Consider the following 68,855-nt stretch of genomic DNA (forward strand, 5'->3'; position numbering starts at 1 on the left):
AATACCTTCCATGTCTTCATCCAAATCTAGCCACCAGTTCTCCTCGGGGGCGGGTCTGTGATGCCCAGGGCGCTATGGACCCGCCCCTAAAGATCATCATGCAGAAAGATCTCTCAGGACTCCTGGCATAAGTGGTGCTCTCAATAAATAAGCTACAAAAGAAAAAGGCCTTTGGTGTCACTGAAGCAGCCAGAAGACCACACAATTGAAGATGTATATATATATATATGTTTTTAATACAGAGATTAGAGTGTGAGCTCCATTGTTGGACTTTTAGTGACAAGACTTTATAAATACAATAAAATAATAAAAACGGTAAAAGCCAATTGTATATAAATATATTGTATTTAGAATAATCTATTATGCCACCATCCTTTTTTTTCATTGACCATGGAAGCACTTTGGCTGCACACAAGCAATTTTCTTGAAATATTAAATTCAAACTCCAGTCAATGCTCTTTTTTAGTTATGAATAGAGTAGGTGTAAAGACCTGAATGTGACCCAGTATCAGCCTCTTGCAGTCCTTGTATAGTGGAGCTCCGAGTGGGAGAAAAGAAGAAGAAGAAGCAACCTGAGGAGCCAATCAGATCAAGTGCTGATAGGAACAGAAAAGAGTGGTGGATAGCTGAGCCACTGTCCAATCACAGACTGGGGGTGGATCCCTAATGACCTAAGTTCATAGAAAAATGCTGGCTGTCATTTAACCCAGTAGACATCTGGTGGCAGAAAATAAGTATTGCAGGGGGGATCTCTAAATTAAAGGTTAGTATTGCAATTATATATTATATCATGCATGAACTATTCTCCTTTTTTTTTCTTTTTGTTCCACTTTTTTAAGACCAGTATGTAAATATAACAACAAGAAATGCTGTTAATTTCTTGATGAGCCAAAAGTAAAAGGAATTGGTCACTGCTTGATCCAAACTAAAACTATAGGATTTGGGATTTCTCCAATACTAAACAAATAAAGAGAATCACAGATTTGCTCATTTTTCCATTAGCCCAACCATTGCAGTTCCGTCTGATCCGTGGAAATTAATGCAATTTACCAATCTATTCGTGCATGAACCGTAATGCTTGTTCGGGATTTGCCCATCGCTGCTTATTCTCGCTGTGTTTACCTAAGCGTCGCTGTGATTATGAACAATAACTTGGGCCATAAATATTCTCATATTTCGCACCGTGTTTTCCAGAGTTCATGACACGATATAAAAGATTTATCTGCTCGTGAGTATCCTTGCTCAAATGTCCTGAAATAACAGTGGCTCTTGCAGTTGCTGTAACTCAGTGCTAATGACCAAATGTAAGAGTATACAGCACCTCCGAGGAAATACAGCCTGCTGCCTTCCCGCAATAACACAATAACTCTTTTTCAAATATTTTATTCCAATATATATATTTTTAATGTGGTTGGCATTCATAACACAGGAAGAGCCATGCATGTAGTTTAAAGGAATTAAAGTGATATATTTTAAGGATTATTTATTTCTTAGAATGGGATCATCTTGACATAGTTTGTAGGTTACAGTATATAGAACCAATTATCTCAGTCTCTGCCCCAGAGGAGCTTACAATTAAACGTACCATGGCCATAGCATCCTGCACACATATACACAACCTAAGGCCAGTTAACCTACTGCAGGAAACTGGAGCAGCCAGATTAAAAGCACACACACAATGAAGAATATAAAAATGCCATGTGTACAGTGGTGGTAAGTGAACCCATGACTAATGCTGTAATGACATGGTGCTCACTGTTAAAGCAGAACTAAGCCTTATAACCAGGCAATTGCAGAAGGAATAGGTGATGTCCCTTCTGCAATAATTTAACCTTACCTATATGATCAAATTTTTTAAAAATATACTCACCTGTCCCCATTCCGTCGTTTTTTGCTTGACAATTTTAGCTATGTTGATAGACTGGGTGACATAAGTCCCGCACATGCGCATTGGGCTGCTGGGATACCCAGCAAAATAAAGACAGGGAACCAGGGATGGACATTGGGCAGTGCAAAGTGTGCCACTGCTCAAGGGCCACGGACCTACTAAAGCCAACAGGAACGCCTATGGGTGCATCAACCTCATTGTGCAGGTGGCCCTCAAGTCACTTCTGCACAGTTGGTTGGTTATGTCAGCCACTTTAGAAAACAGGCAGGTAAGTATATTTTATTGCAAAGAGGACATGGCCTAGCCCCTTGCAATACACAACCTGCTTTACTACAGAACTATAGTTCTACTTTAAAGCAGAGTTCCAGACAAATGGCTGAATACACAAATAAGGAGCAAATATATAAAAAAAATTCTGACAATGGATTTTTATTACAGTTTTACACATCCCTAGAAGATAGCGCACTCAGCTTATGGTTCTAATTTTTCACATTACAACTAAGTCTTGTTCTGTCCTCCTTCCCCTGCTTGGACAGTAAAAGAGAAGCAGCAGACTATTGAACTTGTATCTCTGTTCCCTGCTCCTATCAGTATTTTCCTTGTTTGGATACTGCAGCACAAACAATTGGTTCCTTGTGCTACTCATATCTGAAGTTTGCAGATTGCAGAGGACTGGCGGATATCAGATCAGCTACTTGTACTAGTTTCCATCTCCTTGTAGAGATCTCCAGCTCATCCTGTGTCCTAAAACACAATAAAAATAAGATAAAAAACATATACACCCACTGAGTCACCAATACACAAACAGGAAAAAAGAAAGGATATTGGGAGAAGATTTGTTCTACTAAACACCCAAAAAGCATGACATGGGAAGGTGAAATGCTGTTAATTGTCCTCCAGTGGAAGAAGTTATGTTGGAGCTATGGAGTGCTGTATAAACAAACTAGATTTCTATCCTTGCAGGTATCTCCAGCTCCTGATACCCCCAAAGGGTCAGCAAGAGCGCAAACAGAAAAAAAGGAAATGGCACTGGGAGAAGTTTTGCTCTACTAAACACCCAATAACATGCGGGGGTGCAGTGCAGGTAATCATCCTGGATGGGTGGAAGAAGTTATGTTGGGACCATGGAGTATTCCAAATGTGTGAATTCCAACGCTACATATACAAACTGGATTTGGGTCACCTGAAACTCTTCCAATGTCACTCACTGATCCATCCAGCTTTACAACTGAACAACCAAAGTATAAGGACCACTTCTGCTTCCTATGGAGGAGGACACAGCGGGGTGCCTCCTGCTCCACCATCTCCTCTCCATGGAATAAACAGCGCTCCATTTATTTCTAATGTCTCCAGAAACAATTTTTGCAAAAGTGATTCACGTCTGTTTGTTGAATAATTGACTTAACAATGTATGTTGCAAAACTATTGCTATTTTGATGCCACTAATGCAACCTTTCTTTTGCATCTACTTCCTATCTACATGCACTACAGCAATGGCTGCATGGGTGGGATTCCTGATGGTGACACCATCCTGTAATAAGTGTAATGAAACAACCACTTATTATCCTCATCATATGCCGAGTTGTCCAATTGACAATGCAGCAGAACAGACCGGGACAGAGCTTTGGCACCCAATACCTGGAGGTGCCCTAACCCGGCTTTAGGGCAAGATCATGCAGTATTATTTTAATGAAAATATTAAACATGACTTGTAAAGTCAAATTACATTTTAAAACATATGCAAGATGTTGTTCTAGAGCTCTCACCTACTTTAAGCTAAGATTCACATTCAAAAGAAATAAAGAACAATTGAAATACCCCTATTTAATGTACAGCACTGCATAATATGTTAGCGCTATATAAATCCTGTTAATTAATAATAATAATAATAATAATATTAATCTTACAGCTTCCTCTGTAAATAGTTACAATTGGTAACAAGGTCATACAGTGAGGGTAATTTATAATTTATGCAATACCTACAAAAGAATAAGATGAAATAATAAAGAAGTTATATGCAAGAAAATAAACAAGGATGTAATTTTCTATGTTTATAACTCAATGGTGAAAAGTCCCTAAGTTCCCAAAAAGCTATTTTGTCAGCAGTAAATAAAAGAAACAATGAATGTAAGAGTAGTAAGAGGTCAATGGATACATCTTATGGATATGGGGGGGGTTTAAGTGCTGAGGGTAGGAAGGCAGAATGCAGAAGTGGTTTGTATTAAAGAAGTTGTAATGATCAAAGGATTTAATTGTACAAATAATTGCAACAATCTTAATTTACCACTAGATGGCAAACTCAAACCTGCTGTCTAAGCAGGACACTGGGCAATGATAACTATGGCTTTTATTGTTCTTTAAACATATTTATGATTCTGATCTGCTCAAAGTAAATCTAAACTTTAAGTAAATAGCAATTATGTATTATTATTATTTTTAATAAAATTAGTTGCATTTTAGTGGTGCTCATTTCCTGCAGCCTCTTTGCAGTTCTCTTTTGTCTACTCTGCAATGGCTGCACAACATTTCTCAGGGCCAGTTTTTGGTTGGTGTCCCACTATATCCACAATATCCACTTTTAGGCTGTGTATATACGTCAGATAATTATCGGCCGAGACGAGGCTAGAATCTGATACCTGTACAGCGGTCACCTAACGCAGTTCATGGATCCATCGAAAAGGCTCCATGAACAACTGATCGGGAATGACCGTTATATACATCAAGGGAGGAGGGCACAATGGGGTGCTGCGCGCTCAACATCCATCCCGTTTCCTCTTTCCCTAGAATAAACACTATGGCTCTGATCTTTTAAACCTCCTCAAAGCTGGAGAAAATACACTTTCAACAGTGAACCTGGGCAATCCAGCAAACCTGGAATGCACCTGTAAAGTATTTACTCACAAATAGCAAATGACTTTTAAGAAGCCCATTCCAGGTTTGCTGGGTCACCCAAGTGTATCTTTTCTGGTCTTGGAGAGCTTTAATAAATCAGACCCTGTGTGTACAACACTTGTTTATTCATCGATCACTCTCTGTTGCTGAAAAAGCTTGTAAAAATTTGTTTTCAGCTGTGAAAATTGTACGCAGCCTCAATTTTTATAGCCAAGTGACAACGCAGGAGCACAATTGTAAAATGGGAAGAGCGTTGTCACCTTATACCAGGAAGTGCCTGAACAATATCTTTCCAGGTGTTTTAATAAACCCGTAAGATTTCAAGATATTGCAAAATGAAAATACCATGGTAAAACTTATAGAATGTTATTATTGAGTTTGCATAGACTATATACATTTATAGATATCCCCTTTAGGCTCTGAGCATCTATATTTTGAGTTGGCCAGCACAACATAGTAAAAGATGGAAAAACAGTACAAGAATGATACCTAGGCAAATAAATTGCATCCATAATTCCTTAATATTGCAAAGGAGGAAGGTGACTGGAGATGGGAGACAAGAGCCAGGGAGGGGGCGAGGAGCTGATACAAACACCAAATCATAATGTTTAAACGGCATGAAGTCATAAAGAGTAGATGAAGCATGTTCCTCCCCAGCTTCTCGTGTCAGTAACAATCTCCCGGTGCGGAGGAGATCCTGCACTGCCCACACTTCTATGTATGTCATTGGAGGAAGAATTGCAATCAGAAACATCAAATAGGTCCAATCAATGTTCAATGTCTCAAGAACAATTGGAGAATATCTTCTGTTGTGTGAATTTACAGAAAATACCCAAATCCATCAATGGGCCTGATTTATTAAAGCTCTGGAGAAGATAGACTATCATGGGTGAACCTAGGTAATTCAGCAAACCTGTAATGGACCTAGTCCAGGATTGAAAACATGGGCCAACTAATAGCAAATAATCCATTCTAGGTTTGCTGGATCACAGAGGTTCTCACTCATGATAGTCCATCTTCTCCAGTCTCGGAGAGATTTAATAAATCAGGCCCAAAGTTTGCATGGACTCAATTTCTGTCCTTAGTATTTTGCTTGCCTGAACATTGCTGACCTTGGCCTGTTACCCAAATTGCTTCGTCTGGCACTAGCGCCCCTCTGGTGGGTGTGTCTTGGGTATCAGATCCGAAGCAGCAGGAGAGGCTATCCTCGGCACTTTGAAAATCCACCAGGTACATGATATGGCTCCATTCTGCTTTAATCCATCTTTGTCAGCAAGGTGTCACCTTATGGGGTTGACCAATTTGGTAGGAGCAGGACTTTGCTTCCTCATGTCAGAGCCTCCAGCAAGGAGGACGGTGAGCATCACGCTAATGACATCGCCAAATCTCAACCTGAATCTCTAAGACTAGCAGTCAGAGGTGGCCGTGCTTTAGATTTCACAATGCAGATATACAGCCATGACGTGCCTAAGTACACCACAAAAAAGTAGATTTTTTAGGATCCTGATTCTTGATTCTAGGTTCCCTATAACATTATTATTATTATTATTATTATTATTAATATTAATAATAATAAACAGGATTTATATAGCACCAACATATTACGCAGCACTGTACAACAAATAGGGGTTGTAAATGACAGACAGGTACAGACGGTGACACAGGAGGAGGAGAGGGTTCTGCCCCAAAGAGCTTACAATCAAGGAGGTGGGGGAAGTAACACATAAACAAACATGAAAATGAGAAAAGAGAAAACGGTTCTTTTTGTGACAAAATAGTTATTTTTAATAATACTATACATCATACATAAAAATAAATACGAGCTTGGTCCGAAATCTATTCAATAAGTCATGGGATATGAACCATCAAACTAGACAAAAAGCTTTTCTAAGTTGTGTTATGCATTAGATAGATAATGTCTTGTGACCCGACGCGTTTCGTTATTTGGCATCCTCAGGGGTATGGGAAAGATATTGTAACACTAAATAATAACAAAAGACATTTTACAATACATATATAATTATTCATTTTTATACATTTATAAGTAGTATGTATATGCCTTTATAGTGTTTGTTTGTATGTAAATAGTATGTTGTTCATATTGTAGTTATATATATAGTAAATATATATATGGTTATACATATGATATATCGTATAGTAACTTTATGTGGTTATACATATAATAAATTAGTGTAGTTTGTGTAAACATGTGTGTAGTATACTATACACAGCCTTTACAACTAATATATGTATATGAACACGTAGAAATACTTATATATGTATTGTAAAATGTCTTATGTTATTATTTAGTGTTACAATACCTTTCACATACTCCTAAGTGGCGAAACGTGTCGGGATAGTCATTATCTAATGCATAAGACAACTTAGGAAAGTTTTTTTGTCTAGTTTGATGGTCCATATCCCATGACTTATTAAATAGATTTCGGACAAAGCCTGTATTTATTTGTATGTATGATGTAAAGCAATAATACAAATAATTTTTTTGCAACAAAAAGCCTGTTTCCTCTTCTCTCATGTTCATGTTTATTCATATCCTAAATAGCATAAAGGGTTTGGTAATTCTAGGGACATTGGGCCTGATTTATTAAAGCTCTCCAAGGCTGGGGAAGATACACTTTCATCAGTGAAGTTGGGTGATCCAGCAAACCTGTAATGGATCTGGGCCGGGTTTGAAAACATTAGCTAACAGATAGCAAATGACTTTGAAGAAATCCATTCCAGGTTTGCTGGATCACATATGAAAGTGTATCCTCTCCATCCTTGGACAGCTTTAATAAATCAGGCCCATTAAATACTAAGGGAGAATCTCATCAATTTAAACTGATTTTTCATACAACATAAATCTTTCCATTTTTTCAGGGTTCTGATTCTTAAGTTCTAGGTTTCCTATAACATAAATCTTTATGCTTTTAGTTCCATTTTAGGAGCCCCTTATCTCTTGGCTTGCTGCACTATTTTTCTGCATTTGCTGGGTTTGAACCTTTACCAGCAGATGGAGCCACTGAGCTCGTCATCTTCGCATTGTTTAATGCACGCTGGCAGAGATACCTCTGTTTCTCACTTCTTTTTTTTTTCTGTTGCTCTGCAGAAATGATATATGTCCCTGCATGATCTCAAAGCCAGGGCAATTTAAAATAGGAATTTATGGGCTCCCTTAATGTATAAGAGGGCATAATTTTGTCAAAGTTTAGCACAGATGTAGGCATTTTATGACAATAATTTACTTCCTCACTCTATAAGTAATATGATTTGCAGATAAAAAACTTAGGTCAAGCGTCTCAAAAATTAGATGAATCCCTTCAAATGGGACATAAAATGTAAATAAATAAAAAAAATGGAAGTTGTGGTTTACTTTGTGTGATGGAATTATTCCTCCGGATAAATCATAAAAAGAAATGTTTCTGTAGAAGAGAAGAACATCATACAATTTTGACCTCTCCCAGCTGACATGATTATTATGGCAGAGTCGTAGCGAAGAGTCTTCGAATAGAATTGTCTTTTTATTTAACGATGCGGTGTCAATGTAAGTACATGTTTCATTAAGGATGGGGGGGGGGGTCTGTAAAACAAACTAAGCATTACAAATGTGTTTATGGATTTTGTTAGGAACAGAATACAATAAATAAGAGGCATTTTATAAATTTTGCGTGACATGCTCTCTTTTAAGGATGAACTGCAAGCAGATATAAAAGACGCAAATTAATGCAGCTTTGTATTCAACATTAATAAATGTGTTTTTGTAAAATACAAGCTTATGGTGCAGTGGAAAAAGCGATTCAAGAAGTAAATTGATAGGAAGAGAAAGATGAGTAGCGGAGGAGCTCATCATTGTGCTGCTTCTACATTCATTATCATCATGGAGGTAAGGCTATAGCAGCCTGGGCTCAAAGAGAATGGGTTGAATGATGGTGGCTTTTATCAACTTAAAAAATGAGGACATCTTGTGGCAGAAAAGAAGTACTGCAGGAGAAAGTCCTGAAATAAAGGTGAGACATGCAACAGAAGCTTTTAAATGGGTTTATCATTTAGGAATTCATACCTACAATATGCCATTGGATCAAGAGGGACTAGCTGCAACTTTAATTTGTTTTGCCACAAAGTTATTATACGTAGTTCTATATTTATATGAAATTAATACGTTGTTTTGGCCTTCAGCCTCAAGCCAAAGCCTTTTTTTAACAGTTTTGGAGATAATGGGGAAGAGTTAGTACCTTTCCCGGATTTTAATTCAATGTTCAGTGTACTTATTAGTGAGATTAGTGAGATGCCTCTTAACGTTGACTCCATGCAGCATGGTTAGCAATATAATATATGATATAATGCCATTTCTCTCTAAAGCCCGTATCTCAATCCTGCTTCCAGCATCATGTACCATTACAAAAATCACCCAAAAAAGTCCTTTACGGGCGGCACAGTTAGCACTCTGGTCTTTGCAGCACTAGATCCCAGGTTCTAATCTCGGCCGTGACCCACATGGAGTTTGCAGGTTCCCCGTGTTTGCATGGGTTTTCTCCAGGTACTTCCAAAAACATGCGGTAAGGTTCATCGGCTTCCCCCCAAAATTGCCCTTAGACTGTATTAAAGACATATGACAATGGTAGGGACATTAGATTGTGACATGACTATGGACTTTGTAAAGCACTGTGTAATATGAGCTATATAAATACTGTATATGTGTAATAATAATAAATTATGTGATGTTCCTCAATAGTGCTCCTCTTTTAATCTAATGTCCCTCACAAGTGTCCCTTTTAGGGAACGTACACACATAAGACTGTTGTTGTTTGCCAAGGATCCTTTCCATTGTGGTCGTTCATCGTTCGTCGATCTGCCAGGATGGATTCATGAACAACGTCAGACGGCTCCTGTACACACGGCAGATTCTCATCCGATACCAGCCCTGAAACAATATTCAGATGAGAATCATCGGAAGTGTGGACATAGCCTTTATCTGATGTCCCTCACCAATGTCTCTTTTAACCTGTTGTCTCTCACTAGTGTCCATTCTGAGAGTAGAGAACAATCTTCCAGCAATGCAGTCTGGCCTCGGCTGTTGACCGGCTTGTCACCCTTGCATTGCTATACAACTGCTGAAGTCTTCTGGATCCTAGGAGGATCAGGCCATTTGGGCAACTACTTGAAACAGTCCACTTCAACCATGATGTAGACACCAGGGAACAATCCATCACACCATGCAAGAAGATCAAAGACTCTGAACTGGCATGTCATGTGACCACAAACTTCAGCAAGTATGTGTTTGTTTAGGAATCAACTATTTGGGAAGGGTAATGTTTTGGGAGGAAATTTGTTACAAGATAAGTATAGCTTTCTTATTTTTTCAGGAAAGCAAAGGCGCACATGACGCGGATGAACAGTTTTCAGAAGTCATGATCCATAATGCTACAGCCAGACGCATCCATCCTTCCCACTGCTGCCTCTTTTGTAGTTCTCTTCATTGGCTTCCATTTCACCTGAGAATCAAATTCAAGCTCCTGTGATTTGCCTTCAAAACCCTTCACAGTTTTTGTCCCACTTACCTTTCTGACCTGATAGACAAATACCCCCCTAGCCCCTTTCTCCACTCCTCCAATGACCTACTAATGACTTCCTCACTCATAACCTCATCACACGCACGGATACAAGAATTTTCTAGAGCTTCCTCCTCCTATTCGGCTTGCTCCTACTTTCTCCCATTTAAAAGAGCCCTCAAAACCCATTTTTTGCCTACCCATCTACTTCTGTCTCCTAAACCGTCACTACTTCCCACCACTACATCCCATTGTGTGTTAATTCCCCCACCTCCTCGATTGTAAGCTCTTCGGGGTAGGGTCCTCTCCTCCTCCGGTGTCACTGTCTGTATTTTTCTGTTTTTTGTAACCCCTATTTAATGTACAGCGCTGAGTAATGTGTTGGCGCTATATAAATCCTGTTTAATAATAATAATAATGAGGCCGATTTGGGAGAAATGTAAAACTTGGGGCTGAATCCAACAAAAGTGCATGGGATGGGGAAGGTAGAACAATTGTTCTTCCAAAAGTTGGGGGTCCTAAATGCAAAACAAGCAGGTAAGGATGGTTAGAATAATGAAGTTATAGCTAATTTTAGCCACGCTTAGTGGTCACCACAGTAAAATTCAGGTCCAGGGGAAACCATTTAGCAAATTTGCTCACCTCACTGCACCATTTTTTTTTTTTTTTTATTACGTGTCAATTTCAAAGCTGAACTGGAATTAAACAGCTACTGTAGATACACAACTGAAATGCATATATGGTGGCTATATTATCTGACAAGTGGTGAGATTTATTTATAAATGTATTTTGCGGTTTTGTAGTTCATTATCTTTTTATATTATTATATAGAAGATATGTATAAGACATGCCAAAAACAGCGGGACATGCACACGGTGCAATAAGGCTCCTCCTGATCCCCACTGACAATATTCAGGGTGAGAATCTAATCAGGGCTTCTCATTGCACTGTCTCTACTTCCTCCGTGTTTGAATGCAATTTGTTTCTTGTAAGGTTTAAATCTTACCCTGCATGATGTGCCCTTGTCTAACCTTCCAGTGTCATTTTCATTTATTTTCTTGCTGCTTTCTTAAATGGCTTTCTTCTCGCCATAAATACTCTGTGAAAGTTGCACTTCCAATAATAAAATATGGAGCCATCAAGTGGAATTCCCTTACATCGGAGATACATTTTAAAATGTGAAGAACGGGCAAGGAACTGCTGTTATATTTTAGGCAAAACTAAAAAAAAAAAAACCTAAAAAAATAGTAATTAAATATTTCATTGATAATATTGGGATTTGTGGTTAGAAATATAATGTTATATATTGCAAAAGAGAGATTGCCTGGGGTCCACACTGTTTTAATAAAGTGAACCTATCACCAAATTTACAATATATAAAATGGTGGCTAACCTAAATTGTACATTAACAGGAAGACACGTCACCCAATCAGGCAACTGCGCAGTGCAGGATCGGATAGCGTCAGCAGAAGAAGGAAGTAGATGGCGCCACTAGGTGTCCAGTGCATGCCAGTAAAAAGTATCATAGAGATGTCATCATAAGCACTGGGGTATCTAGTTATCAGCTTGTTTAAAATAAACGAGTGGTCTATGTGCATACCAGTTGTCATTTCAGTTGGGTTATGTTGGCTGTTTTGAAGTAACTGACTGATGGTCAAAACAATTAGATGAGGTTCAGTGCCCATGATCACGAGATTGGGGGGATTGAGCCTAGTGGAGCAGCAAATGGCTGTGAGTTTGAGATGTCCCCATGAGTACAGAAGTACCTTGGTATGAGTTGTCTAAAGTAAAAACCCAGTCTGTGTACACAAGGGTTGTCATTTCAATCCTTGAGTTGTGTTGGTTGTTTGGAAGTAGTGGTCATAACAATGGGATGAAGTTTAGTGCCCTTGGTTATTATGTTGGTGGTATTGAGACCGGATGAGTAGCAATTGGCTGAGTTTGAGACTTCACTATGCATGCAGGAGTATCAAGTTATCAGTTGGTCCAAAGTAAAGGAGAGAACTGTGTACATAAGGGTTGCAATTTTGGTTGGGTTGTAACTGGGAGGGTAGTTATAACAATTGGGTGACGTTTATTGCCCTTGGACGTTATATTGGAAGGATTTAAACCAGAGGAATCGCCACCATGTAGATCTGGGCACACCCAAAAGCGATAAGCCTTTAGATCCCACAGAAACCTAAAAACTCTAATTTACAGTGTTGGGGTGCTGTCCGAATGTGTATATCAAACTTATCAACAACCCAATTTCCCTCAAAACTTTTGACTGGGGGGATGTACTAATATTATTATTAGCAGTTCATATACTGCATGCATCTAGCCCAGGGGTGGGCAAACTTTTTCACTAAGGGGCCACAATCTGAGCTAAAATTTGGCAGAGGGACCGGGCCAACCCCGCTCGGGGGGACACTGGCCAGAGCCGCACACTAAGGCTTGTTTTATCAGGCCCATTGAACTCTCTCTCTACTTCAGCGGTTCAGCAGTTCAATGGGCCGGATTAAAAAGCCTAACAGGACGTATATGGCCCGGGGGCCGTAGTTTGCCCATGCCTGATCTAGCCTTATCTTTAGTGACCCTGCTCTGCTTTAAAGGTGCCTGGGCGGGTCAAAAATTGACAGGTGACCAGGAGCCAACATGACAGGAAAAGGCTGAGCAGATAGCCAGTAAAGGTCAGGTGTTAAAGCCGGGGTTGATGCATTATCCAACAGTCAGGCCGAAGATTACACTGGCCAAAGGCAGGAATGAGTTCACAGAAGGAAGCTAGAGGTCATATACCAGGGCGTGTAAGCCAGGCAGATGATCCAGTTGGTAAGGAATGTTCATAGGCAATCAGGAAGAAAATCAGCAACAAAACTCCCACTCTCAGCAGTGTGTAATGTGGTCGGGGTTCAGGTCAATAAGGAGTCAAAAGAATCTGACCCAGGCTAGGCAATGGGTAGTTGTAGGCATTTGCCTGATTGAAAGCTGACTGATGCATGTCACTGCCAGCAAAGAGCCACCTAGAACCATAAGTAACCATAAGTGGAGGCTATCACAGACATGCTCTCCTGAAACACCTGTGGAGGGCCGCTAGATACATCTGCCCCCGATGTGAGTGCCTGAAGTAGCCATGAAAGGGAGCACAGACATTGCAAGAAAGTTAAGAATTTGCATTATTCTGATAATTTTCTTGTTTCAGGGTGAAGTCTGCTTGGAAGTACTGGAGAAAAGCTGAGAGGAGATACATCTGTCCTAAACAGAGTAAAGCACAGCTGATCACTTAATTGCCAACTGCCAGTCAATATCCAAAAATGAATTCTTCTTACCTTCCACAGAGCTATCAGTAAGGACGTATTCATAACAGCAAGCTGCAAGCTTCCCATCCTCCCACCAGTCATGGTTTATCCTTATTGGGGGTAACATTGCCCACATTGTGGGTGGACAGAGCTTTACATGATTTATGATGGTCAATTCTGTTTAATTTGCAGTCTTACAAAAAGCCTGGTGGTTGAGTAATGTCACCCATTCTGTGGGTGGACAGTGTTTTACATGATTTAGGATGGTCACTTCCATTTGATTAATGGTGCTTGAGTCTTGAATGACCAAGATTGTTGGTTACACTATGTTTTGGCTATTGGTATAACAGTAAACAATACATTTTAACCCAAGATAGAACTACAGCCCATTCCTTTCTTTTTGTTTGTTGTTTATATTGAACATTTTGTGGTGGGGTAATACTGGGGCTGCATAATCTCATGCACTGCAGGCTAAATGTCCCATTTAGATTCTTACCGGCCGACCAATAGATAGGCCACAGCCATTGAAATTGGATGTATAGACCTTGAGTCAATTTGTTTTTCGTCCAAGAACAAAATAAACTATTTTTACCAAAAACATTAATTGTAAGTAAATGTTATTAGTCAGTTCTAGTCCTTCAGACACTAAAAGGTTTTACAAGTAGAATTTGACAACTACACAATTAAAATTGTTGCTGATATTCTCCATAAGATACCAATAAACACCTACGATTCTATATAAATGTTTTCATCCTAGATTCATCCAACCTTTACCCAAAAAAAACTTTCACAATGAATTTACTTAAAAATTCTGCAAATTACTTTTACTAAGTGTTCATATATTTCTCTAATTGAAGTCAGTGTAAATAATATGCAAATTTGAATGGTTTTTAAAATAATTTATGACCTTCTAGGCATCTGTCTAGAAATCTGTTTTGTTCAGTTGTGCTCAGATTGTGCTATGATTATCATCATGCCTCTCCCACACAATGGGGCCTATTTATAAAACCGTGAATGTAGCCAAAAATATTTGCTAAATATTTAAATAATAACAAAGTGCAAATGCAAGTGAATCAATTACTATAGTTTAAAACATTTGTAAATAAATTTGAAGGTGAACAAACTGCTTTATAAATATACCCCAACATGTGTATTTCATTCAAAGCAATTGCAAGAATTTTACCTTTACCTATTTTACCTTTATCAATTACTGTCATTTAAACACATGGCCCTTGAAGATTCTCCACCAGCAAATGTTTGAAACGTATGGACCAAATGTTTTATCTGTATTGAGCTTTCTGTTTTAATATTATTACACAGTATTTATTTAGTGCCAACATATTACGCAGTGCTGTACAAAGTCCATAGTCATGTGACTAGCTGTCCCTCAAAGGGCTCACAATCTATTGTCCCTACCATAGTCATATGTTTAATACAATACAAGGTCAATTTTAGGGGGAAGCTAATTAACCTAACTGCATGTTTTTGGAATGTGGGAGGAAATCGGAGTACCCTGGGGAAACCCACACAAACACGGAGGGCCTCCATGCTTTCTTCCTTATTTCGCCCTTTTTTATAGAATATTGGAAGATTTATTATTCTTCATATAATAATCAGGGATTACCATTATCATTTCCAGCCTCCTAGATTGTAAGCTCTTTAGGGCAGGGTCCTATCCTCCTCCTGTGTCACTGTTTTTATCTGTCTGTCACTTGCTATCCTTATTTTTTGTACAGCACTGCATGATATGTTGGCGTTGGAGCTGCTCTGATTCTCTAGAATTTTCTTCCTTGTCTTTTTCAGCTTGCTCCTGGTTTTTGCTGATTTAAAAGAGCACTCAAAACACATTTTTTTAACCTCACCTACCCAAGGTCTCTTAAACCCTCACTACTTCCCCACCATTCCATATCCCTCCTCTTATTATGTGATACTTCTCCCACCTCCTAGATTGTAAGCTCTTCGGGGCAGGGTCCTCTCCTCCTCCTGTGTCAATATCTGTATCTGTCATTTGCAGCCCCTATTTAATGTACAGCACTGCGCAATATGTTAGCGCTATATAAATACTGTTAAATATTAATAATAATAATAATAATTACCTTGAGAAATGATCATAATTTTGAAACGAAGTACCAAAAATATTTTAAGGGTTGAGGGGTTGGCTTCACGCTAAGTTTACCATTAGCAAAGTTTTAAGGAAGCATCCTGAGAAATTGTTTGAGAGTACGTCAGAACACTATTCATTCAGAGCCAATGTCAAATTTATGTAAAATGCAGAAATTTGTTATATGAAGAAACAAAAAATCTACAGAGGCATTACCATTGCTTTTACTTTGTACTTTATGACACTAATCATTAAAAACAACGCATACAGTCCAAATAAAAAATACACACATATATATATATATATATATATATATATATAATCATTATTATTATTATTATCATCAATATAATAATAATAGTTAATAATAAAGACTTTTATAGTGCCAACATACAAATATACATGTATATTAAATAGGGTTTGCATATGACACAGGAGGAGGGGAGGACCCTGCCCCAAAGAGCTTACAATCTAGGAGATGGGGGAATTATCGCACAATAGGAGAGAATATATATATATATTTCCACAAATTGTATAGTAGTACAAAAGTTCTCCTTAAACTGCATACATTGCACTGGAACTACAAAAAATAAACACTGATTAAAGGAAAATTGTTTTGTTTTTTTTTGATTCCCACAAGGCGGAAATAAAAAACGAAAAGAAATGTTTAATTGTTTTGCAGAACAATACAATAAAAAATAACTACTCTGGAAGAAATTTTTAAATTAAATAAATTATTTTTACAGGATTTTTTTTATCTAATATGGAAAATGCTATAAGACACAAATAATTGTTGTAGAATAGTTTATTCTATGGATAGAGCTACAATATATATATTATTTTTTTTACTGTTTTTTTTTTTTTTGTATTACTTTCTGATTTATTTTTACTCTACAAATAGTAGGCACTGGGAGGGTACTTTATGTTATTTACTAACATACAGTATATTTGCACTTTATTAATGTCTATACGTCTAGATATAAATGCATGGGACTTCCGAGAGGCCAGAATGGGTTACAGGGTGTTATTCAGCTAACGTGTTGTTTTTGTGCATTAAATTTTGCGTCCGAGTATGAATTCTAAATGTACGTAATATCTAATAAACTAACGTTTGGTGCAGATGTCATTCTGGGTGCACTTTATTGACTGAATAGCCCAGCCATAAAATTATAACACCCATTATTTCTTTTGTTTTATCTATAGCACAAATTATTCAGCTGTGTATGTGGACAGAACAGAAAAAATTCCTGTTATTGTGCTGCCATCTCAAGGTCAGAACTAGTCTTTCTGTCTGGGTATTTTTGTTTTGTGCACCAAGAACAATGCTAAGTGTTCAAAAGAAAAAAAATAATGATTGAATCTCAATTTATTTTGGCCTTATTGAGATTTTTAAAAATATTTTATTAATGCAGTCATGTATATATATATATATATATTCCTTTTTCTAAATAAAATTTAGTTTTTTTCTGCATGTATGATTGTTTGGGTGAACATGCTATACTAGAGTTAATACTATATAATATTATACAAAATTAATAAATATTAAAATAATATATATTGATTTTATGAGCATTGTTTTGTAAATAAATTATTTAAAAAAGTGAATATAATCTTGCATACTAATATATATATAAATATATTAGGATGCAATAATATTATTATTATTATTATTATTATTAATAATAATAATAATACCCATCTTTTTTAAATTGACCTACCCATCTTCTTCTGTCTCTTAAACCCTCACTACTTCCCACCATTCCATATCTCCCCTACTATTGTGTGATACTTCCCCCACCTCCTAGATTGTAAGCTCTTCAGGCCAGGGTCCTCTCCTCCTCCTGTGTCATTTACAACCCCTATTTAATGTACAGCACTGCGTAATATGTTGCCGCTATATAAATCCCATTTCTTTAAAATATTATTAATTGCCTTGAGAAATATTCAGAGTTTTGAAACAAAGCACCAAAAAATATTTTAAGGGGTGAGCGGATGGCTTTATGCTAAGTTTACCATTAGCAAAGTTTTAATGAAGCATCCTGACAATCTGTTTGAGAGTATGTCAGAACACTATTCATTCAGAGCCAATGTCAAATTTATGTAAAATGCAGAAATTTGTTATATGAAGAAAAAAAAGGCATTATTTTATGACACCAATCATTAAAAAAGACACATACAGTCCACATATGAATTATATATATATATCATCGATAATATTAATAAAGGATTTCTATAGCGCCAACATATTACGCAGCGCTGTACAATAAAAAGGAGTTGCAAATGATAGACAGATACAGACAGTGACACAGGAGGAGAAGGAGAAAAAGAGCTTACAATCTAGGAGGTGGGGGAAGTATCACACAATAGGAGGTGGGATAAAATATATAATAATTATAAATAAATGAATTATAAATAAAGGATTCCTTTTTTCTTTTTTGCGATGGAATATCTTTTCTTCTAGGTATATAATAGATTTAATAATACCCAGTATAAAGGCAGTTACTATTTTTGTAGTGTGGGCTATTTAATTGGTAAAGCAAAACGTTTGCATGTCTTTCCAAAAATTGGGTTTTGTTCATGACACAACTCAAAATAAATCAGATTTTTGAAATGCCTTCGAGCTATATTTGTTCTAAATTCAGATTGTGGCAGGGACATAAGCTGTGAAGACCTTCTAATTTCTTAAGGTTCTTGGTACAATGCTGCAGAATATGGTGGTGCTATGAAAAAGAAAAATAGGGGGGGATAAATAACAGAAACATTCGTATTATTCCTTTGTTTGAATTTTGATAAATCAGCTTCAGTATACCTATTACACTACCGGTAAAAAGTAAGATTCACTAATTTAGGAAGGGCATTCATAATAAAAAAGACAATAACACTGAAAGAAGAAAGTTTAGCACAGTTCAGGAGTTTCCTCTTGGGAGAATGCAGGTTCTCATTGTTCTGAATCTTGCTGGAGGATCATGAAGTCATTCTTACCTAGAAGATGCAGGCAGAAGCCAGAAGTTATTGAAGTATTTTTTAATAACCATTATTTCAATTTTTTTTGTTAAATGTACATTATAATGTGGATTTTTGGTATAGATCAGCCTTTCTCTACTTTTTTACCTCTGAAGAACCCTTGAAATAATTTTTAGGTCCTAAGGAACTCTTAAAATACATTTTAGGTCTGGAGGAATTCCTGCTAAAACCAACTTATTGAGGGTCAGTGGAGAAAAAGCATCCTAAATTGGGGGCCAGTGGAAAGAATGTTCTATTGCAGTGGTAGATAAAATACTGCCCTTACAGACACTTACAAACATCATTAGAGTTATGCTGAGGGCTCTGCCAAATGGTTTTGGCCCCAGAACTATGCAGACATCATCAATGGGAGGTCAACCAGCCACAGTTCAAGGAACCTCAAGCAACCACTGGAGAAAACCAAAGGTTGCAAGGAACCCTAGTTCCTCCAGAAAGACTGGTATAGGGAGTAGGGCCATGGTTAAATGGCCAACACTTTTAGTCTAATATGATATGGTTCTTTTTTTGCAGTTGAAAAACAATTAATTATGGTATATAATTAACTATATGATTATATATATTTTGTCCATATAACCCTTGGTCAACTCCTACAACCCCTTAGGTCATAATATTTGCAGCATTTGTCATTTTTAATTGTTTGTAAGCGCCATGTTCTCTGTGTGGTAGATCTTAGAGCAGGATGGTGTAATTTCAATACTATTAATTTCGGCATTAGCTTAAAGCACAGTAAGGCCAAAGTAGGAAGGGTCTAATGATGCTTGACGTCCTCCAGCGGCGAGCTCTGACATTGTGCAGTTTCTAATAGACATTGTGAGAAGGTTACAGTGTGCAGTGAAATCAAAGGAAGCAACTTTGGCCCAGGAGAGGAGCCTATACAACTGTGCAAGAGAGAAGAGAAGGCCGGAGGAACTGGAACTGAGGCCTTTGGTGTGGGTGAGCTGATGCTCAAGATATTTGCCATTGCTGCTTTCAAGGAAGTCGCTATCTTCACTGCTGACTTCATGGTGGACTTCTGGGTCCCCAGTAATAAACTTTAGCCATTGGATGGCCACTGATGATTTTGGGTGGCTGCCTCTATAAGCAGTGGTGCCACATACCATTGAGATGGAATTTTTTTTCATAGCCAGAGTAGATTTTAATAAGTATTCACAACTTTCTTAATGCAGAACTAAACCCGTGAGACTCATCCATCGATGTTCCATTACAGGACACTGCCATTTTCACCTCCTCCTCTCAGAGAAGATCTTTGTCCATTTTGATTGGTTGTGCCGGGATGATTTAACACCCACGTTCACTCATCCCCTGCACATGCAATGGAAGCCAGGAATTCCGGATTTCCCTGGCAAGCAAAGCTAACGATGTGCAAGCACAGCTCAGAATTTTCACCAGAGACCCGGAGCAATTAGATAGCTCAGCGAATTCTGACAGGTGAGGTGATGATCAAGTAGGTAAGATACCTTGTTGTGAAAGAGACAGCAGGATGGCTCAGAGGTTAGCAACCTGGCCTTTGCAGCGCTGGGTCCCTGGTTCAAATCTCAGCCAGGACACTATCTGCATGGAGTTTGCAGGTTTTTTGTGGGTTTCCTCCACTTCCCACATTCCAAAAACATGCAGTTAGGTAATTCCCCCAAATTGACCTTAAACTGCGTGAATGACATGTGACTATGGTAGAACATTAGATTGTGAGCCCCTTTTGAGGGACAGCTAGGGACTTTGTAAAGCACTGCGTATTATGTTGCCACTATATAAATACTGTGTAATATTAGCACATACATTTTAATGTCACACGTTGGTTTAACCTGCAGCACAATCTTAAAGCTAAACTTTATGACTGTAAAGTAAATAGAGAAAAATTATGCTTTTGTAGCTTGTAGTAAAATATGAAGGCCACATTCCACTCCAATCATACATTTCTCCTGTTACAGTTTTAAAAAATGTCTGTGAGCAGACCTAGTAAATAGATCTCAATGAAAAATGAAATATAATAGTTTACATGATTGTGTATTTTAAATCTACTGCTTTCAATAAAATAATAGCTGGTGATCCACCCAATAAGGTCCTTGTTAGGACACTTCCTGTTACAAGGTGACAACACATGGGTTTCTGTCTTCCAGTAGCTTTTATCTGTTGTCTCTGTCACATGTGCGTTCAATGAAAATTTTAGCACTAATATATACTTCCCCTGCCACTCTCTCCGCTCCTTGGATGACCTACTAATGACTTCCTCACTCATAACCTCATCACACGCACAGCTCCAGGACTTTTCTAAAGCAGCCCCGACTCTCTGGAATAGTCTTCCGCGTCCTATTCGGCTGGCTGCTACTTTCTGGTAATTTAAAAAAAGCACTCTCAACCCATTTTTTCAAACTTGCCTACCCGTCGTCTTCTGTTTTTTAAAACCGTCACTACTTCCCACCACTACATATCCCCTCCCCTCCTATTGTGTGATACTTCCCCCACCTACGGTTTGTATCCGACTGTCGTTTGCAACCCCTATTTAATGTACAGCACTGCGTAGTATGTTGGCGCTTTATAAATCCTGTTTATTAATAATAATAGTAATAATAATATTATGCATTGCACGGGCATGTTTAGAGACTAATTAGAAAGCCTTATCCTAAATAACCTCCAAATGTGCAGCTGCCACTGGAATACTTGCGTGTACACAGAAAGTGGTTGTGGTAATGGAGGACATCAGCAACAATGGAGAGTTAAAAAAAAAGGGTAATAAATAAAGAGAAATAAAAATTCAAAAATAAAAAAACTGCCTCTGTATAATATTTTGTTTGATAGATCAACTAAAATGTTATTTTGTAGACATGGTATTGATAGCACATGTTGTTTAATCCTTTTATTATTATTATTATTATTATTATTATTATTAATAATATTATGATCATTAATAATAATAATATAAATAATAATAAACAGTATTTATATAGCACCAACATATTATGCAGCACTGTATATTATATAGGGGTTGCAAATGACAGTGACACAGGAGGAGGAGAGGACCCTGCCCAGAAGAGCTTACAATCTTGGAGGTGGGGGAAGTATCACACAATAGGAGGAGGGATATGGAATGGTGGGTAAGGGTTTAGTAGACAGAAGAAGATGGGTAGGCAAGTTTGAAAAGATCGATTTTAAATGTTCTTTTAAAGAAGCAGAAAGTAGAAGCAATCCGAAAAGGGCGAGGAAAACCATTCCAGGGAGCCGGGGCAGCTCTAGAAAAGTCTTGGAGCCATGCGTGTGATGAGGTTATGAGTGAGGAAGTCATTAGTAGGTCATTGGAGGAGAGTAGAGAATGGTTGGGGGAGTATTTTTCTATCAGGTCAGAAAGGTAAATGCAATGGAATTTAAACCTGTTCTCCATCTTTCTCTTCAATAAATCTGCCCTCAACCCCACCCTTTATTAAATCTGCCTTCCATTCTTACCTTTAGCTTTGCACAGTTGTTCCGGCTGTTCTTCCTGAATGAAATTGCTAGTGATTTTGCACACTGTGAGCTTCTCATAATATGCATCAGAAGCTGCAATAATCAGATAGAGCCCCTTGATTTCCTGGTTGGAGGACATCCAGCATCATCCAATCCTTTCCTCAAGGCTTGACTGTCCTTGGCTCCCCTCTTTGGATTTCAATTCTTTCAATCATGGAGGCTCAGCATCATATGTTTACTGCAGCTGCCTCTTTTTAGGAAGTTATATTCAGCACCCCGCCAGTCCTGTCCACAATTTTCTTACATTGCAGAAACTTATTGATGACCTAAAATCAGGTATGTAATGAAAACAGAATTTTTTTTACAGCAATTACATTAGCACTTTACTAAAAGGGAAATAAGGAACAAAGCTGGAGAAGATAGACTTTTATCAGTGAAGCTGGGGGATCCAGCAAACCTGGAATGGATCTGGTCCGGGATTGAAAACATTTGCTAGCAAATAGCAAATAACTTTTAAAAAATCTGTTACAGGTTTGCTGGATCACCCAGCTTCACTGATGAAAGTGTATCCTCTCCAGCCTTGGTGAGCTTTAATAAATCAGGCCCATGTACCAGTATAATTCTAACTAAAATTTACAGATATTTTTCAAAATACCAAGGTGCTTCTTGCAATATGACATTTATGGCATATGTATGGCTATTTAATGATATAGCAGTCTTCTGCTCCATCATATCCCCTGTATTGTATTTGCAAAGAATAAGAGACAAAAAGGACAGAGGGGTGTGGAGGGCTGTAGACCTTCCCAGCATAAAAACTGATCTGTATGCACAGGGATGATATGAAAAGGTTGCCAAGGAGCTCCAGGAGAAGGGGCTTCATAAAAAAATGGTCTCTATACTGTTCTCACTTCTGTCTTTGTCTGGCTGTTAGCTATTTTGAAGGTTTTACAGTATTTTATAGGAGTTTCAAATTTTCTATACAATGTTGTCTTATTGTACAATCCCACCATAAAAGCATTGCAAGCAGACTTTTATAACCCAATAATTGTATAATTAAAAAAAAAAAAAAAAGTGATATATTTTAAAATCAAAATTATCTCACGTTTTATACATAGAGAGAATCTTATCTTATGTGTGTTAGATAATAAAAACAAAGAAACAGCAAATATTTTAGGTTTTAGTGTAAATCATTAAAGTAGTTTGTTTTTTTGCTGCAAAGTAAAATAAAATGCAACTTGAGACCTGCAAGGGTTTTAACATTTTGCATTTGCCCAACACTTTCTGCAGAGGATTTATTATTATTATTATCATTAATATTATTAATATTATTGTTAATAAACAGGATGTTTATAGCGCCAACACATTACGCAGCACTCTACATTAAATTGGGGTTGCAAATAACAGACAGTGACACAGGGAGGAGAGGACCCTGCCCCAAAGAGCTTACAATCTAAAAGCTTTAACACTTTGCATGTTTTTAGCAGGTTAAGAACCCTTTTTTTGGGAACCAGAAAATGATATGAGCTGCAAGCAAATGAAAAAAAGAAATCTCTAAGACGTGGATCTCACTTCTTACCTCGACCACTATAGCGAGCAATTCCTCATGTATGTCCTTCACACCAAAAGTTGATAAGACTGTTCTGATTCAGGGAAGATCTTCCTACATGATGATGTCTTCTTGTCCAGCCATCCAAATGAACAACATTGCAGGTAGACACTGATAAGCTTCCTTTAGCCTACAATAACTTAAAAAAATAAAACTTTTACCTATAACTTAAACCTATATAATAAACTTATATATTCTTATTTATTGTTGAATATATTTAATGTTTTATAGAGAACTTTCCATAACAGTAAAGACTTCTTTGACATAGCATTAACTGGTATTTTAGGTTTTAAGGTGTTTAAGGTAAGGTAGTTTAAATATAATTATTATTATTATTACTATTATTATTATTATTATTATTATTATTATTATTAATAATAATAATAATAATAATAATCTGTATTTATAAAGCACCAACATTATTCAGCGCTGTACAATAAATAGGGGTTGCAGATGACAGATACTAACAATTACATAGGAGGAGGAGAGGACCCCGCCCACAAGAGCTTACAATCTATGGGGTGGGAAAAGCAGTATTCTATGTATAAATGGAATTAATATAAAACATTAGTAAAAGCAAATCTTTTTTTGTCTTGACTAAAAACTGCAGAAGTTTTAACATTTTGAATTTGCTGACACTTTTTTGCAGAGGTAATAATCTACAAAACTCAAACTGTTATCAGTTAGGCCAGGGGTGTCAAACTCTGGCCCGGCACGTCCTTTTTTTGTTTTTGGCCCCCAAAAGTATTCTCAATATGAATAGGAATTCTTAAAACAGACGTGAGTACAATGCCGCTACTACAATTCCCTGCATCACTATGCGTGGCCCCGCATTTTATAGACACAAACAATGCCGGGAATTGTAGTAGCGACATCACTCGTGTCTATTGAACAGTAGCCTATGCGTGGACCCTGTGGAGTTAATACTAATAGGTAAACTCAATATTTAGGAATTATCATGATTAATATTAATAAAGGATTAGTAGGGCAGCATGGTGGCTCAGGGGTTAGCACTCAAGCCTTTGCAGCGCTAGGTCTTAGGTTTGAATCCCAGCCAGGACACTATCTGCATGGAGTTTGCAGGTCTCTGCGTGGGTTAGTCAGGTTTCCTCCCACATCCCAAAAAGTTAATTAGCTTCCCCCTAAACGGACCTATATTAATAAAATATGACTATAGTAGGGACATTAGATTATGAGCTCCTTTGAGGGGAAGTTAGTGACATGACCTATGTACAGCACTGCATAATATGATGGTGCTATGTAAATACTGTGTAACATTTTTATCAGGAATTATCATAGTGCTATTCCTATAATAATTGTTTTACTGTGCCAGAGAATGCAGTGTGAAACAAAATGAATTCAGCAATTCATTTGGTTTCACATTGCATTCTCTGGCAAAGGAGGAAACAAGAACAACATAAAAAGAGCATGCAGTAATATGCAGTGGAATGATCTAAATTTGTTCCACAGCACAGTAACCCTATTGCCACACAATATCCTGATCCAACATTTACTACTATGGTTATAGCTCCTTGCCTAACACGTCCTCTGCTGCTTTCCGTTTATCTCCGTTTATAAGCAGTATCTTATATGGTTATATGGTCAATATTGCTTATATGGTTATTTCCAAGAAACACTTTGTATTTGAGTTTTAAACCCCTGAGTTAGGCCTTTTTCTTTACAATCGATAAAATGTGGGCCAAAAGTGAATGGAAACCAGAAATTCAAGTAGATGGGTCTCCATCACAAGAACTTTTCAATTGTCATCAGAATTAGGAGTTATTATTACACAGTATTTATATAGCACCAACATATTAAGTAGCGCTATACAAAGTCCATAGTCATGTCACTAGCTGTCCCTTATAGGGGCTCACAATTTAATGCCCCTACCATAGTCATATGTTCTTAATACAGTAAAAAGGTCTATTTTAAGGGGAAGCCAATTAACCTAACTGCATGTTTATGGAATGTGGGAGGAAACCAGCATACCAGGAGGAAACCTACACAAACACAGGGAGAAACTCTGAGATACCGTGCTGGCCAGGAGGAGTTTATACATTCTATTTTTGGAGAGAATTTCCTAAACATTTTATTGTCCAATGATCCTAATAGTGACGGTTAAAGTGACTGTGATAAGCAACCTGTACTCTAAAACTACCTGAAACATTGAACATTTTACTCCATATGTGTGTATGTGTGTGTAATTGAATATTACAACTTCTTAGCTAAGAGCAAGCGGAATTTCAGGCTTTCAGGTATGCAAGTAATTCATATAAGGCATTCCTCTCATTTTTACAACTCATTTTGCAGAAGTTTTAACTTGCATTTGCTCCACATTTTCTGCAAAGGTTTTTGCTTTTTAACTTTATACATTTACTCCATATTTCCAAAGAGTTTTTAGCTGTTGCCTGACAGGCTGAGAAACTTTTTGGTTGCAAACCTGAATATGATGTGAGCAGTAAATGAATATAAGATCTAAACTTTCTTCCTTCACCACCCTACCAAGCAATGGGCCTTTATAGGAGTTTCTCCTTTTGCCACCAGTGTCAGGAGCTGATAAGTCGGTTCTAATTTTGAAATGAATTTCCAACACCATGTCCAGCGATGTCCAGGTAAAAAGTTTGCTTTAGCCTAAAACATAAACATAAAACATTTAAAAATTAAGAAAATGTAAACATTTAAGAAAACTGGAGCATTTAAAAATTTGAAATATCGAATATATATTTCCACCCAGACATTTTTTCAAGTGCCGGGTGTTGCACTCTAAAAATGGCTGGGGAGAATACTGGATTTTATTGAAAAACAACTCATACAAATGTATGTGTATTTAGTTTCAGAACTGGTCTAAGATAATAGCAACCAATATTTTAGGTTTTAAAATATCAGTCTAGTTCATTAAAAATATTTTTATATGTTACAAAAAAAAAATATAAAAAATACAACTAGTTTTGCTTTAAATTCTGCAAAAGTTTTCATTTTTGAATTTGCTCAACACTATTCCGAAATTTCCTTGGAGCCTTTAGCTGTTATTTGGCAGGCAAAGAAATTTTTGTTGCAAACCTGGAAATGATGTGGGCCCTGAGGGAAAGCAGAAATTCCAGAAACCTAAAACTTGCATCCACCCCACTCCACAGGGAGCAAAGGGTCATCCTCACAGGAGCTCCCAATTTGTCATTAGCCCTAGGGGTTTTTAGGACTATTCTAATTTTTAGTGAATTTCCTAAACAATGTCCTACTGTCCAACAATCCCTATTAAAAATAAACCCTGGATGAAGAATTGGAAAAGCTTTAGCCTATAATGGTAGAAAACATTTTAGGTTATTAAAAAAAAATTAGAATTATGAATTAAATTAATTTTGTTACTCTAAATTAATTAATATTATTTAGATTGTAAGCTCTTCCGGGCAGGTTTCTCTTTTCCACCAGTGTCATTGTTTGTATCTGACTGTCATTTGAACGCCCTATTTAATGTACCGTGCTGCATAATATGTTGGCACTAAATAAAGAATGTTTATTAATAAAAAAAAAATAAAATAAAAATAATAGAAATTTTTGTATTGTAAATTTTTTTGTAAATGTCTATTTTTTTTTTTTTGTCTGTTTTATTTTTATTGGAAGGAGAATTTTCTCTACATATGGATGTGTATTGGACATTAGATCTGAGATAACAGCAACTGGTACTTTTAGGTTCTAGTATTAGTCTCCAGCAGACTAAGAAACCTGTTTGTTACGGACCTATAAATTTTGTGGGTCATAAGTGAATGAAAAGCAGAAATCCGAGCAAACTAAAGCTCACTTTCCCCATCACCATAGGGAGCAAAGAACCTTTTTCACAGGAGATCCCTAATTGCCAGCACTGTCACAAGTTTTTAAAACTGTTCTAGTTTAAGAGAGAATGTCCTATGCGATGCCTTACTGTCCAGAGATCTAATTAAAGATCCTGCAGGTAGCCTCCTTTAGCCTACAACTAAATAAAACATTTGCATGTATACTAAGATACTTCAATTCTTTAAATATCTCTTATTTGGCAGGGATATGTCAAATTGCATCACATGTACATGTATATTTAGTATTAAAAACTCCCTGAGATAAAAAGCAAATAGTATTTTAGGTTTCATAGTATTCAGGTAGTTCATATATTAAAAAATTGTTAATATATCCCAAAGTAAAAAAAACTACTCATTCCCCCCCCCCCCCCCAAAAAAAAAGGCCTGCAGTAGTTTTAACATTTTGCATTCTCTTGACACTTTCTGCAGAGGTCTTACCAATTTACATTTACTCTGTATTTTTAAGAGTTTCTGTCTGTTATTTGAGAAACCTTTTTTTTGCAAACTTGAAAATAATGTAGGCTACAAGTGAATGTAAAGCAGGGATGTGAAACTTGCTTCCCACACCACCATAGTGAGCAAAGGGCCTTCATATAGAAGCTCCTCATTTTCCACCAGCTTTAGAAGATAGGAGACTTTTCTATTTTAGGAGAAATTATCCCATACAATATCTTACTAAAAAGCAATTAAAGGTAGATTTTGTAAACTTTCTTTAGCCTAAAACAGTCTAAAATATTTAAAAATATATATTAAGATATATGAGATTTTTATATATCTCTTGCATGATACGAGGAACCTTTCCATATGTGTGTATGCGTTTATTTGTCACCTAGACCTCTGTGTTATACCAGCAGCAGTATTTTAGGTTTTGAGGTATTCATGTAGTTAATAGAAAGCTGCAAAGTAAAAAAAAAATAAATAAAAATTAACTCATTCTGCCTCAAAAAAGGCCTGCAAATGTCCTAACATTTTGCATTTGCACGACACTTTCTGCAGAGGTGTTAACACCTCTCATTTACTGTTTTATCATGTATTTTCTGGCTGATATCTGAGAAACCTTTTTGTTGTGAAACCCAAAATTATATGGGCCAGGAGTGAATGTAAAGTAGGAATCTCTGGGATGTAAAGCTGCCCCCACCACCATAGCAAGCAGAAAGGGCCTTCATAGTAGGATCTCCTCATTTGCCACCAGGCTTCGAAGTTTACCATATCGTTCTAATTTTGGAATTCCTACGTGATGTCTTGCAGTCCAGCAATCCCAATTGAAGATTCTGCAGGAAGATTTTGATAAGCTTCCTTCAGCCTTAAAAAGCAAAAAACATTGAAAAAATATATTGAGATTCATATTTTTTTTTTAAATATCTCATATATGTTATATAGAGAGGAATTTTCTATACGTGTCTATGTGTGTGTTTTCTATCAAGACTACATCAACTTTTATTTTAGGTTTTAGGATTGAAATATTATTTTTTTTATGCCATACATTTAGAAAAAAATAGTTCCTTTTGAATTTTTACATTTTGCATTCACTCGACACTTTCTGCAGAGCTTTTAACACTTTGCATTTATTTTATATTTTCTGGCTGATATCCGAGAAACCTTTTTGTTGTGAACCTGAAAATAACACTAGTGAATGTGAAGCAAGAATTCCCCGGATGTAAAACTTGCTTCCCCCACCACCAAAGGACGCACAGGGCCTTCATTGTAGGATCTTCACATTTACCACCAGACATAGAAGCTGATCAGACTCTTCTAATTTTAGAAAGAAGTTCTTACATGATGTCTTGAATCCAGCGATCCAAAATAAAGATCCTACTGGAGGATTTTGATAAGCTTCCTTCAACCTAAAAAAGCAAAAAACCTAAAAAAAAATATTAGGATATATAAATAGTTTTAAATATCTCATAGTATATAGAGAGGAACTTTCCATGCATATCTATGTGTGTGTATTTTGCATCGGAATTTAACATGAACTTGTATTTTAGGTTGCAAGGTTGAAGCAATATTTTTTATTCCGTAAAGTAAAAAAGAAAAAAAAAATACATTTCCTTTTGCATTTTTACATTTTGCATTTACTCAACCCTTCCCGCAGAGGATTTAACACTTTGCATCAACTCAACATTTCTTCGGCAGGCCGAGAAAGCTTTTTTCATTCTCCTAAAAATGATGTGGGCCGCGAGCGAATGAAAAGAAGGAATCCCCGGGACGTGAAAACTCGCTTCCCCCACCAAGGGGCCTTCATCGCAAAAGCTTCTCGTTTGCCACCCCGCTTCCGCCTTTCAAGCGCGAACTTGGCGACCGCGGTGCCGCTAATCAGCGGCAAAGGCAGACACAGCTGCACATGTCGAACATTTCCTTCTTTTTCTTTTTTTAAACCTTCTCGGATTTTAATAGTTAAGGATTTTAGTCAAAAAAGCAACTCTCCCCACGCGGCGGTCCTTAAAAATTTCATTCCCTGCCAGCGAAGTTGAGAATCATTGGCAAGACGCGATTACTATGCAGCGCAATTACATCTTTTTAAAATACGAATGTATGGTGAAATATATTATGCATATTGTCTTGAAGCGCACCTTTAGGCCACATTCACTTTTCCGCTGTCATAGCTGCCACCGCGTGACATTTAATGAAAAATGTTCGCTCTGCCTGACAGGTGGTAATAAAGTGCGAGGTAGGCAGCCCTACTTTACTATCCCTCATCGCATGAGAATTTCACTTACATCTAAATACTATCAGTCATGTCCACACTGAGACCCCTATGCATTGTTAGATTGTCACTCATAAATATTATAACCGATTCATTATAGTTCCAGCTTTTGTACAGAAACCCTTAATGTCAGTCATGTTGGCCAACAAACCATGGCAGGTGTGGATTTGTACGCCTAGCAAGTGTCCATCATTGTCACTGACAAGCATACATTTTTAAAAAATTGTCACTCACGACCGAATAATTATCCCCCTTCGCTCCACTGATGTGTCACTCATAAAAACCGTAATTAAACAGCAATAATTATTCGGAATGTCAGTCAGGTTATCATCCGCTTTGGGTAGGGTCTTCAACCCTCCATCAAAATTTAATCTGGAAAGTTGTGTGAATCCCTCAAATTGGATATATTTGGCGGTTTATTGTATTTGAAAGCCTGGCTGTGGGGGGAAAATAATGAAAGCCTCCAGACTCACGCTCGGAAAAAAAAAAAGTCTGGCAAGGCTGCCGGGGCTAGGCAGGCGACTGGCGCGACAACGCCTCAAAACAAGGCTAATCAACCCAGACGTCTGACGGGAAAAGGCGAACATGGCGAAGGGGGGGAACTAACAACAATAAAAAACTCAGTGCTTAACTCTCCCGCCTTTTTTCATTTTTTTATTGCAGTGGCCCTTTTTTGTAAAAAATCACCTCGTTAATGAGCCGTTTGTCCATTTTGTTTAAATTTTTGCTGGCGTCGGAGACGGAAGCGAGGGCGTGAAGTGAAACTTTGTTGACAAACAACATAGCTACACTTGTGTTTGACGTTTATAGGTATTTTGGGCTTGCACGCTTTATTTTACCTCAGGTTTAAGTTTTTCAGAGTCTGAGAGGTTGGGGAAAAATAAAATACCTCACAGGAATTGAGTTTGTTGTGTGTGGGAAAATTAGGCAGCTGAGTGTATAGCCATGGCAGCACAGCTCTGTGTGGGAGACAGGCTGCTGTGTCTGCTGTGCAACGTGTTGATTTTTTGCACTTTACATTATTTTTTTTTGTTATTTTTATTGTTGTTTTTGATATAATGCAGAGAGTGACTCAGTCACGTGGTACAGCCTTCCCCGTCACCTACACACGCAGGTAGCCCGGGAACCGCAAGCCACGCCTCCTTCCCTCACTCACTCCCCCCCTCACGCCTTCGTGTTCCTTTCCCCGCGCCGAGCCCCCAGTGACGTCATGAACCCAAGGCCCACCTGATCTGTCAAGTCGAGTCACGTGACCGAGCTCTGCACGCCGCCATTTTGAAACGCCTGAGAGGCAAAGAGACAGACATAGAGGGAGTAAGTAAGTCTGTGTTTATGGGGGGCTCGTGTGTGGGTTATGGCGGCGTCGGGTGGGACAGGGTCAGGGAGTTGGGGAAGATGTGGCGGAATTAGAGAATTGACGTGTGGGGGGTCTGCCTGAGTGTGTCTGTCACCACCTCAGGCTTCCCACCCTGATGCCAAAACAAAGGCCCGGCCATGCTGGGTAGCAGCTGCTGGGAGAAGGACTACAAGTCCCAGTAGGCACTGACAACCAGGCTGGGTTGATGTGTCAAAGATTAGGAGGAAAAATGCAGCAGTTGCCAATGGCAACCAATGAGCAGACTTGGAATGTGATTGCTATGGGCAACTTCTATAGTTGTACAGCTTTCTCATGGACTGGTTACTTAGCAGTAATGGTGTGAGGGCTCCTGCAGGGTCTTGTAGTTCAACTTTAGGGTTACACAATGCTGGGGTGCTTCATTGTTATTATGTGATTGTGTTATTAGTTTTAAATGGTTTCCCAGGCAGTGGTATTTTGTGTTTTATTGCTGACAGGCATGCTGGGATATGTAGTTCAATCAGACATGGCAGGGAGTCCTGGAATGGGAAGCTTACCAGCATACAGCAGGGTAATGTTTGCTGGTATGCAGCAGTGAATGCTGGGATTTGTGGTTTGCTGATGGTGTGTGAGTGCATTAGAGCATGCTGGGAGGTGTTGGGTACTACATGTGGTTTGCTGAAAGCAGCAGAGGCCACACTTGAGGCTGCTTTGGAACTGGAAGGCTTGGCTGGGTGTGAGGAGGTAGGTCACTTATGGAATGCAGTAGGTGGTCATCAATGTACTGTGTAGGGATGGAGGCAGGTCTGGTAGATCACGTAGGTATGGGAATAGGACGGGGGTAGGTCGCGTAGGTGACGAGAGACAGGTCGTAAAGGTATGGTTATCGGACGGGGAGGTAGGCTGTGTAGGTATTAAGGTAGGACGAGGGGAAGTCATGTAGTTATCGGGGTAGGATGGGGAGGTAGGTTGTGTAGGTATCGGAGAAGAATGAGAGGTAGGTACTGGGAGAACAGTGGGGTAGGTCGCATAGGTATGGTTATAGAATGGGGAGGTAGGACGGGAGGGAGGTCACGTAGTTATCGGGGTAGGATGGGGAGGTAGGCTGTGTAGGTATCAGAGAAGGACGAGAGGTAGGTGATATGAGAGAGGTCGCATAGGTATGGTTATCGAACGGCGAGGTAGGACGGGAGCGAGGTTATGTCGTGATCGAGGTAGGATGGGAGGGAGGTCTTGTAGGTATGGTTATCAGAAGGGGAGCTAGGCCGTGTAAGTATCAAGGTAGGAGGGGAGGGGAAGTCATGTAGTTATCGGGGTAGGATGGGGAGGTAGGTCGTATAGGTATCGGAGAAGCACGGGGGGAGGTCGTGTAGGTATCGGAGAAGGATGGGAGGTAGGTCACGTAGTTATCGGAGTAGGATGGGGAGGTAGGTTGCATATGTATGGTTATCAGATGGGGGGAGTAGGCCGTGTAGGTATCGGGGTCGGATGGGGAGGTAGGTCATGTAGGTATCGGTGAAGGACGGGAGGTAGATCACGTAGTTATCGGTAGGATAGGGAGGTGAGTCGTGTAGGTATCAAGGTAGGATGGGAGGTAGGTCGCGTAGGTATCGGGGTAGGATGGGAGGTAGGTACTGGGGTATGACAGGGAGGTAGGTCGTGTATGTACAGGGATCCAATGGGGAGGTAGGTTGCGTAGATACGGGGATCGGACAGGGAAGTAGGTCATGTAGGTACGAGGATCGGACAGGGAGGTAGGTCGCGTAGGTACGAGGATTGAGGGCTGAGGTAGGTCAGGTAGGTACAAGGATTTAGCGGTGAGGTAGGTCACGTAGGTACAAGGATTTAGCGGTGAGGTAGGTCACGTAGATACAAGGATTGAGCGGTGAGGTAGGTCACATAGGTACGAGGATTGAATGAGGAAGTAGGTCGCCTAAGGACGGGGATAGGTTGCATATATTTCACTAATGTGAAAGAGATAGGTAGGTCGCCTAATAATGAATAAAGTTGGAGGTAAGTCCCCGATGTTAGGTTCTACAACTTTAGTAGTAGTACAAGTTGAAGAGTTGAAGTCTTATAAAGTTTTGCATGTTGTAATCTTTGAAAAAAAGTTATTTCATTTTTAATCTGAACCTAGGAAAGCTGTAACCTGATCCTGTTACCACACTGATTATATCCATTATGATTCCTGTTGTGTCCTGGAGCTCTCTGAATGTAATGTCTTCACAGCTCTGTGTGGTGTGCCTTCAGATGCGGTGTTGTCCTGACCCCGGTGTCGCAGCCTGCCAATGCAGAGCAACTTTCTGAGTTGATTTTACCATGCCGATAACCTGCAGAGGTTTCTGTGGGTTTGTACTGCGCCGTGGAATATGTTTATCAGAGAGCACCTACAAACCACATCCTGGATCCGCAGGGATCCACCCACAACATTAACAACTCATTCACCGACCTGTTCTAATGGAAGAAAACACTTTGAGCTGTATTCAGTTTTTCATGCTTTTATAATATTACGTGAATCTTCTGTTTTAATGCAGCAGATTTATGATTGGAGCAGAAGGAAAACTGAAAAGGATTTACATTCCTCATTCCTTAACCTGCAGGGTGAAAATACAAAGTGAATCCGATCCCCCTGAGAGCAACAACTTCAGATCCCAGAAATCAGACCCTGGAGTCATTTGTAGCAATGAATTCTATTCTATGGTTAGACATAACTGAGAGAGGGAGACCTGTACTGTGGGAACCTTTCGGGGGGCTGCTCAGGCAACATAAACCAAGCAAATGCTTTTTTTTTTTCACTAAGTTCTTTTTGAAAATACTAAGATTTTCCATCCGTCCTTCTCACCTGTAGCTGCCAATATCCTTACTCTTTGTTACATGTATGGCAGAAGAGAATCATTTGACATGGGGCTACAGTCTGCGAGGGAGACCTTTAATATTGAAAATTACTCTAAAGTGGAACTAAACCCGTTATACTTACCTGTCCTGTTTCTTGTAGGTCGCCATCATCTTCTTCCTTATTTGATTGGCCAGGATGATGCGGGGGAAGCCGGGATTGCAGAGTTTTCTTGGCAACCACCTCTGACCTGCACATGCGCAGCTCAGCTTCTTTGATATTTCCCCAATCGCAATCAGGCAGATTAATGCAGAAGGGACATCACCCATCCCTTTCTGCAAAAACAACTTTTCTGATCATACATATTTCAAAGTGCGACTTCATTTCCACTGTAAAGGTAAAAAAACATTCTGATCTTAGCATTGTTTGCAGCTGCTTAAAATTATCCTATATTTAGAGACATAGTTAGTCCTTTCCGCACTAAAGGGCACCATAATACAAATCACGTGTGGTGTTCAGGTGTTTTGTTTTGTTTTTTGGGATGCTTTATTGCGGCACATGTTGGTGCACAAAGAACAGAAAGGGGCTGAATCAGCAGCAAAAGTGTGAACGTGCATTTTCCAAATTGTAATTTGCTTGCATATATTTTTGTAGTGCAAAAGGTTGAGTCAGATTGAAGTAGAATAAAAAGATTATAGAACCTATCAAAATAAGATGCTCAAAATTATTCCACCCGTATCAAGCTGCACGTCTTGTTGGCCTAAACTTGTGCTGTCCCACCGTACTTTACGTGTGCCAAATGCATCTATCTCACCTCTATTGCATTGCCATGGATTAGTAACTAGTGGTTGCAATTAAACAAACATTTGCACTTTTCAACCTTAACTCCCCGAAGGCTTGTTTTTATAAATGTAATGCAGGTTGATGCGAGATATGCAATTACTTCCAGTAACGTGCTCAGTGTAATTAGGTATAGAAATGCTATTGGTATCCTGGAAACTGCAGAAGACATTATATCCACTCAATTTGCTATTGACTTTGATTACTTTTTTTCTCTATCAGTAGGGTTTAGCTTGTGTATGCTGTTCAGAAGAGGTAGATGATTCTTTCCAAATGAGCGTATGCATTTCTGAACTGATTGGGAGAAGCCCAAAGTTGATGACACCTAGCAGTGTTCTCCCCAGAAGCTGTAGGTGGGTGGTCAAAAATGAGCAGGGAAACACATGACAAATTTAGTGTTACCAGTTGTGGTTGCCATAAGAATCCAGTAACTCCTTATAAAGCCGTCCGCTTTCTAACACCCCCTATACTATCAGTATTCTTCCCAGAAATTTTTGTTGTTTAAGGTGGGTGATGGCTTCTATTTTGTGACGCAGCTTTTTAATAACCACCCACTCGGTCACTTGGCTAAAAGGGGCTGGGAAGAGCACTGACTTTGTTCCAACCTTCTAATGCTCACCCCCTTAGAATATCCAATTTTCACATTGTCTTCAGGGTTCTCCCCAGCCGCTTTTAGCTGGGTGCACCACCCGGCACTTTTCAGCACCCAACTGGCTGTTTTTGGGTGGTTACTAAAGAGTTTGGTCACAATATAGGGGCTGCCACCCACCTAAAATTTCTTCCCAACCGGCTTAAAAAAAATTCTGGGTTGAGCACTGGTCTTTGTATTATTTCCTTGTATTGTCACCCAATTTTTTCAGTAACTACCAAAATAAATTGGTTACTGAAAAGTGCTGGGTGGTGCGCCCGGCTAAAAGAGGCTGGGGGAGAACACTACCTGGCCAAAAGGTATAGCTCAGAACCCGGGGGTTGCCAGAGTACTTAGTTACTAGCAAGAGCTGACCTTGTCGGAACCCTGAACAAATAAGGGAATAAAATATCTAATTTAATAAAATCAAATAAAAAAAAATTCTCCCCCTAATTTTTAAAAACATCCAATACGTTGGGTAATTTTTGCTTTTAAACTACATGGGCAAGAAACTGCTGTTGTCGAATGCAATGTGATTCAGAATTTTAATGATTGCAGCCCTGTGAAAACGCTGCTTTCATGCAAAAGCCAATAAAGAAAAAAAAGTAATTTGGCTATGTAACAACGAGGGAAGAAACCAGGGGACAAAAAACCTCAATAATCAGCATTTTAGAGCACCAGTTCCTCAAAAATAAAAAAAGCTTTTTAATAGAATTATATATACAATGGAAAGCTTTGATTTTGATATCCTCCATAACAATAGCAAAGTTGCAGCAAAGCTCTTTTGGACCTCACATGATGTAAGGGGTATTTAAAAAGTTGTCCACTAATATTCTAACCATTTCCTACACTTTGCAAAGAATAAAAATACAACCATTGTTTGGTTTCTCTCTCCTGTATATCTGTCGGTTGCACCCCTGAGAGTTTGACAGAAGTGCCCCTAAGGATCCATGACCAGTAATTTGCACTGTACACAGTCATCAGCTGAATTAAAGCCTTCTGATCCATAGTAAGCGGTTCACGCTGGATCCTGATACATGATATTAGAAGTCCAGAAACGGCTAGTGAGTGTGTGTATTACGCCTGGAATCTGCATCCGTCTATGTATGTCTCTGCTTTTAGCATAGGAGCTTCTGAGCAGCCCAAAATAGCATCCTCCTTCCTCCCGCCCTCCCTCATTTTTGTTCTTGCGATCTCTGCGGAAACATACTGTAGATGGTTCTCAACAGCTGCACAGACTTCAAGATTTGACAGTTTCTGTAATGTAACCAACCACGTGGCATAGGCCTGTGCCATACCCACATTCCTCGTTATTATCCCGGGCGCCAGCTCTGTGCCACACAACACAGGCGATTCCTAGATCTGGCCGTATGAAAATAGAGATTTCACCAAGCTTAGATTTTCTAAAGCGCATTACTGGCATCATTCCTAAACTGTTCAGGGCGTTGTGGAAGTGCTTAGAGCAAGCAGAATGTATATAATGTTGTTATAATAATGTACTCGGCTCATTCTGTATTCAGGAGCTTTGCATATGCTTGCAAATTGTGTCTAAATGAAGTCATTCTTATTTGTTCAGTGGCCTGCAACAACTTTGAACTATCCAAAAGCAGCATTAAAAAATGCTTAGCTACATACAGGCATTAGATGCATATCTTAGAACCACTGACATCCCAGGCAGGATCTTTAGGTGGACAGTCGAGTTACTATTATTAATATTAATAATAATAAACAGTATTTATATAGCACCAACATATGTTGCAGCACTGTACATCAAATAGGGTTGGCATGTGCTTACCGGGCATCTTCGTTCGATGTCCGGGAGCCACTGCAGGTGGTTTATACATCTGTTTTCCGGGCTTTATCAAATGCCTAAAAAACATTACCGGAGAAGTTTTTCTTGTCAGGACCTAGAGGGGGTACAGGAAGCAGTAATTTGTCATTTGTACTTTTCAAACACTTCAGAAGTATTGTTGTAAAAAAACACTTAACAAGGAATTGGACTGGCACTGGATCACAAAGCAGTAGGGCTTTGGAAAACGGCCTCAGAGTAACTTACTTACAAGTTTTGAGGATTTGTATTATTATTATTATTATTATTATTATTATTAATAATATTATTAAGTAACCAAGTTGGGCTTTGAAAACAAACAAAAAACGCATGACTGACTAGTAGAAAGTCCTTTAAAGAAACTTTGCACATAAAGAAATACATTGGCTTCCCATGCTGACCACTCCTTCCCAATACAGTGTTCTCCCCAACCCCTTTTAGCTAGGCGCACCACCCGGCTATTTTTGGGTGCTTACATAAGAGTTGGGTCACAATACAGGGGCTGCCACCTGCCTACAATGTCTCCCCACCCAGCTTGAAAAGAATTCTTGAGCACTGAAATAGTTGTAAAAGTGAATTGCAATTCAGGCTATGTTGTTCATATAATAAAGAGGGAATGCACAGCTGCTATAAAGACGCATTTTATCCCTAGCACCTATGGGAAGTCAGGAATCAGGCTGGGACAGGTCCCCTAACCTAACATATTGCTAAAGGTGCTGCTGTCAAATTTTCTAATGCATCCCGAGGCTGCTTTGTATTGGGGTTGCAAAAATACTCTTTATTATTATTCTTGGCCCTCTGTGTGTACAGCAAGATTAACCACCATGTAAATAAGCAGGTCTGTTGCTACTTTACACACTTATTTAGACACTTGTTGGGTTTGTGTTACATTGACTGGGAAAGTCATTTGGCTGTTTTCCTTGCAAGGCCAATAACGACATCTGATTAGCTTTCTGTTCACGTACACTTGGCATCTTGTTATGTATACTTGATGTATAGGTGTCATGCTCTGCACAGACACTGCCATGCTCAGCGAACCTCTTTTTGCAGTAAAAACAGAATCCTAAATGTCGCTAAACACATTTTGATTTGGAAGTACAGTTTCAGGGCCTGGAGGCTAAGTTAATTAAAATTCTGCTTTTGGAATTTTTAGTAGGTACCGTGGGGTAATTAAGACAGGTAAATAGATTGTACCTTTGAGCCATTACTCAAGATGCATATTTAGTCAGGGAAAGGCATTCTAGAGACACTGATAGAAATTCAGGGGATTAACAGTTTAGGTACCCATAGATGTGAGAATACCAGATCTGCATGATTTAGATTTGTGAGGTGATGGTTACGTATTCTGGTAAGGAACCGCGTCATTTTTTGCCAATGGCTTAAAATTCCCTTATCTGTACTGTGACAGTGCAATAATTATTGCTGATCTACTGGCAGGATCAAAAAAAGGTTAAAGCATTATCTGTGTATACATGATCAGGCAGCTTAGTATTGCTGAAATGGGAAAAAGAAGATAGTGGCACCCTGCATGGGAACAGGGATGGGTCATTAACGCTGGTTTAGTTTTGCTTTTAAGCCGATAGAAGCTTGATGTTCAGTCCAATAAAATTTATGTCCTGTACATGACAACTAAAGTTTTGCAAAGTCTTTTACTTTGTTTTCTTCAGAAAATAACTACAGTTCCCTGACAGCTTGCTGAAAAGTGGGACCATTGCGCTCTGTAGAAGCAGTGGTTTCTCTGCAAAGGTCTGACATGCTCCCTGACCAGGGTTAGAGTTTAGGATTAGCAGGATGCATGACTGGGTGGCTATAGACCTACAGGGGCCATGTCAGACCTCTGCAGAATAACTGCTCCCATACGGGCTGTCAGGGGACAGACTTTTCTTCTCAAGTTGTTTGTTTTCCAAAAAAAACTTCCAAAGGACATTGGGTGATTGTTGCTAGAAATGATCTTTCGTGATGAATAAATGAGCACTGTTCTGTTCAATAGACAGGGAAGGGAAAGATGTGTGAGTGACACCCCGCTGTGAAGTGCACAGCAATGGCGGATTGATGAACGTTTTTGAGGGACTGCAGATTTTCATCTGGGATTAGCACAACTGTTCATGTCGGACAAGAACCATCTGACATGTACATAGCTGAGGATTTTACATACTTTTTATATTCATGCACCTGAAATTTATTGCAGATTATTTGTTGCTCTCTTAATGTCCATTACTGTAGTGAGCAACAGGAACTGCTCAGTGCAATGGCCAGTACAGCTGTGCAGCCTTTTAAGGAATTAACATTCCAGGAGACGATAAGCAGTCTAGGCCTGACCTCTAGCCAACCTCACATACCACATTATTGTTCGTGGTTACTGCACTGTGGTTGTTACAGTCAGGAAAAGAGGAACAACTTTCTAGAAAAGTTTCTTTCTATTCCATTTCCACATTATTCAAGTATGATACACCGATAGATACTCCGACTTCTGCTTTCATAGTGCTAAACTTTTGCAGATAAGTAGCTAAAATAAGAGCCTCCAAATGACTGTCAGTCTGCTTTTTTTTATATTATACTGAGAATTCAGGTTAGTAAAAATAACATGGGATCGGTGTGCTGCGGGGCAGTTTCATGCTACTGTGCACTAAAAGGTAAAATGTAGGTTCTGCTTATTGCATTGTTGTAAAAAACACTTAATGATAGCAGTATTGCTATGTACAGACTGCTGAGTAAAAGACTCATGCCCCACATTGTAACTACTTTTGGTGAGATTTTTCATATGCAAAATCTCAAGTGAAGAATTGTGACATCACTGTCTGCAACCTAAAAGCCAGGGTAAAAGTGAATATATTTTTTTTAACCTTTTTTTTAACCTGGATACCCAGATTTAACGGAGGTTGACATTTCTTTAACCTGGGTAATAACCTGTATACCCAGATTTATGGGAGGCTGAAAGCAGTTCCCCATGGGTCATGCACATTTACCAGTTCCCCATGGGTCATGCACATTTACCAGTTCCCCATGGGTCATGCACATTTACCAGTTCCCCATGGGTCATGCACATTTACTCCAGAAGACCTCTGAAGGTGTTCTTTAATATCCGCACCAAGACATTGGCAGCTTTAAGTCAGAGCCTCCGCCAGCTTTCAATCCTCCATAGTGTATTTTGCTGCCATCTATTCCTTCTTTTTTTGCTCCAGTTCTGATGTGCACATGCCAATTGTAAGTGCTTTTCATGGTGGACAGGGGTCAGCAGGCCTGGTTTGACTGGTTTTCCTTTACACAGCTCTTTACAAGGAAAGCTGCAAGGCATTCTATCTATACAGACTTAGAGTATGTGTCAGTCACTTTCTGGCAGTGCTGGGCTATACTGTGAATACATATGTTATGTAATATTTATATTTAAGATATGTTGAGTTTTTGAAATGTAATAAAAATAGTGCCACAATCTAAAAAAAAAAAAATAAACTCGGCAATGCTTTCCCCTTTTTAGGCCTGGCTGTTGCAACCAATTCCTCTTGCCCGATAGATGATTGAAGTATGTTCATATACTTCAGGTGAAATTGCCATGGACTACATTGTTCTACATAGTTGCTGACTGCTCACTACTGGAGAAGCTCTGAGGAAGATGAGTTGGGTTCAAAGGAAACTTTATGTAGCCATATGTATACTTTTCCCAGATTTGTGACTCAAAGTTGGCCATTGAGTCAAGAATACCACTGAGCTACTAATAGTTTCATGATGTTTGCAATAGAAGCCCCCCAAGATACATGCTTGCAGGGTTTAATTTAAATCACTTAGCATTTGGAAGTAAAAATAAATAAATTGAGGGACATATGAATCATTTAACTTCCCCCCTCAACGTTGGTGCTTGGACACTGCTTTCTTAGACAAAGGGCCAGGGAAAGTCTTTATGGCTCATGCTCAGAATCGGCTGACACTTTGATTGCTTTCTCACAATCCCTAATTGGAAATGTTTGGAAATATAAATTCTCACAACCACTAATTTTAGAAAGATTTTTAGCCAGCTGTAGACGATGCTGGCCGTATTATTATTAAATTGTATTGTATTTATATAGCACCAACATATTACGCAGCGCTTTACAGAGTTGCAAATGACAGATGCAGTCAGTGACACAGGAGGAGGAGAGGACCCTGCCCCGAGGAGCTTACAATCTAAGAATGAGACTTGTAACCGCTTTGCAGTCTTGGTTTGTCCACAGAGTGGATATAAAAACAAAAAAAAAGTTTGCTTGCAGCTCCTGTTTTGTATCATTGGTTAAACAGTAACTACATGTATAGGTCAGTCTTTCTTGAAAAGCTTTCTTTGTGTGTTGTCCACATGTGAAGCTCTGATCTTCGCCTGTTCCATAGCCACGTGCTGGAAAGGCCATACCTAAAAGATTCGCTGACCTGTAGCCTACAAAATCGTTCTCTTATGCTTTGTTTGTTTTCTTTTCTGCTCAGTTAAGTAAATCATTTGAGAAGAGGGAAAAAATGTTCATGCTTTAGTGATTTATGTTCCACAACCACAGTATTATCTGATTCAGTGAATGCTTGTTTGTGGGTTGACTACGGTATATCTAGACACAAGAAAAATACCATTTTGCCCACAGTGAAAAATCCTTCATGGGAAAACAGCTTTGTTTTGAGTGCTGGCTGTGTAATGCCTTTTGCTGAATCCTACTATTAACTTCCTCACTCGTAACCTCATCACACGCACGGCTCCAAGACTTTTCTAGAGCTGCCCTGACTCTTTGGGATGGGCTTCCACGTCCTATTAGGCTTGCTCCTACTTTCTGCTCCTTTGAAAAGATGGGTTTTGAGTACTCTTTTTTTTTAACTTGTTCACACATCTTCTGTATCCTAAAACCCACACTACTTCCATATCCCCTCTCCTATTGTGTGATACTTCCCCCACCTCATAGATTGTAAGCTCTTCAGGGCAGGCTCCTCTCCTCCCGTGTCACTGTCTGTATCTGTCTATTATTACAACCCCTATTTATTGGATTGCGCTCTGTAATATGTTGGTGCTATAATAAATCCTCCTGGGCACACAAACTTTATTTTAACAGCCACGAAGGATATAAATGCAGTTGTTGTGCTCCAAATGCCTTTGCAAACCCAGATTTTACCTTGAAAGGACCATGCACAGAGCAAAGCTGTGGGTGACCCACATGTCAAATTGCACAAGAATAGGCAGCAATAACCGGTCTTTATTAGGGAAAGCTTTTGTAAAGAAGTAAAAGTAAACAGATATGGAAAAAATACAGAAAGTAAACCATGAACTGAGTAAGAATGCACATTATATTTAGACAATGTTTGCTTTTTCTAGAATTAGGATTTAGGTGAAATTGCAGGCTCAGAAGATTTCTCTGCAATCTGTTTAAGCCTGTTGGAAATCAGTGGACTACAATAGAGTCTCAATATCTGAATCTACCTGTAATTTGCTTTATGTAATCCCTAAAAGGGTTTGCAGCCCAATGTCACATGATTTTGTGCTGAGAAGCTGTATTGTGAGCACGCATGCATGCTCACCCTGAACACTTCTGTGGTAGTTCATTGAGAAAGGAATTGGGAAAAGAAAATTTAATTAAATTTTCACATAAATTGTGTCGAGCAAACCTTTAGTTACTGTATGGCGAGGTCTATATAATGTATACTTATATGTTTAGGAATAGAATGCTCTACCATGGTTGTAGAATGGGGTCCCTTGTGCATATCAGAGCCTTTGGAATGCAGATTGTTCCTAAAGACTTTGAACTTTTAAAGATTCTGCACACAACAAATATATAGATACTGCCTGTACTGTCCATTGATGGTAAAGAGTTTTTGCTTTTAGAAAAAAAAAGAAATTTAGGTGGACATATACTTGTTTTTCAGTTTTATTTTTTTTAACACATTCTATTTCTTTAATTTTTAGGTGTGATGGAAAACAAGGAAAGTGTTGGCATTCAGAAGCCAGAAGTTGACACTAGGTCAGGTGATCTGGTGACTCAAGATGCAAAGAATAATACAAAGCCAGAGATGAAACAAAAGCGCAATGACCCCTTAATTAATGTAATCCAAAAGCTTACGGCGATGGTAAAGAGTGAGGGGAACGCTAGGCATCTTGAAGGGAAAAAACGCTCCTATCCTGCAGAACAGACACGTACCTACCCCACAGAACAGACAAAGGTGGAGCCTGTGTCCAAGATGCCTGACCCAACTGAAGTTTGCCCTAAAAGGCCCAAGGAAGAGACTACAACCAGTATGATAGAGAGCCCTGCAGCAAGCGGCAGGAAAGTCATGTTCTACCAGTGCAGCCTTTGCAGGTTTATCTCGCCTTCCTTTGAGACGCTCACAGCCCATGTGAAAATTCACGGACAGCAAAATGAAATAATCTTAATGTGCTCAGAGTGCCACTTGACATTTAAATCCCACAGTGATCTTGAAATTCATATTAAAACACACTGTGAAAACGAAGTCACTGCACCTTCACAGGTTAAAGACCAACCACAGGAAGACAAGCTAGTCAGTCCAAATGCACCAGAGCCAGCAAGAAAAAAATGGTACGCCTATGAAGCCTATGGACTTTACCGCTGCCTGATCTGTCGCTATACCTGTGGCCAACAGCGAATGTTAAAAACTCATGCTTGGAAGCACGCGGGTGAGGTTGACTGCTCCTACCCCATATTTGAGGAGGAGAACGAGTCTGCCGGACTACCAGATTCAACCGTTGCACACACTCCTCAAGGAAGTGAGTCTGTGCTATCTGAAAACACTGAAGTCAAGCAGAATGTGCAGTGCTCCAATGCACAGGAACACAGCATGGTGCCAAAGGAGGTTCCAGTCAAAGAAACAGAAACTTTAAGCCAGTCGACCGACCCAGCTCCCGTGACGGAAGTAGTTGTAGTTGATGATGCAACATCAGAGGCCGATCAAGACAGCTTGCTCAGGGAGAGCCTGCTCTCTTCAGCTCAGAAAATAATTAGCTGCAGCCAAAACACAAAGGGGCATATGAATGTTATTGTAGAACGCCTACCCAATGCTGAAGAGACTAGTTCACAGAAACCTTTTCTGTTAAATGCAGATGCTGAAGTCAAAAAGAAACTTGATTCCCAACTTGGTGGGTCTGCTGAACTTTATCATGTTGATAAAAATGTGGTAGAAAGCGAAGAAATTATCATTGGATGGAGTAACTCTGGGAAGAACAGCTCGGATTTTGGAGTATCCGATGAGAATTCACCACCAGTTCGGAGGAGGACGAACTCTGAGTGTCTGAGGCTTCATTCGTTGGCTGCTGAGGCACTGGTAACTATGCCCATCCAAGTGGTGGAATGTCCCAAATCTAGCCTACGGCCTATTCATGAACCAAATTCTGTAGATCCAGACACTGGGCAACGAGGTGGTGAAAAGACCTACCGTGCTTCTCCTAGGGTGGAAGCCTCAAAGGTCCCAGAGGATGTAAATGTTCTTAACCAGAAAGAGACAAAAGTGAAAAGCGAGTTGACACCAGCCCCAATAAAAACTGGGATAAGCACATCTTTACTCAAAGTGATTGAGAAGCTGAGGGAAAGGACTGATCAGAATGCTTCAGATGATGACATTCTAAAAGAGTTACAGGACAATGCCCAGAGCGAAAACAACAGTGACCTCGGCTCCAACAATAGCCTTGTGGAGTATTTACCTCGCGCTGAACGCCCTTACCGATGCCGCCTCTGCCATTACACGAGTGACAATAAAGGTTACATTAAGCAGCACTTGCGTGTTCATCGGCAGAGACAGCCCTACCAGTGCCCAATTTGTGAGCACATAGCCGAAAATAGCGGGGACCTGGAAAACCACATGATCAATCATTGCAAGGCGATCAAATATGAGTGCAAACATTGCAATGAATCCTTCTATTACAAGGTAGATAGCGTTTGTTCGCTCTTTAATGCTTTTTATTATCAGTAAATTGTGTTTAGTATCAAGAAAACCCCCAAGATACATCAAAATTTGAGTTTTATCTTAAAACCTATCCCTGGGAAAATTTTCCATGATTGTCTTCTCCCATCCCCCTTTAACCTTTCCCAAAATTTCCAACCATGTCTTAGGAACTATAGAAAAGTATATTCGCTTAAATCTGCAATGCTGGTCTCTTGACATTTTTTGTCGAGGGATTTGTTACCCGTTACTGCAATGATTCCCAAGCTGCAATGGTGACATTATTTTCTGGCCCATTCAGAAAAGGTCCTCACTACAGACAGCCTCTAGGAAGCGTCCACATCAAGCAGGCCAGTGACATGGACACCTGAGGAAGGACCGACCAGAAAGTTTTAAGGTAGTTGGAGTATTACATGAACATGGCTTTAGGAGAGTAAAGTGTCCCCCTTCCCCAGTGGTTAGATAGGGCGCAGTGGAGGGGTTGCTCTAATGCCCTGGGATCAACTTTGTCATTGCTGACAGTTCCTAGTCACAAAATGTGATGAAACTGTTCCCCATGTCACCATTCCTGTTTAAATCGGCTATGCGTTTCCACTTCAGTCAGTAGCTCATGCTGTGAAATAACACAAGTATATGACCAGCAGCACCAATAGGGGAAGTCAGAAAGATGCTGAGGATTCCAAATTTTACAGAACAACCTTTATTGCTCCGATTGGGATATTGCAGAGAGTCATAGTAGTGCCAAGGAAACTCCTTTTTATATTATGCACAATGTTTGAACCCTGTATTACATAGCAATGCAGAGTAGTTTACAAGAATAAGGTATTCAAGTTTGGGTTTTGATATGAGGTAACCAGTTAAATACCTCTTTCAATTTGTATATTCAATTTTCAGTCCTTGAAGGCCTGGATTATGAAAAGGGTAATATCACTGAAGTTTGGAAGGCCCAGTATTGACTTATCAATGGTCAGTGCAACTATTAACCAATCAGCAAGAAGTATAAACTGCAGCGATTGCATGAAAGCATGGCTGTCTGTATTTGAAGTTTGCAATGTTCCTGTAGCATTAGAAGCTAGTGGGATAGCGTTGTCACCCTAGTAAAAGCACTGAGTACTTCATACTGTATTAGGTATCAAACATTTACTGATACAAATGCAAAACTTGCACACTTAGTGTTTCTCAACCAGGGTTCCTCCAGGGCTTTTCTAGGGGTTCGTCGAACAATGAGCAATTTGTGCCCCTCAGGTCTGTTTAACTGACACCAATGATCTTTTTGGCTATTTGTATTCTTTTCACTGACCACACTAGTGTAATGTGAGCTGTAAATATAGTATTTATAGAGGGGGTTCCTTGCTGACCTGAAAGTTATTTCAAGGGTTCTCCTATGGTAATAGGGTTGAAAAACACTGTGTTAATGCTAAGGATATCTTGTGACATGAGTGCATCCTGTATTCAATCTTTGTGAGGCGAAGATTTTATTAAAAAAAAAAAGTTGGAACTTTTTATAGCATTTTTTTAAACTGCTTTCTGGTATTTCTTTTCCTTTTGTCAAATATTTCTTTTTCATCCCAAGGCCTTGTGTGTATAGTACTGTTTTCTTGCTAGGAGATTGCTGTACAAGACCAAATCTGTTTTAAAAAGAGCCTTGTGTTTACTCGGATGCTGCTAAGTAGTTGTAACATTCCACACATTTCTACAATATGTTTTTGTTGGCATCGTCAATCACTCCTAGAATGTTGTAAACTTTTCTATGTTGACTTAATGTCACCTTTTACAGAGCCAGTTGAGGACTCACGAGAGGGAGCATCGCAAACATTTGGACTCTGGGTCTTCTACAAATGATGACACGCAGCTCTGTACAGAGGAGGCGGAAGAGCAATTTTCTCTGGAAGGTGGTATGTTCACTAAAATATTTCATTTAACCTTTCTGGCATTATGTCAATAATTTTCAAGTCAAAAGCAGTGCATTGTACATTGCATGGAAATTTGTTGTTTAATATTGCAGGCCTGTAATTGTTATGAATAACTCCCAGCTATGATAAAGTTTGAAACACAAATCATAAATTATAATATAACAATTATTAAAAATTATAAAATATAATAAAAAATTTAATAATTTAATCAAATCAAAAATACTGAAATCTGTCCAAACAAGGGTGCAATAATATTGTTAAATTAGTATTTATTATTTGCATTTATTTTTTATCGCTTTATTACTGTGATCAATGTGTTAAAAGCAGATTACAATGTAATCTGCTTTTAAATTTCCCGCCAGGCCACGCCTCAGCAGCGTAGCGACGCGTCACGCATTCCAACGATCACACCGGGAATGCGATGCAAGGGGACACAAGTGGGCCAGCATTGCTGGAGGACGCCGCTGGATAGTGGGGAGCAGGTAGGATCTTTTACAATGCTACCCCGAGTGTGGCTCGGGGTTGCCGCTTTTGGTAACTCCGAGCCAAACTCGGGAATACAGCCAGGTGGGTTAACTGAGGCCAAGAAGAGTTGTCTACAATTGCAGTCTTGACTTTTACAAACATAAATAGGTCTGAGACTGCATTAAAAATATCTGATCAGGCTTTCCCCTGCATGCTTCTGGTTATGTACACATGTCAGATAATTCTCGTACACTTAATGCCTCAGGGCTAGTAGTGGACTAAAATCTGATGTGTGTGTATAGCGGCCGTCTGACGTCGTTCATGGATCCGTCCTGGAAGCTCCACGAACAACAGTGATGCAAGTAAAGGGGAGAGAGTGCAGCAGGGTAGAGCAGAACGGTGCTGTATTTACAGCGCTCATTCATGCATCTTTCAGTCTTTTGTCGCTGGAAAGGATTGTGAAAGATCCTTTCCAATGACAAAAATGTAATGTGTGTACATAGCTTAAGCTGAAGAGAAACACTTGATATTTATGGGTATGGGGGGCACATGACTCTTTCATCCTTCCTATATGAAAGAATGGTGTTCGGTAATATGGTATTTATGCATTTTATACAGTCATGTGGTGGCAGGCAGACATTGCCTAGCTAGCATCTTGGTGTTGAGCCAGGGCTTCCTGCTAATTTTTTTTAATGGCCAAGTGGGCAAAGTGCAAGTTTACTTTAAGCACCCACTTAAAAATTTGTGTTGCGGTAATAGCCCTCCAATGATTCTGGCACGTCGCATGATGCTTTAAAAAGTGCAGATCCGAATTAAAAAGCTGAGTGCTGCCCTAACACAATACACATTTACATGACTTGTTACGTTGTAACTCCAGGTAACAAATCCAGCATGTCGAAGGTGTATCGGTGTGACATCTGCAGCTATACCAGTCCTACATATGTTGGCGTTCGAAATCACATAAGAATTCATACTTCCGACAAGCCATATAGGTATGTGACCATTTTTGTTGCTTGTTCTGATTTGTTTCTTTGTGTTTTTACCTTTAGGAAACCGAATAAGGAATCAACTTATTGATATTTTGATTTCTAGTCTTTTGTAGCATCTTTAAACTATTTCAAGTATAAATTTGTCCCATCTTTAGTGCTAAATCTCAATATACTTTGCTAAATTGAATGCAGCCTGGTTTGTTTTAGATTGTGTTACTGATTTGCCTGACAAATGTCTCCCTTCGTGTTTTGCTAGGTGCTCACTATGTGGTTATGTGTGCAGTCACCCTCCATCTTTAAAATCGCACATGTGGAAGCATGCCAGTGACCAGAACTACAACTACGAGCAAGTAAACAAAGCCATCAATGAGGCCATGTCACAGAGCACTCGGTACGTAAAATCAGTAGTCAAGCTGCAATTGCACTTTAAAATAAAAAAAAGTTCTCACTTTCGGTGTAGTTATCCTTTCCCTGCAAACTCTATAATGTCTATCTTTAGCAAATGTCCAGGTTTTTTTTTTTTTTTTTAGTTCAGTGTGGGGTGGAGAACCACCACTTCCAAAGACCATCTACGATTGGGACACATAATACAACCTCAACTCCCAAAATGTGTTGGTACCTCTTATTTATTGTGCAAGTAGAAGATTCTGTATAACAGCCTAAACAAGTACTAAATCCAGTTACTATACTATGTTTAAGCCTTAAAGACAAATAAAATTTGCATTACCTTCCATGTCCTCCATTTGTGTATCATTGGCTTCCCCCTTATAGACACTGCTGCTCACAGTGGGAGGGTTTTGCAACAGTGCTATCAATTAGGAAAGTAGTTAGCAGAGATAGTTATAGTTAAGTGCTGACAAGCTAAAGGGCTTTGATTTAGTAGCCAAGCCCTTCAACATTTTCATCATGAATCATCTTTTTCTTCTTTATTGGAATCTAGGATCTGCTGCATAAAAAGAACTTTGCACTGAATTTTGTTTATTGATATCTCTTCTTTATTGGACGCTACGATCTGCTGCATCATTTTTATGGTAAACTATCTTTTTTAGGCCTCAGCCAGATTCTTTGAAGAAAAACACACAGGAAGACTCATCCACAGCAGCGGACAATGACACACTCACCTCAGCAAGTCGCCCAGCTGCAGAAGCTTCGAGTTATGTTGAGAACCAAAATGTCAGTGTGTCACAAGGTAGCCTGTGCAGTACCGATAAACTACAAAGCCAGATAAGGCCTGGGACCGAGCTGTGCGTTCTGCTCTTTTGCTGTTGCATTTGTGGGTTCGAGTCAACAAGTAAGGAACTTTTGATGGAACACATGAAAGCACACGAAGGAGAAATCATCAACATCATATTGAACAAGTCCGAATCCACATCCTGAATATGGGCCTGTGCATCTCCTAGGCCTGAGATGCAGATGTCTTGTGGATTCTGTAACTTATTATATGTCTTTAAATACAGGGTGCGCACTATAGAGAGAAAAAGGTACTGTTTGTCACAAGAAACCGATTGTATAAGCACTTTTTTTTCCCCAACCCAAGTTTTATTATTTAAGGAGTAACTCCAGGCAACAAGTAATCACTGCCTTGAAGTTTGGGAAACACATCAACTGTGCTAAATTAATGAATGCATGAGTTCATTGTCGACTGGTTTAGCTGTCTTCACAGGTTGCTTTTGGTTAGCACTGCAGGCTCTTGTCACATGCTGTGTCCCCTGTCAAGCTCCAGTTTGTGTGCATGGGTTAGGCCAGCCATACACGATCAAACAGGAAAAATTGACTCAAGCTATAATGTGACTAATTAAATTTTACACTGAATATCAAAGATTCTTGATCAGTCTGATCAAAATATTTCCATTAACCTTATAAATATCTGAGAGTTTTTTCTGAGACTTGTAAATCAATTAGATTAAATCTGGGAGCATGCACACTTCTCTTCAGTGCAGTTTTCTCCTGATAGAACGTACACAGATAGGGATGTGCAGTAGTACAAGGAACTGATTTTCGATTAGAGGTTGATCATGTTAAATTAAACATCAAACTATAGATGATTTGTGTATGACTAGCATAAGACTTAATAGGCTCAATGCCGGGCTGTGCTGGAACCGCCAAACACAGTGAGTTACAAACTCGAAGCTACCCAGCTCATAAGGTCTCCTTAAGTAATGTGGCACAGCGTCTCCTGAATTAATTCAAATGGAATAAATAATTGCATATGATTGGGGGATTTGTTAATACTCTCATGTTTAGCCAATTTTAAAGTTTATTTTTTTATTTGGAGGAGTTGGAAATAGCTCTATTTTTTTCCGTTATTTAAGGATGAGATATTTGCAGGCAAAACTTGTTTTGAGGGAATTTAATTTTTTTTTTTTTTTTTTGCTGTTTTGTGTGATAGTTTTTTAATAACCCAGTGTGATGTGTACTTTATTTTATAAAACAAAGGGGTATTGATAAATAATACAAGTGGAACTTATGGCGTAGGAACACGGAGACTTTACACAATTTTTAATATTATGATCTCTTTATTGATGCACGTCCCAATGTGTTCAGTGAGCGTTCAAAGAGCTACATTGTTGGCCATTGTTCTGTATCAGCTCTGAGTATTCTGGAACCAGACCATTGGCTTAACCAAGCAAAGGCTAAATCAAATGGGCTGTTTAAACAATACTTACATGAGGATAAAAATGCCTGCAAAAGGATTTGTATTTTTTTCCAAGTCGGCCTTGTTGGCACAGGTGTCAGGTGACTAATCTTTTCTCTGCTGCAGATAAGTAATGCAGCTTGGCCACCTCCCTACCCTCACAGTTTAATTGGATAGGGAAGGCACAGCAACAGGAGTGTTCTGTGCTCAGTTCCAATTAGATGTTCTCTTTCAGCCCATGTTTACCTCAGCAGGACCCATTGGTCCGTAGCATTGCCGTTCCCTGTGAGAAGGCTGCAGAACAGCTAATTTAAAATGTGGCACTGTGGGCTGGTGGAGGTTTTTGGGCAGCTTACTGGAGCAGAGAAGGACAGGGAAGACCTCAGTTGTGTAGCAGGGATACAGCTTGCTTATATCTTTAAATTGGGATATTACAAAGCTGATATGCATTAACCATTGGTTAAGTCATTTTAGCACTAATCAATCTAGCCAAAAAAAACGTTCTTTTTTAGTGGGTTTTTTGGAAGATATTTAGTGCACTGGGGGTTTCAAAAGCCTTGTAAAAACAAAACATTCAGCCAAAAGTACAGCTTGCATTACTTGCCTATGCTGTCAGTATGAGCAAATATATTTCACAACAAAGTGGAACTAAACCCAAGCTTATCACTTTCCCTCTCAGGAAGCTGCCATTATTTTTTTTTCTTCCCCTACACAATCTTTGTCCATCTTGGATTGCCAGGAAAGGATGACGTAGCTCCTACATGCGTGTTCGTTCATTCCTGGCACACGCAAGGAAAGCTGAGATTGCGGGGTATCCTGGCTATCAAAGCTAACCACATGCTCAGCTTTTGACAGATACCTAGAGGGATTTTTTGCAGAAGAGACACCATCTGTCCCTTTCTGCAATAACGACCTGCTTGATCATGGGTTCCTAAAAATGGAACTTTAAATAAGTTGCTCTGGAAAACCAGGCAAATCATGGCTTGTCTCAGAGGAGAGCACAGAAGCCAGGTATAAAGTTCTGCATCTCTGTCATCCATATCATGTATTTTCTAAAGGTGTTACCGACCATATATTTGCTATATAATTCGTACCATCTAGTAGCCCCTTTACATTGAAAGAAAGGCAATAGATGCTAATTTTTTTATGATGACTTTATATATTGCTCATGTCAGGACGACACAACGCCCACCCAGGCACGTGGGAGTTAAAGGTCCGGCACCTGCAAGTGGAAGTTGGGATTGCTGGGTTATCTTTGCTACCAAGGCTTATTTTGCTAAGCAAAATGTGACAGCTGGGCAGCGATCAAGCAGGTAAGAACAATTATTGCAAAAGGGACATTGCCTGTCCCTTTCTGCAATAACCACCTGCCTGAATTGCCATTGTTTAAAACAGGACTGTAGTTCCAATTTAGGCCTTTCAAATTCCTTCATTGCAATGAGGGTTTAAAACAAAGGCACTCTAGCCTTAAATGCACAAATGATTCACCTCTTTCCTTACAGTAACCTGACAGTGGTCTTGATCTCCCTTCCGATCTAGATGACCTTTCTGCTTTTATATCACATGGGCATACCTGTGCCTGGGCAGCCAATCAACAGATCAGTGCAGACTCCAACTAACTGTCAGGTAATTGTAACAGGAGCGTGATTTTATTACCATGAAGACAGCACAAATCTCCTGTTGCATCATGTAAACAAACTTATTCTAATTAAGTTCCTAATTCTTGAGTTTTAAATGCTTTTATTTGGTAGAAACATGGATATTGAATAACCCCAAATAATTTTTCCTATAAAGGGATAATTTTCCCTGAATTTTCAACAAGCTTATGTTGTGTTGGGTTGAATAATGCTTAAGCAGAACTCTTCCTTAACAGGATTGTTTCACTTATTGTGCTATAGTGTCTGAAAAGAAAGCAGGTAAAATCTCATTGCAGAAAAGGTGGTGAGAATCTGTTTCCTGGTGCTTTAGCTGTGTATATAATTGTATTCATTATATGAAGTGTTTAGCATTGATGCCTCGTGGTACTGGTGAACTTCACAATCACTGGTCCTGTAGATTCATGTATAATTTTCTAACAGTTTTCTAATTTGTAATAATATTAAAAAAAAAAAAAACAGAAATGTATCTCTTTCATAAAAGCTGCCTATAACCACTGGGCAGATTATGTTTTATAATCTTATTTTTTTTTCCCATGTATATGCTAGCTAGTATTTAAGGTGTTTTGTCTCCTACATCTGCAGCTATCTCTTGCTTATGGTTTAAGCAGCCTTTAAGTGCCTGTGTCAAGACACTTCTGGGATCATTAAGAATTCATGTATAGGTCCAGTTGATCTCCTTCCAACCTGCTTTAAGCAGATTTTACAAAAAATCATCGACACAGGTCCTAAAGCAGATAATATCTGACAAGCCTCTGTAGTTGGAATAGCTGCTGTAGTCTTTGCAGTTTTGTTAACACTTTTTGAAAAATAAAAACGTTGAACGCATCCTAGCTCAAAGCCAGAGATATGTGCTGATTGGTAGAACCCCTTTATAGAACTTTACCCAAAAAGATAATTTTCCAGTTTTAAGTGGAAATAGCATGGAAAGTTGCAAGAATATGTATTTACAGCTTTTTAGCAGCCCAGATGGGAGGTTCTGCTAATCTTTGTTTTTTTTATCTAAACTTCTGGTGTCACATGCGTTTTCTGTATATAGAGAATGCAATGGAACAGGTATCTGTATTAGGCACACTTAGAAGACTGGGCAGAATTGAGTGAAATGCTTTTTTAAGCCTATTACAGGACACATCGACTTAATTCAAGAAAAAAAAAAAACTCATAGCACTTTGGTAATTAACTTTTTAGTAACAGTTGCACTTATAACACTTTATCTGACAGAAAGGGAACATAAAATATTTCTTGATGTGTTCTGCTAGCAAATTATAGCCTAACTGAAGCCTCCGCTTAAATGACAATAAGGTGTATAAGGCAGCGTGTCGTATCGATTAGGGACTAATGCATAGTACACAAGAGCCGACTTTAGCTTCTGATCAGGTTTCAGATCATATCTGAGGTGAATTTGAAGGAAAATCCGCAGTCAACCAATCGTGAGCCACTAGTTTTTGGGTTTCCATTTGTATGTTGCTGTTGGTTAATATTAGTGGAATGTACACGTTGCATGTGTGAACCCTTTCTAACCACTTCCTTGTGAAAAAACTCGATTGGAAGGACAGAATATCGTACACGTATGCAGATGTGACTTTCGACTGATCAATTGCCAATGAGGAAAATGCTTTTGGTAGTCTTATGCAAAGTGCACAGCAGATCTGCTTGTGTGTATTATGCCTTTAGATAGCACACATGCCCTTCTCTACAGAATACATCCAAGCAAGGTTCTTCTTGGCTGGAATATAACATATATAAGCAGAATGAGACATAGACACCCTCTGGTTTTGCTGCTCCCCAATTTTTTTTTTCTTTGGTCCAGAATTTAGACTGAGACTTCAATTTGGTTTTAAGTAACCATAGTTTGACATTCATGTGCTGTCTTGCATGGATAAGTTTGTTGCTGTTCAGTGGTTCCTCTATTGAAATATATAGAAAATGTACTTTAACCAGGTGACACCAGAAATGATACCTGCTTCCAACCTTGGGGCAACAGTATGGTGAAGACCCTTGCAGACTGTTCCAGCATGACTACCCCTGAATAAAAAGGCAGCTCCATAAAGATATGGTATGACTAGTTTGATGTGGGGTAACTGAAATGGCCTGCTGAGCCCTGGATTGGATTGCCAATTATTTGCAAGGTTTTCTTATCCAAAGCATCAGTACCTGATCTCGGAAATAGGAATATAGACAAAAGCCAAAATTTTGTGGAAACTCTACAGGGGAGAAGCAGAAAGCAAAAACCGTAATCATAGTTTTAGAATGGAACGTTCAAAAGAATTATTTAGGTGTGATGGTCAGGTGTAAACAAACTTTTTACCATTTGGTGTACATGGTTTATACTTACCAAGGCCAAATCAGAACAAACCATCTTGAACTTTGCTCTTGTACTGGGCTGACTTCTTGAAGGTTATTCCTCTACTTGCTCTCGTTACTACTTTGCTGAATAAGGCTGCCATACGTTTTATGGACAACATGTTTTTTTCCAAATAAAAAGTATAATTTGCATACTTTTGAAACTGGAAGCGTAGAAGATGGTTAGGATGCGTTTAATTAAAAAAAAAATTACATTAAAAGTTACAAAACTGCTAAACTGTACAGTTAACCATTTATAGCATTTTTTTTTTGTGTAATCCTTTTTAGATATCTATTTTTTTAGCGTTAAAATGCGAGGTGTGTTATTTTTCTTACGTATTTATTGAGTATTTATACGTGTTTTCAGGACAGATTTGTCAGCGGATTCGGCTGGCACATTGTATCACTGGTGCTATTTCCAGATGAACTGCTCTCGACTTGATTGTGATGTAAGGGATAGGGGAGCAAAGGATAATTCAGAGAAAATTATGTGAGAATATTGACTGCTGTGTGCAAGGTCTGTGGCTTTACAATCATGGTTTATAAGTGCAAGAATTGGGTTTTACTTTAGAATTGGGTCTGTAGTATTGATTGCTTATATGAACTGAAGTGGTGGGATATAATATTATAGGAGTCGGATTCTCTGTAAATGTTTTTTTGAATATTTCATAAAACAGAGCATCGGTCTCTGTTTCAGAGTTCCTTCAACCTCACTCGTGACATTGGCAGGGGAGCCATGTGGTGAAAATGGGTTGCTGGCCTGGTGTAAACTTCAGTGGCCCGTTGTTTACTCATAGCAAGAACTGTGCAATTCTCCATTCATAGAACATTTTCCTGATCACGTGGACCGATCATCCTCCGAGTCATGTTCACACTTGATCAGAAGGGGGAAATATCCCGTTGGTGTGGAACTGGCTGGCCTGTGGGTGCAAAATTTGAAGAAAATGTTCTTGTCTAATGGCTTGCTCAAGTGTCTGTAGCATTCTACACCTCCAGCAATTTCTTTCTGCCCACTGTGGTGTCTTTTACTGGCCCTTACATCAATACAGGACACAGTAAAGACCTACAAGTGTAGCAGGCATTTAATATGTGGAAGTGTGCAGAATGACAAGGATTCTTCAGCAAGCTGTGCGCTTTTTCATGGGTGAAGATGGTCAAGGCATGTTAATATAAATTTTCTTGTATGGAAGAACTGGGATGACATCACCTGTCTATTTCTGTAATAAAACCATGCCTGATGTTTTGAAGTAAGTTTAACTTTTTGTTACCTGCACTGTACAAATGAGTGAGATTGTTAGTACTCTGAATCAACTGTCTCTAAGTCTCTGCACCGTTCTGTAATCCTGGTATAGTTCAGGCCTTAGGTTCAGGAACAGTACTAGGTGCCTAGGAAGAGGGATGGGTGAATGGATGGAATCCCCCTTGTGGGCTAATGCTCATTCATGGTCTGGGCTGAATGGAGGTTCTGAGGGGTCACAGAAAGGTGTAGATCTGCAGGCTGTGAAAACCACAGGGGTTGAGTATCAGTGGGTTAGAAGGGTACCTGTCACTTTGCACTGAAGCAATTCTATTTGAAGAAATTTGCAACTAATACATTGGTGCAAGGTTAATCTGTTCTGCATGTTCACATTTGCAGATCCAGTATGTCATTACAAACTCAGAACGAGAAACACCAAACAATAACTAGCAAGCCTTCCAAAAATGGAAAGGACAGCCTAAAATAATATTGGCCTGCTTGTGTTTATTGGGAATGGTGATGTACGGATTTTACAGGGGAGGTTATATAACAGAGGGACATTCTGCCTGAAACTTGTACTACAGTTATAAGTTGGCACTGACGGTGAATCCTTCTCTTGCTTGATCTGTCAAATATTCCATCAATGCATTCTTTGGGAAACTCACTGGTTACAGCCAAGGCTTAAGGGCTCCATTGCCTGGCTCTTGGCAGTGGTGTTAGTTCCATGGCAGATGCGCCAATTCTTTTCTTAAATTGAGTTCTGTCGTCCAATAAATGTTTTAAATTATTGGTGATTGTTTCCAACGAGCACAGTACAGATGGACTGAATACTGCTGAGAAGCTCCTCTTCTCTATGGGAGGAATGGTGCAGCGGACCAGCAGCATTCCACATACTCTTCCCCAATGGCTGTTGCCCACCATTGGTCATTTAGTGATCTAGCACAGTGGATCTTAAAATGTCGGTGTGCGACTGTCGTTTCGGATTTACAGCCAAGACCACCACAAAACATTGTTTCAGTTAATGAAAATCATTCTGCATCAGTGCAGAACTTTTAGATCCATGCATCCAATGACCCTAGCAAAAGCTAAAGTCTCCTAACAATAGCACATTTTTATTTTCTAGGTCACCCATACCACAGTTATATATAACTTTGTGTTGTTGTTTAGCCTTTCATAAAGAGTTGATTTGTCAAATATTTTTTTATTTGCATTGTATTTTTTTAGATTCATAACTTAGTTTAATTTAGAACACAATTTTTTTTACGTGCATATTATGTTAATATTTAATTGTGTGTATCGACTTCTATTACTCATTAGGTGTTTAGTCAGTAACAGTGCAGGGAAAATTGCAGTCCTTGTTGTTAGAGCAATGATTTTCTTTTTCCTGTTCAGTTCCATTTTGCTTTAATGAGCCGATTTTCCTGTGCACATTTTGGACTCTTTCGGCGTGGCTGAAAGTAGTCACTAGTTAGGTAGTTCTGACTCCCGCTAGGTCTCCATCTTAGCCAAAAATGTACCTGTATGTAGTGGGCCATGCAGCTCCGTTCAAGCAGCAGGCAAAACAGCGCAGCAGTTCAAATGCTATTGTTTTCTTTTGCTTCTCCTGGTTCTACTGTGTGTGTTTGTAACCCTGCCCAAAAAAAAACAAAAATCTATTGGAAAAAGTAAAACCTTGAGTAAGGAAGTTGGTGAAACTGCGGTTGGTTTTTTGGGGGTTTCTCTCATTTTGATTTTCCTTCTTGTCCAAACTCAGCAGGAAGTGACAGTATGTTTGTGGGAAAATCACTTAATAAAAAATTGCTGTTCTCGTGCAAACTCTAGATTTACATTTTTCCTATTTTACTTTTTATTCAATTCCTGGTGATGTTTGTTATTAGGACATTTAACATTATTATTGGTGATCCAATATAGTCAAATTTTCTAACAGGCACACAGACCAACTTAAGAACCTTCATATGACACCAACATGATGTATTGGAAGCAAAAAAAATTCCTTTTTCAAGACAGAACAGTTCTGACTTGATGACTTAGAAAAGGAAATTTGCGTGTTTCCAATGTTCAGTCCTGTAAATTTGTAGTTTGCCTGGTCTCTGGGGTGCTGGTTTCCTTCAGATTTTTTTTATAAAGTGCCAACCGTGCACCCACCATGGATTCTCTGGGATTGTGTGTAGACCGGGACTCTTTTTACTGGGACGGGACTCTTCTCAAGTTTTTCATTTAGTCTTATGCTACCTTGAATATTCATATTCTTGCAAACCCCTTTGTGACTTTCCTACGAGCATGAACTCGTAAGATAAGGGGCCACACACAGGATATTTTCATTTGCTTATATCTCACTTTGCTTGGAAATCTTGGCTAAAGTAAATGGCTACAGACATTTTTCGTTCTTTTATCTGTCAATAAGGATGGTCGGATACATTTCTCTGATAAGGACCTTTCTTTTTTTTTTTTTCTATTTCCATAACTCATCCTTAAAAATAAAGCATTGGTGCTCCTTGGAATTTCATTGCTTAATAGCATCTATAGGGTTCGGTTATTTTACATTTATTATGTAACACTAATTTTTGTATTATTTGTAAAGCCAAAGTTCTCTGCTTTAAAAAAAAAACTGACAACAGACTGTCATGGCTTCTCACATTGTCCTATTGTATATTCTTCACCCCCCTTCCAAATATTTCAGCTGTGCATGCCTTAACATATAGGAATGTTGCTGTATTCAGGATAGACTGTATGGAGAAAGGAGGCGTATCCTTTAGTATTTCAACTACCTTTTACAGATACTGTAAGATGTTAGAATAATTTATTTTGCTTTACAAAAGTTTGTCACATAAGGACTTTCATATTGTATTTTGGTAATAAACACATTTTAAATAACTTGTGTGGTGTTGTGGGTATATTATGGTTGGAATGAAGCACCCATTGTATTTGGTAAGTTGGTTTGGTAAGTTATTCAGAGCCAATAAAGGGGTACAGATGGGCAGAAGCAGTGCTCTGATTTCCTGTGGGTTTTTAACGCCAACCGTTCTCATGACGTGTCTCTTATTTTGAAAACCGCTGAAGAAGCCTATTCAGGTGAAACCGATAGGGCATCAGGACTTTATTCTGGATTTATGGGCTCACAAAATACGCTGGTTGTGTATATTGGAATCTAACTTGTATTACACTATATACTTTTTTTTTCTATTTGACATATACCAAGTAAAATTAGAAACCTGCACTTTATTGTGACCGTCAAAACCTGTCTGTTTCAAACTCATTTTTTCTGCTGTGCGTATTCACCAAGAACATGCTTGGTGCGTCGTCATACCACTAGCCAGAACCCTTCACACAAACAACGAATGATTCATATATTTGTGAGGTCCGTGTCAAATTCTGATCAACGAGGTTGAATAAACTGGGCAACATTTTTCCAACTTCTACTGACCCCTACCACCATTTTTTAATTTTATTCTATATTTTTAGGTCCGAATGATACAAGAAATGAAAAAGAAAAAAAAGGCTGCATACACACGCTCAATTTAGCTGGAAACGATCTTTCATGATTGTTTCCAGTGACAGATAAACAAGCGCTGTACACACAGCTCCGGTCTGTTCTATAGAGAGGGGAGGCGGGAGAACGAGCGAGCGGCATCCCGCCGAGCTCTTTTCTCTTGACTTGTATTACAGTAGTTTGCTCATGGATCCGATTCAAAAACGACCTCAGGCGACCTCTGTGCACATATCAGATTCGCTCCCAAGATGAGACCGACTGTTGGTATCAGAAGAGAATCATCTGACGTGTACATAGCCTAAGGATACAGCGAATAATAATCTACTGTAATAGAGAAGTAACAAAGGATTACAAGCAAGAAATACCTGTACCAACCGCAACGAAGAGCATGAGATTACACAATCCAGTATTGAAGTAATCACCCATCACTAATTAAAACCTAGAAGGTGAAAGAAAGTATGAAAATAACTGTACAATGGTTTGCCAACTAGTTTTAAAAAGTTTTTTTTTTTTTTAGGGAGATAATACTTGCAGAAAACAACTATCCTCCAAGAAACTGAGGATTTGGGAGTTGACTTCTCAACTGGCAGCACGGTGGCTCAGTGGTTAGTACTCTGACTTTTGCAGCGCTGGGTTCCAAGTTTGGATCTCAGCCAGGACACTATCTGCATGGAGTTTGCAGGTTCTCCCTGTGTTTGCGGGTTTCTTCCGAGTACTCCGGTTTCCTCCAACATTCCAAAAACATGCAGTTAGGTCAATTGACTTTGCCCCAAAATTGATCTTAGACTGTACTAATAAAAACATAGGACTATGGTAGGGACATTAGATTGTGAGCCTCTTTGAGGCACAGCTAGTGACATGACTGGACTTTGTACAGCGCTGCGTAATATGTTGATACTAAATAAACACTGTATAATAAAAATATATGTATATGTAAAAAACAATGATAGTGTGCTACACACTCTATTTGACATATCCGGGCCACATCCCTAATACAACAGGTCAATACATCAAGGTCAAAAAAGATTTTAATTACAATTGAGACTTTAAAGCCCAAATGAGTTTACGTTCACAAATATATGCTAATTACAAAATAGTATGCTTTAATAAATACCAATAAAATCACTGACAATTAAAACTTAATTAAGAAAACGTGCAAACCAAACACCATACAAGATGTTCCTGTTAGAGTCACCCTGAAAATGGGTGCCCCCTGTGGATACTGAAGCGTTTCACGGCCTAATTCCGCTTCTTCAGGAAACAACAGGGTTTGTAGTATGTGGGATTCCACCCACATTGGGTGGTGAGGACAGCAGCACTTGGAATATTTCTCAGCTATTGGTCAATTATTTTCAGTTGTCATTCTTCTGAATGTTTCATGTGAATTCATTTGTCTATGTTTATCCACCAAATATGCAGAACTATTTGAGTTATATACTCTAAATCCTCATAGTTTTTCTCTAATACAGTCTTTACCTAGCGTGGGTGGGATCCCACGAACTACAAACATCAGATGTCCCTGTTCTTTTTCCTGAAGAAGCGGAATTAGTCCATGAAACGTGTCGATATCCACAGGGGACACCCATCTTCAGGGTGACCCTAACAGGAACATCTTGTTTTTTGAATTAAGTTTTAATTGCCAGTGATTTTTTGGGTATTTAATAAAGCATAATGTTTTATAATTAGCAAATATTTGTGAACGTAAGTTCATTCGGCCTTTAAAGTCCCAATTGTAAATTAATTTTTTTTTTCATTTTGATGTATATCTACATGTATATGTAAATTATAGGAGAATCGGGGCCCAGATCCAAACCATTAGGGATTTGTATTCCAATGAAAATTGATAGAGGGAGACCGATCGAACCAAGTTAGGTGAAATTGAGCAATGGTGTCCTCTATGAAACCATTGAGTTTCATTAGGGGGGTTGTCGTTCTTCCATAGAGAAGCTATATAAGCCATGGCAGCATTACCTAGCTAATATTGACCTCTTGTATTTCTTGTAAGACAATAAATTTGAAGCTCCACCAGACAAGCAGGATAACGCATTCTTACGTTCTTTTAGAGCTATTTGCCTAAACAAGTGTGACTATCTTCTTTTGACCCCCTTGAGCAAACACTATATGGCCAGCAGATTGGAGATACCTGACCATCACATCAATGAGCTTTTTGGACATCCTATTCTAAACCATAGACCATAAAGAATTGCCATCCCTGTTTTTTCCAGCCATGTGAGGTCAAGTACCGATGATAAAGAGGATCTGCTTCTTAATGGGCATTCCTATTCATCAGAAAGGTATTTAATAGGGTTGAAGAGAACTCCTCAACATCAGACGCCTCCTGCATGTTCTTTTATAGAGCTGGCTTTGTGGATAGGGGTTCAGTCATGTTGGAAGAGAAAAAGAACCTTCAAGTTATTTCCATTAGGTTGCAAATGCTAAATTGATTTTTGTATCCTATGCTTCAGACTTTTAGAGATTGTCCGTGTTTTTGGACATACGTAAGTTTACCGGACAGGTGTCTGTTTTCAGCTGTCACCAAGATGTATTTTGCATGATACTGCAGTACAAGAAAATCCCAGGAGCTCCATCGTTTGAAATATCCCTGCAGCCCTTTCTGACACCAACGGCAATTCCATGGCCACTGCTGCTTTGATCACCATCTTCCTCTTTCTAATATTTGGCCAAACATCAAATGCATATATTGACCATATTGCATACTTTATAGCTGCAATCACTTAATTCATTATTTGGCCTTTTGCATTATTAAGCAGATGTCCCCAGCACAATGTTCAATATGTGTGTCATCTAGCTATCAATAGTTGCCAGCATTTCCAAAAAACAAATGTTATATTAAAACAGTGTTTCATGACCTTTATAACATGGGGAACCTTTGAAATAACTTTCAGATCATATAATAACAGTGTTGAGTTCAATTAGTGAGATCATTCATTCTGTGAAAACATTGATGTCAATCATGGCAATTATTTAAGGAAGGAAGGCAGCAAATGTTGTACATGCTGGTTATAGTGCATTTCTCTCTGAAAATCTGAGCAAATAGGCTCCGTCCAGACATTGTTCAGAAAAACAACGTTTTTTGATTGGAAAGTGAAAAACATGTTAGGGAATGTAGAAAACGATTGGCTGCTGTGATAAAATGATCTCAAATGTTTTCAAATGGCAACCAAAACCTGAAAGACATGGAAGAAAACAGAAAAGCTACCACGAATGGATAGAAGAATAGCCAAAATGGCAAAGACTCAGCCAATGATCAGCTCCAAGAAGATGAGTACTGTTACGTCTGTATGAAACCAATCTATTGGTGCAGGAGTTTATTCATTCTTGGCATGCACAGGGGTATTGGGTATTTTGGCAACTAAAGCTGATTTTGGGCAGCACGGTGGCTCAGTGGTTAGCACTCTGGCCTTTGCAGAGCTGGGTCCCAGGTTCAAGTCTCAGCCAGGACGCTGTCTGCATGGAGTTTGCAGGTTCTCCCCATGTTTGTGTGGGTTTCCTCCCACACTCCAAAAACATGCAGTTAGGTTAATTGGCTTCCCCCCAAAATTGACCTTAGATTGTGTTAAAGACATATGACTATGGTAGGGACATTAGATTGTGAGCTCCTTTGAGGAGGAGTCCACATGACTATGGACTCTGTACAGCTCTGTAATATTTTGGCACTATATAAATACTGTGTAATAATATATGAAGCCAAGCCATCGGTGTGCAGTTCATTCATTCTTGGCATCCACAAGGAAAACTGGAATTGCTGGCATCCAAAGCTAAATCTGTGCATGTGCAGCTTAGCTTTTTGCTAGAGTGAGCAGGCAGGTAGTAGGGATTATTGCAGAAGGGACATTGCCTGTCTTTTTCTGCAATATAGACCTGCCTAATCGTGACTTTAGTTAAAACTTTAGTTCTGCTTTAAAAAACACAATAGGCTTTAAGGCTTTGTATCACTATGGTTGTGTGAAATGCATTTCTCATAACACACGCAGGTTGCATTCAACAGCCAACACAACAGAAATGTGAATGATGAGCTTTTAAAAGCGGCAACACATTGCAGTGCACTTTTAAGGTCAGGTTGGGGTGCGATTAGAAATAAATTGTAACCCAGGGGCGTTCCAGCCATTGAATTAACACACACATATTTACGCAATGTACTTGCGGGAACCAATCGGAAATGACTCCAGAGGAATACAGAAGAGTCTTGAACTATCTTTGTGTACCAGAAAATTTTTTTGGGATCATTACATTTTAAAACACAGTAGTAAACAAATAAAGCAACAAAAAATGTACACAAAGATCAAACCAGAAAAAGGGGGCACAAAATACAAAATAAAAGTATCAAAAAATTATCACATTTTTTTTTCTGATGCACAAAATTGTTTTTTGTTTCAAATTTATCTCAGTGATTATTTTCCCGGTTAATTAACGACTCCACAATCACTCCGCTCGTCCTTAGTAATAAATACAAAATAAAAATATTAGGTAGATGGGTGTGTGAAGGGTACAATGACAGAAGCTGGAAGTCAAATAGTTGACAGCTGGAGTCTGTGTCATAGCTGTCTGTCATCTGAATGGGGGCTGACGTTCAGGCTTGACATGAATATGAAAAATATTTTTATATTCAGAGTGCAGTGAGGTCGCATTTGGAAAAAATAGATCTTCTTAATGGAGATTGGGGAATAAGTGACATTGTTCATGTTTCTTGATGAGGGGGTAACTGCACTGCTGGCATCAGAAAGCCACTGGCTACAGAAGAATGGACAACTGATCACTACAATCCGATATGGTCTCATGTTTTTGTCATTTAGCAATTACATTTTTTTTTGCAGCTTTTATTAAAATATTGCCTGGTGATCCTGCCCTAAAAGTCTTTATTCAGGCACCTCCTGAGTGACAACACTCCGTCCTTGCTCCTATATTGTAACCCAGCCACGTGGACTTTTAATGGAAACAATTAGCCACTTCAACATACATCGGTCTGCAAGAAAGCTACTTTGGGAAACGTAACGCTGCCAATTCTGAAGTGTATGTAGACAGGAAGTGGCTGTCAAAAGCTGGAATAGATGAACAATGCTCTGTCCCTGTTTACCAATTGTGCTTATGTGTTGTCACCTTGTCACAGGGACTTCCAATGGAAACTGCAGGTGACTCTTTTAGAACTCTCCTTGAAAAATGCCATGCAGACATTGCTAGAGTGCATATAGATAGGAAGAGACTACAAAGAGGCTGAGGGTGATCTGATATATGGCAAACAATTTAAAAAAGGCAAAAACCTATATTTGAAGATGTAGATATACAGTGATTTATTGTTTTATTTTGAGTTAGTCAGAGTTTTTCCACTTCTTCGCTGTTGTGGGAGTTCTCTGATGCTGCAGAGAGTGGTGCTGATAGGATGAGAAAGAACCAGTCATGCCTATGCAGAAATGTATATATTGCATGTGTTGTCCCCTACTGCATGCTGTGGTTTCTCCCACTTTGTGTTACATCAGTATTGTGTGTTATAGTAACTGATTGGCAGTCAGGAGCAACCACAGCAAGAAGCAGGGACACACCTTATAATAACACATCTAAAATTACATCCAGAGCTCGTTATATGATCGAAAATTTAACTTATCGCCCATTGGAAAAATAAAGCAGCATTCATTTGCTTCTCAAAGCCTAAGCTCTTTTTTGGGTGTCAGGTACAACAATCAGCATGAATAATATCTATGATTGGAGGTTATAAACACGTATGGCAAATAATGTGATTGACTGGCTAGATGTTGCATGTCTGGGGCCAAAGCGATATTGTTTAGACCACAAGATGGTATTGTGGCCTATCCTGAACCTGTTATGTTCTGTATTAATATCCAAGGAAGATAATAACATGTACTATTTGTGCCAAAAACCTTGCCTTTTCTAATTTTACTATTTTATTTAATAAGGGTTGGCACTTAGTTCTAAAGAACTAATACTAAACTGCAACCACCACTAACACTTCAAATACTAAAGGGTCTCTTTATTTACTTATATACAGGTCTCAGTTTATGGAGTTGAAGGCGCCATCTGGTGGCTATACATAAGTATACACAATGGTGATATTTTAGATTTAGTATTATGAAATAAAGACGCTTTGTAATTTTTTAATATCTCCTACTATCGTTACTTTTGAGTCACGCCAACACTACGCCTTAATCACGCCCATTCTACGCCCAAGTTACGCCTATTTTACACCTTCCTTATGCCGTTCAAGGTACTGTTCTTTACGTATAAATTACTCCTACTCTACGCCTACGTCACACCTACTTTACGTCTACGTTACGCCTACCTTTTTTTGTTTATTTTCATCCCTTCAGCTAATGCCCCGCCTTCCCCTTGTATGCTTCACACTGATTGGCTGATCCCAATATTCTTTAGCGCAGCATATGTTTCGCCATGAATCTCTTTGATTGGTTCAAAGCATTTTACATCTCGATCGCACGGCTTTCTGGGAGTTGTAGTTCATATTTCGCCTTTTGAGTCTATCCGAAGCAGCCGCGAACTACAACCCCCAGTTCCCCCTGTAGATGGCCTCGGCAGTTTCCAGTGTCTGTTCCTCTAATGGGGGGGAGTGGACCACTTCTGGTGGACAGGGGGTTCCTGGCCTAGCTTGGTTGCCTGGGCAACCAGACGGCGCCGCCGACATCAGCTCCCCATTCTTCGGGTGGGATTTAGGCGAGGCTGCAGAGACTGAAGCTGGGTAATATTGGGGTGTTTCATCTCGGGGGCGGAATAGAGGAGGCTCTGTGTGGTCACTGCTCGCCTGGTGTCTCCCATAATGGACAAATGACCCTTATTACCAGGGCCTTTCCACAGAAACTGTACAAATATTTACTGGGTGACAGGGGGATATTACAGGGCCCTCAGGGGATACAGCTGCCCTAGAGTTACCCATGGGGCCCCTTATTTCTGGGGTCATGGCAGCCTGGGGCCCCCTCAAAATAGGGTCATTCCCTAGCTGGATGATGGGTGTTAGCTCTCTGGGGGCCACCAATGCCCATTGTTACCCATGCGGCCTCTATTTCTACAGAGAGGGTACCCTCTCATTCTTGGCAATATTTATTATTATATGGGCCGTCTTAGGCTCCTCAGGGCCAGGGTTAATAGTAAGGGCCCTCGTGGGGCCACGGGTGTCCTGTAGTTATGCATGGTGATCTCTTATTTCCAGGAAGCTCAAACAAAAATATGGAGAAGGGTTACAGGTGCACCGTGACCATACCATATATATACTGATCACATGACTAGTATATTGACACATATGACCTGGTCATGTGATAGGCATATTTTAAAAAACATGACCATGAGAAGCTGGTCATGTGACTGTTATATTTATAAATAGTACCATGGGAAGCTGGTCATGTGACTGTTATATTTATAAATAGTACCATGAAAAGCTGGTCATGTGACCTATATTTATAAATAGTACCATGAAAAGCTGGTCATGTGACTGTTATATTTAAACATTTGACTTTGACAACCTGGTCATCTGACTGATATTCAAAAAACATGATATGATATATTGGAACGTTTGACCTTGAAAATCTGGTCATGTGACTGCTATGTTTAAAAAACATGATCACGAAAAGCTGGTCATGTGACTGTTATATTTATAAATAGTACCATGAAAAGCTGGTCATGTGACTGTCATATTTATAAATATTACCATGAAAAGCTGGTCATGTGACTGTTATATTTTTTAAATAGTACCATGAAAAGGTGGTCATGTGACTGGTATATTTATAAATAGTACCATGAAAAGGTGGTCATGTGGCTGTTATATTTATAAATAGTACCATGAAAAGGTGGTCATGTGACTGTTATATTTATAAAAAGTACCATGAAAAGCTGGTCATGTGACTGATATATTTGAACATTTGACCATGACAACCTGGTCATCTGACTGATATTTAAAAACATGACAATGAAAATCTGGTGATTTGATTGGTATATTTAAAAGGAAGTGAGAGAAAACCTAAAGAGAGGGCAAGATTCTGAAGGATATACACTAATTTCCTGTTCTGGTGACAACTGGAGATTATTATTATTAATATTATTAATAAACAGGATTTATACAGCCCCAACATATTATGCAGCGCTGTACATTAAAAAGGGGTTGCAAATGACAGGCAGTAACACAGGAGTAGGAGAGAACCCTGCCCTGAAGAGCTTACAATCTAGGAGGTGGGGGAAGTAACACACAATGGGAGGGGAGATATATATTGGAAGAAAGTAGTGAGGACTTAGGAGACAGAAGAAGATGGGTAGGTGAGGTTGAAGCGTTGGGTTTTAAGTGCTCTTTTAAATGAGCAGAAAGTAGGAGCAACCCGAATAGGACGAGGAAGACCATTCCAGAGAGTTGGGGCAGCTCTAGAGAAGTCTTGTATCGGTGCGTGTGATGAGGTTATGAGTGAGGAAGTCATTAGTAGGTCATTGGAGGAGCGGAGAGAG

At 39.1% G+C, this 68,855-nt stretch overlaps 2 protein-coding genes across 6 annotated transcripts in view; both read left to right on the plus strand.

Moving 5' to 3' along the window:
* The first annotated feature begins 31,548 nt into the window (after positions 1–31,548).
* On the plus strand, positions 31,549–59,767 carry ZNF507 (zinc finger protein 507). 4 transcript variants are annotated; one of them, XM_072422445.1, is made up of 6 exons: positions 31,549–31,619; positions 43,672–45,641; positions 47,434–47,551; positions 48,912–49,026; positions 49,280–49,414; positions 50,073–59,767. In XM_072422445.1, exons 2-6 carry the CDS (start codon positions 43,677–43,679, stop codon positions 50,398–50,400), a joined length of 2,661 nt encoding a protein of 886 aa, XP_072278546.1. In that variant the 5' UTR covers positions 31,549–31,619; positions 43,672–43,676; the 3' UTR covers positions 50,401–59,767. The 4 variants fall into 4 exon arrangements, with proteins under 4 accessions (XP_072278546.1, XP_072278547.1, XP_072278545.1 ...); XM_072422446.1 differs by having other exon boundaries at positions 31,570–31,615; XM_072422444.1 differs by lacking the exon at positions 31,549–31,619 and adding an exon at positions 34,469–34,867.
* Positions 59,768–66,933: 7,166 nt separating this feature from the next.
* DPY19L3 (dpy-19 like C-mannosyltransferase 3) overlaps positions 66,934–68,855 on the plus strand; it is a 38,012-nt gene continuing 36,090 nt past the window's right edge. The window contains exon 1 of one of the 2 annotated variants that reach the window (XM_072422448.1): positions 66,934–67,107. In XM_072422448.1, coding sequence (XP_072278549.1) covers positions 66,935–67,107 — 173 coding nt within the window. In that variant the 5' untranslated portion in view covers position 66,934. The remainder of the gene's footprint in view (positions 67,108–68,855) is intronic. The other variant, XM_072422449.1, reaches the window with a different exon arrangement.

This window comes from Pyxicephalus adspersus, chromosome 9 (genome assembly GCF_032062135.1).
Source record: "Pyxicephalus adspersus chromosome 9, UCB_Pads_2.0, whole genome shotgun sequence".
Taxonomy (NCBI): Eukaryota; Metazoa; Chordata; class Amphibia; order Anura; family Pyxicephalidae; genus Pyxicephalus; species Pyxicephalus adspersus.

Coding starts and splice junctions, on each gene's coding strand:
- ZNF507 (XM_072422445.1), top strand. CDS start 43,677: ATGGAAAACAAGGAAAGTGTTGGCATTCAGAAGCCAGAAGTTGACACT. Junction 45,642..47,433: donor ATGAATCCTTCTATTACAAG/GTAGATAGCGTT, acceptor CACCTTTTACAG/AGCCAGTTGAGGACTCACGA. Junction 49,027..49,279: donor ACTTCCGACAAGCCATATAG/GTATGTGACCAT, acceptor GTGTTTTGCTAG/GTGCTCACTATGTGGTTATG.